Genomic DNA, 63,680 nt, shown 5'->3' with positions numbered 1-63,680 from the left:
CTTGGAATGGAAACACACCCTCTTCTGGTAACTCTCTAATCTTTTAATTATTTCCATGTCTTAGCCTACCTGTAATGGATTATGTAATTCTTCTTACCTGCTTGTTTCCATGGAGACTGCATTACATGGAATGTTCCATATAGTATAGCCTTTAAGGTCCAATATGACGCAAAATGGACTCTTGTGAGCTTTAAGTCATGTTAAGATGTTGCTACCTCATCAAAAACAGACCTGGAGTTGTGTTTCATTTCATCCACACATGTTACACAAGTAACTATTTATTATTAGTCTGTCTACTTCTCCAAAGCTCAAAATGCTCTGTTTCACCTTGTGATGTCATGAAGCAGTAGTTTTCGTGTTAACATCTTCTTTTACCTTTAGTTCATAAGCGATGGGCAATTACAGGAATGAAATTATCCAAATGATTCTAGTGAATGTGTATGTAAAACACAATGGAGTGCTTCTTGCCTTACCACATGACGTGACAAGGTGGAACAGAGTATTTTCTGTTTGAGAGAAGAACTCAGTCTAAATGTGCAGGGTTTATGTGTTAAACATATGTGAATAAAACAAAACACAACTCCATCTTTGTTTGTGATGAGGAAACTACATTATAACATAGATTAGAATATCTTGTAATATGGGACCTTTAACTACCATTTAATGACATCACAAGGTGGAACTAAGCATTCTGGAGATTCTGGAGGAAACAGACTAATAATAAAGGTTGCTCAAACATGTGTGAATGAAATAAAATGCAACTCCAGGTTTGTTTTTGAGGAGGGAACATCTTAACATGTCTTAATAAAGTTCTTTCTCTTTTTTGGTGAGCCTTCAAATGTACCAACAGACCAAAATGGAAGTTATGTCAGATGTTTAAGAGAGGCTGTGGAATGTTGAGGTGAAAGCTCATCGGGGTCAGAAGAGGACTGATCCTGTGACCTATGACCTTAGCAGACATACATACAGACTGACTCCTGTGTTTACATTTTCTCTTACTACAGTCAGGAGTACTGTTATAAATAACTATGTGGTATTTACAGTTTTGATTTGATTTTTATTGTTGTCATAAATGAATAGGCTACAATACAATAAAATATTTAAACTTAAAGAAACTTAAATTTAAATTAAACTTAAAAAGTAATTACCAGCATTGCAACATTGTTGTGGTTTGCTGTGATACTTCTTGGCATGTGTGGCAGAAGCTCTTTCTTCTTCTTCCACTCACCACCACTTTGCCAGTTAATTCAATCATGTTCGGTAGTGCTAACTGAGCTCTGTGTTTTATACTTAACTGTTTTTGGATTTACCTGTACTCACCTGCTGCTCCTCGTCTGTCCAGGTTCTGTTTGTTGCCAATGTCTGCTACAGAACCAGCTCAGTGGGCCTGCTTCCTGCCTCCACTGCTACTCCACTGTTTTGTTAGAATAAACTGTTAAAACTGCCTCAGTGTTGGCTCTGCTTTGGCATCCTACCTGTAACCTTTAAAGGCATGCTTCCATTTCTACTTGAGTAATATTTTTGTTGAAGTAACAGTACTTTTACTTACTGAGTAAAAGTTGTGCTTCCTCTTCCCTGTGAGTGAGTCTACATGTGACAAAAGCTTTATGTGACAATATGAAATGATTTGAACATTTGTGTTTCTTGCAGCTCCTTCAGATCTGATTTAGTTTGTCTCTTTTTTGTGTCTGACCTTTGAAAATACCAGATTTTGTGCATTATTAATGTTTTACATTTCACATTACAATAACTTGAAATGATAAACCAGATGAACCCGACAGTTCCTGTTTTTTCTTACTTGAGTAGTAGTTTTCCCCAAAACTTTTTTTCAGTCTTACTTGAGTCATTTTTTGGGCTACTACTTTGTACTTCTACTTAGTGAAATTATTTTTGAGGTAATATTACTCTTACTTGAGTACTATGGCCTCTACCACCTTTCATTCTGATACTAGAGACTGCTCAGGTTATGTCCGGTGTTGACTTGTTCATTTTTACACTTTTGTTACTAATTCAATTGAGTATTTAGCCAATAATATCTGACCACGTATTTCTCCAGCATTACAAGCATGACACTGGCCTCCAGTCGCTAATGGAATCAATCACAAAACAATTCTTTGTGCCCACAAATGGTAGAAGTCTAAAGTATTTAACAGAGCTGCTTATGAGCCCCAGAGGCAGAGCTGCCGCAGTGGAGTGGGCAAACGAGGCAACTGCCCAGAGCCCCGAGCTCCAGAGGGCCCCGCACACATGCTTTTTCTTAACAGGAACAACAAGATTGTAACAAAAAAAATGATTTGTCAAAGTACAAAGCATCTTTAAAAATCAGCATTTAAGAATTTCCTGCCAGAAGACACTTTTAAATATTGCTCATGATTACTATATGGCAAAGTTTTGCATGAATTAATTTATGGACTTGAAAATTTTAACTGTCATGACTCTGACATGACATACTTGTATTTGACAAGCGCAGTGCACTAGTATGTGAAGCTCTCTATTTTGGACATTACTGGTTAAATGATAAATTATGCAAAATTATGTATTTATATTGTAAATTATGTGAACTTTTACATTTCACAAATTCACAGAATTCCCTCCCTGAGCTGCAGAGGCTGCACTAGCACTGACTCATGACTGACTGCTGGTGCTGGGGTTTAGGTAGTGCCCATTCAGATCAGAGAGAGGCATTTTATATAAGAATAAATCAGCATTAGTTAAAGTCAAGTTTACGAAAATAGAACTAGTAGTAGTTTTCCCCAAACTACTGGCACACAGTTCCTTTAACTAATAGCCTACTTAGACTTAGACAAACTTTATTGCTCCACACGTGAAAATATTTGGACACAGTAGCTCACACATTACAAAATAATGTAATAACAAAGAGAAAAAAATACAGACTGAGTCACATTTACTTTTATTGCAGTAATACTGCATAACACTTTTTATTTAGATGATGCTTCATTTCAAAGGCTAAACATAGTCCCACTTTCAGTTTGAAGCATTTAAACAAATCTGAGCCTTGGGCATTTCTCTGTAATTAGTTTGCAGTTAAATTTAATTCTCACATTGACTTCATGTCAATAAATATTAGATTTAGACTTAGACAAACTTTATTGAGCCACACGGGAAATTAGTATAATAATATAATAATAATAATAACAAGATTAACATAAGCATTCCATGATAGTATAAATAGATTATAGTAATAGAATAATAAGATGAGCATAAGCATTCCATAATAGTATAATAAGATCAGTATTCTCCCAGAAAAATACTCGAGTTTATTTTGAGTGCGTGGTGGGCGGGGTCTGAGGGGTGGGGCTCTGACGCTGGCCAATCAGGTAACGAGTTCCGGAGCTGCTTCCTGATCCGGACAGAAGGCAGCAGAGGAGCAGTTTGGTCAGCTGGCTCAGAGCTGGATCCTCCGCTCTGCTACGTCAACTCTCCACAACTTTCCTCTGTCCACAAGCGCCCGAGCGAGCGCCTCAAAATGCCCCACCGCGGGACACTGATCGCCTGGGACTTGAGTGCACGGCTGTAACCCGCGGATAGCAGCCGCCGCGTCCCCCTGCCCCGCTCCGACACTCATGCACGCCCCGCTTTTATTGTTGTAGCTTGTTGGCTAACGTTAGCTATTTGTCTGATGCGTCGCCGACATGGACAGTAGAGAGGCGTCTTTGCGGCTCAGGTACCGCCGTCCCCCGCTGAAGCACGAGCAAGATGAGGACTCGGACTGCGAGGAGGGCCCGCTGTCCCTCCGGAGCTCGGAATGTCCCGGGGTGCAGCAGGTCATCCACAGCGGACACTTCATGGTCTCGTCGCCGCACATCGAGCACACGCCGAAGAAGGGCTACGACTTCGACACTGTCAACAAACAGACGTGTCAGACGTACCACTTCGGGAAAGCCAGCATGTCCCACATCTCCATAGACGCCTCCCTCACCAAGCTCTTCGAGTGCATGACGCTGGCGTACAGGTAACTGGACACTGCCCACGCGTCTTCAAGCGCACTTGAGTAAACACGCTCTTCTCCCTCCTATTCCAACTGTCACACTTTCTAAAGTCAAGTTTCCAGCACTGAGCAGCACCCACATTAGACAGCGGGCTTCAATTGATTGATTCATACGTTTTTATTTCGAGTTTGTGCCAAGAGAAAAACAATCATATACATACAGTATACATTGTAAACAACATAAAAGCACATTTCTCGAAAAGGAGATGGAAGAAGAAAAATCTTGTATTAACCCACTCCTGTTTATGACATAGTTTCAATATTGATGTGATCTCAGAACTTTATAAATATTTACATAATATAGCAAAATTAATTTCATACTATGGTCGCACAAACTAATAATAATGATAAAGAAGGCACAGAAGTTCATCTTTTATGATTGTATCAAAATAAGCAAAATGAGAATGAACAGTGTAAGCTTTTTTTTTTTGTTTATGGTCATACAAACTACTAGTAATGTTAAAGAAAACACAAAAGTTTATTGTTCATGATGGTACAAAATAAACCACAATGTGAATGAAGCATCATTTCGTATTATCCCTGTGCAATCGTGAAATATCAGGATCTGAAGATGCATTAAATGTGCACATTGAGTGGCTGCACCAGTTACATTTAAAGGGCCCATATTTTGATCTGTGTTATAATATAGTTTCCTCATCACAAACAGACCTGGAATTTTGTTTGTTTCATTCACACATTTTTAACACACACACACTGCATATTTAGGATGAGGTATTCTCTCAAACACAAAACACTTGCTTTTTCAGCATTGTACATGTAGACTAGGGCTGGGTATCATCAAGAAGTTGCCAATACGATACATACCTCAATACATAGGCCACGATACGATACATATACATACAGTGCATACAGTGCACTTTTGGTTAAGTATGATATATTTCAAATCAATTCAGTACGGTTCAGTAAAAAAACAATGGCTAAATTATGGCTGTGATACTAAAAGTCTTTGTGAAACCACTTGTGCAAAGTTCATATGAAACACGCCCATTTTAATTAGGAAAACAGTGAAAATGTCAAATGTGTTGCATAAATGAGTTTCCTTCCACTAAACAAACAACAAAACTGTAGCACTGTATCAAAATAATTTAGTAAAATATACCAAAAAAATAATCTTGGTGATGGCCCATGATATTGATAATGATAATGATGAATGGTAATGTAGACAGTCTAATAATAAAGGATTACTCAAACATATGTGAATGTGTAAAATCCAGGTATGTTTTTGAGGAAGTAGCAACATTCTAACACTGCTTAAAGTTCACAAGAGTAAATTTTGCTTAATATAGGACCTTTTAAATACATTGAAGTTGGCCAAAACGTATCCAAAGGTAGCTGGCACCAGAAGCAGCCAATTACTCCAGAACTAGAAGTTATGGAAACACTCTCTGGGAAGTTACCTAACTTTTATTATTACTGTTATAAAACGTATAAGTATAAAGTGTCTGTATTGGTGGTTTCAGATTCTAGAATGTGATGATGTTTTAGAGTCAATTTTTCCTATTGATTACATTGTACATTTCCTTGAATTTCCAAAAGTTAAATTCCCAAATATGGAACTTGAATTTTTATTATATTTTTATTATTGACTAGACCCAGGACCATGCTATATTACAACAACAACAACAACAAAATCTAAATTTGAACAGTATTCTTTTTACCTGCCCCCCTATCTGTATTAAATAATATTGGTCTATAGAATGTTGTGATGTCATCTGAAAACCAGCAGTTGTACTCAATGCTCATGCTCAAAATTGGCCGATTAAATTCACTGCTGGCTGTCTGCATGGAATTAAAAAGCTTTTTATTGGCTGAGAATCAGGAAGTGTTAACAGGCTAGCTGTTGCATTTATAAACTCATCTCTGTGAATAATTAGGATGCTTGGAATGCATAAGGGGAGTGAGGAATAACTTTGGACAACTGCAAACTGTTTGAACAGGTTCTGTTTATCACATTTTAAAACCGTAAAAAAAATCTGGCACAGTGGCTTTTAAAAGTAGAGCAGAACATTTTTCATGCAACTTTTGTGCTCAGTAATAGGCAAAGTATTTCTAAGTACATTTCCACGTGATGTCAGCTGAATCCATCCTCACCACAGTAAAATTGCAGTCACAAGCCTCCTCTTAATGTAACTTCCTACTTCAAACCATGCAGCCGGGCCTTTACTTCTGTTTCTATAGGCCCTTTGTAAACTAAGGACACTCGGTTCGAAGCACTGTCTACAATACATACTTCTTCGGCTCTTGAAAAGTATTTGCCTAAAGATATCCATCAGCCCCTCTCGTCACCTCCTCTGCTGCTCCTCCTCCGCCTCCTCCAGCTCTGGGAGCTTGCAGACTGCTCCGGCAGCATTCCTCCAGCCCTGGGACAGCCCTGGCTCTTTTTTTGCATTGTACTCTGAGACAACAGGGACCCCCCTCCATCTCCTCCTTCTCCTCTCTGCCCCGTGCGAGTATTATGCTCTGATAAGTGAGTCTTAACTTAAACATAGGCGAGCGCTGGTATTGTGTCAGCTGTCAGGGCAGAGTGAATGAACGGGGCAGCTCCGGTCAGGGCATATTTTGGCTGCGGCCAGGTGGGTGAGAGGGCAGGGTTGTTTTAGGATATAACCCGTGTACACACATAGGCTCCATTTAAAGGTACAGTAGTAGGGAGCATTTCAAAAACATGCATCCTTATTCTGAGTGGGCTTGCATTTCCACAAACCTGACTCTTATTTCCCCAGAAGTGGACCTCCTGCTTGTTTCCATGGAAATGTTGTTGTTCATTTGGCTATAATATTGCACACTTTGGCACAAAATGTGCTGATCTCCATGGAGAATGTTCTGAAGCATGGTTTAACCTTTTTATTTCCATGGAATCATACATTATTTACTTGTATAGCACAAAGAGGAACTCAAGACCAATCCAAGTCTAATGTAGGATTTAATAAAAATTTAATAAGGAAAATCTTGAATAACATCTCTCCTTTTGTCCAGTTTACTTTCCAAAAACAGGACACTTCTGTAAAATGGAGAACTTTGTATTGTTGTGATGTATTTCTTTTCTATAGTATCAGCCAATATTGCAATATCAATATTTTCATGATATATTGTGCAGCACAGCCCTGTTTCAAAGTTTATTTTATGCACACCTTTTGCTCTTGATCTAATTTTATATTTTACATGTTTTAGCTGTGATTGTCAGTAGTTTTGTCTTGCATTAAATTGCCATATTTGTGAATGTTTGGACACCGACACTGGTAGTAAAGCTTTTCTGATTCTGATTGGTGCCTACTCAGTAATTACAAGGTGTATCCGCATGACACAAGCACAGCCACAAAGTTCACTGTCTTCCCTGTCAGTGTAAATAAACAACCGTGAAATGATTTGTTTTAACTAGTCTCAGAAAGAGGCACCAGTATGGAAATTCCAGGGCTGAAATTTTCTAAATGGTTCTAGTAAAGGTGTGTGACTTTTAAAAGAACAGTGGAGCACTTCCTGTATTACCACATGATATTGCAAGGTAGAACACAGTGTTTTCAGTTTGAGTTTTTGTGTTTAACGTCTATTTTGAATATTTCTTCCAAAACACACAAATCCTCCATCTATTTACATGGAGCTACATGGAGTTACATGGAGTTACATGGAGTTACATGGAGTTACGTGGAGTTACGTGGAGTTGCGTGGAGTTGCGTGGAGTTGCGTGGAGTTGCGTGGAGTTGCGTGGAGTTGCGTGGAGTTGCGTGGAGTTGCGTGGAGTTGCGTGGAGTTACATGGAGTTACATTACCACCATTTTGCTCAGCCCTAAATGGGAGTGGATTGTGTATGGGTGTTGTGTACAGAGCTGTTTATGTTGTAGAGGATTCCCTGTGCCTCAAATGCACTGGACACTGAGCTGGATAGAGCGGGAGCACTAAGAATAAACATGTATAAGTGTGTGTGTGTGTGTGTCTGTGTGTGTGTCTGTGTGTGTGTCTGGGGGGGCTGCAGAGAGGATCTGGTGTTGTTGTGCCGACTGGACTGTACATTCTGTTGAGCAGGAAGAGGGAAAGTGCACGCTCATAACTTTAGTCCCTGGGTCACACACTCCGATTCCTCTGTGTGTGTTTATGTGTGTGAACCGAGCTGCACTCTGATTCCCCTGTGTATGTCTGTGTGTGTGTGTGTATGTGCACAGATAAATGTGAAAAGGAAAGTGTGTTTACTACCCACAGCCCTCAGGTTGCACTTTCTGACCTTGAGAAATTCTAACCACTGCTTTGCTCACTGTTTTTGCTTCTCCAAATGTTTTTTTAAGAAAGCTCTACACTCACAACTGAACCTGCAACCAGAGCCTTAACCTGCAGACAGAGGACACATCCAAGTCTCAGAACCACCAGAGTTCCCTCACTGAGCTGCAGGTGCTGGGGTTTAGGTAGTGACCATTCAGATCAGAGAGAGGCATTTAGGTTTATACACACTAGATTTCAGCGTTAAACTGGCAACCCAAGTGAGAGAGTCATGTGAGGCTCATTCTGCTTTCTGATTGGATCATCATCTTCAAGCAAAGCACCAAATCATTGCATAACCAACATCATGTCCAGTGTTTTTGTAATTACCAGTTGCAATGTTGGTTTATTCTTATCAGTAAGAAGTGTATTTGATTTGAACAAGTTTACCTTGTATTTAGGGACACTGGGTCATGGTTATCAAATCTTATATACATTTCCTTTTAAAGCACAATATAACTTTTCTGATGGAGAGTCTGCTACCTGCTTCTCTCCATGGAGATGTTTGTTTTGCCTGAAATGGTCCACGGTAGGGCATTAAACTGATCTACTGTGCAGTTGTTCAATTGGTGGGGGCTTTATGGCTCAAAACATACATTGTTTTTGTGATCCAGGCTTGCCTCTCCACAGATCTCACCTTAATTGCATTGCCTTTGGGACATTTTGGGCAAAGCTATGGCATGGGGACAAGCAGGTGGTGGACTCCTTTAAATGACTTTGTACAATGCAATAGCAATTCCATGTGAATTTTACTTCAAACTTAAGCATAGACAAATAAAGACGTTCACTTTTTTAAAATAAATTAATTCCTAAGACAATGGCAATACTTGTTAGAATGTATATATAATATAATGAATATAATAAGTATAATATAATAGTATAATATAATATACCAAATAGAGATCATTTATCAGGTCAGATTTAAATTTTAATTCAATTTAGACTGCAAAAAGCCAAGATGAAAACTGAAAACTTGACTTTGTCGTTCAAAAAGTTAGATTTTCTTAGCATTCAAGAGCAAAGGGAAGTTTAGAACATTAGAGCACTTCCTAGAGCACACAACGCCACGTTTGTGATGAGGAAACAATGTTATAAAACAGATCAGAAAATAGTCCCTAACACACAAGGTTTTCATAAGCTCCATTGAGTACATTTTGAACTTTCTGAATCATTTCATTGCAAAATCTCGTAAATCATCTGGTCTTCTGCTGCTAGTGTTTGACAGAGGCAGTCTCGTCAGCGTATTTCTGTTTATATAACCTATCCTGTACAGGCAAGAAACACATTTTCTAGCACTTCCCCAACCCAACCCCCCTCCTCTACTCTTCTGCATACTTTTGATTTCACAGTTTTTGATTGAACTGCTGCGCTTCTGTTTTTTAGTGGGAAGCTGGTGTCTCCTAAATGGAAGAACTTTAAGGGCCTGAAGCTGCTTTGGAGGGACAAGATCCGCCTGAACAACGCCATATGGAGGGCCTGGTACATTCAGTGTAAGTGTGGGTGAGAAACTTGGGCACAAGTGTATGATGAGAGTCACCTGTCAAAATACACTGAATTTTCTACACAAATATAGTCATAGTTTCTGTCAAATTACCACCTGGCCTTACTCTTGAAGATTAGTCTCATTTAGTGGTGGATTGAAACAAAGTTAATATAGTAAAGTACTGTACTTAAGTAAACATTTTTGGTATCTATACTTAACTTAAGTAAAATTTAAATTGGATACTTTTTATTTTCATTTCACTACATTATCTGTACTTCTGTACTCCACTACATTTTTGAACTGGACTGCAAAGTAAAAGTCTTTTTTTATTTTTTAACCCATTCATGGTCTGAGCAAACAAAACATACTAATAAAAATGGCTAGAAAAAACTGTCAAATCTGTTGTTTTTGTTAAACAAAGTTCAGCACAAATCTTTAACAAACTCAATACATTTGAAGCTTTATTAGGCCTCAAAATACATGCAAAATACTTTTACTTTTAACAAAAATTTTGAACGGGTACTCCAATACCCATACTTAACTAGATTTTTTCATATAATACTTTTACTTGAGTATTTTTTTGCTGCGGAATGTGTACTTTTACGTGAGTACTTCTTTCACCACTGGTTTCCTTGAGGATTACTGGTAGTTTCATTCGGGCTGTACTGCTGTAGTCTTGTAGTTGATTAATCTGTCGATGCAGTCTTAGGCCTCATTTCCGCTCTACTGTCGTACCTTCACAAAACCCGTGCGTTCCAAACATTTCTAATGTCAAGGCTGCTTTCTCTTAAACAGTCAGAACAGAAACCTCCATGTGCATCTGTAGATAGATCAAAGATCCTACATGACCCTTTAGTCAACTTAATTTGTTATTAGTTGGGTGGTGGTGGTGTACGTATGTTGCTCACCGTGTGTGTTGTGATGTTCCCCTCTTCCCTTTCTCTGTCCTATAACGCTACTTGACTCTGACAGCCGCCCGTCTTCTAAACTTTAAAGAGGGAGTATTTTACTTCTGTGGGATATTACCTGCTAACACGTAACGTATTTGCAGCTTCCGTTTTTATTGTTTTGAAAAGACACGTTTTATAATTTTCACTTTTGTTTTTGATGCTCTGAGTCCCCCCTTCCTTTGCTGTCCTTGCTATATCACTCCTCTTTCAGAACGGATACTTTGATACTTGGTGAGCTTTCATACAATTCTACTTTTGCATGATCTGAAGGTGCCTGTGGGGAGTGTTTATATTTCCCACAGTTTCTCCTGCTTTGACTTGCTGCTACTGTTAGCCACAGAGAGGCTACAAGACACAAACACCAGCTCTCACTATCAAAACATCCCCAGTCCTTCTCTGCAAACAACAACTTCTGTAAACCCAATGAGAAAAAAGAGAAATCTCGAGAACAACAGACAGATGTTCTCCAATGGGCTAAACCAGGACTGAACCAGGACTGAACCAGGACTGAACCAGGACTGAACCAGGACTGAACCAGGACTGAACCAGGACTGAACCAGGGCTCAGCCAGGCTGTAGATGTGTTCAGGATTGACAAAGGGACACCTCTATTTCCAGGGTACACAGTAGGAAGCACATAAAGGGAAAATAACTAAACTAAATACAAATACGATCAAATGCAGGTCCATGTTGGACTTTCAAACTCAGACTCTGAAATATTCTCAGACTTTCTGAGTACAAATTCTTTGAGGAGTTTTGTTCTTGGGGAGAAGCAGATTCCTGCTTCTTGGCAGCTGGTGGATAGAAGGGGAGGAGGCTGAACAGATTGTGTGTGGGGTGACTTGCATCATTCACAAATGTGATGGCTTTGCGGGTGAGGCTTTAGATTTAGATGGCAATATGCCTGGTACATTACCAAAGTTACCATTAGTTTTATTTTTTTTATATCAATATTGTATGCTTAAGCTGGGATGCCCAAATATAGTTTTTCTTCCCTAGAGCATACTGCTCAAGCTGCACTATGTACAAATCAGTTTTTTTTTGCATGCTAACATACATTTACATTTACTTTTTTTTTTCTTTTTTTGTGCTTAGATGCACTAATCACAAGGCATTTTATCAATGTCAAACCCGGTGAAAAGAGAGTGAGAAGTCACTATGTTACATGTTAGTTTACGTGCCTGTCTGAAGTGCTGTAGCTGAAATAATAAGTTTAACTCTAATGGTGCAAAGCAATTTGAGTTCTGACTGCGCTACATGCTCATGGTTTATGTTAAACATCAGCTTGGGGCAACAGGGGCAACTCTTGAGGAGTACTGTAGTAGCACAATTAGTGCAAATAGACAGAGCTTTGATTGTAGGAAAAGTGAGGATGTATCAAACATATAATGGCAATGTAATTTGAAATGTCTCCCAAATGAGGGTATGAAATGATTTTTCCATAATCTTATGGTTAATTTTACAGGTGAACAAGCATTCATAGTTGTGTGGGAGCATGGATGAACATTGTAACATGGTAGAAAGCTCCAAAAAGACACACCTCTCTTCACATCTGTCAGCCTGGCCCATCCCTAACTGTACTGCCATGTTTTCTTTTTGCCCAGACGTGGAGAAGAGGCAGAACCCCGTGTGTCACTTCGTCACCCCTCTGGATGGGAGCATAGAGATGGATGTCCATCGCCCAGCAGAGGTACATACATACTCTGGGCCTCTGCTCAGTCTGCTTCTGCCCTCAGCCCTCTCAGCTCTAATACTCTGTCCTCTCTAGGCCATCGCCAATGAGGGCAAGTGCTGGAAAAGAAGAATAGAAATAGTCATTAGAGAATACCACAAATGGAGGACATATTTTAAGAAAAGGGTGAATATTAAAATATAGAATGTAATGGTTTATCAGGCGTAGCATTATGCTGTATTTATTAAGCTTTATTTCCAGTTACAGAAGCACAAGGATGAAGACTTGTCAAGCTTACTCAAGGTATGCACATGAATGTGTACTGTTAAAGGCCCATTTTTGCTCATACTAAAGTCATTAACCCTCACTCCTACTCCACAAGAGTGGCTCTTTCTGTTTGAGTGTAATGGTAAAGGTGACATATGCTAAACCATGGTGTATTGTGTTTTTATAAACCTTACAACACTGGAGCCTGGACATGGAGGAGGCTTTCATTCAGTTCTTGCATGTTGAAGTAATATTGTATTGGTGAGCTTGTCTCTTGAGCAGATTGTAACGTTTGGTTGTGACTCTTCACCTGTGTAACTGAAACAAATGGACATTTACAAATCACTTCTCAGCCAAAGTCATGTTGACTCTTAACTCCTCACTATAGTCAGAGGACATCACACGCCTCATCCAGGCCTCTGTGTAATTTTTATTAATTTAAACAAAAAGTATGTGGAGAATACAAAAGTGAAACTTATGCGTGTCAGTCCGCCCGAGGATCAGCTGTGCTCTGGTTGGTTTGCATGCACATTTGTTTTGACTTTATATTTGAACATCGATCAGATGCGTCTTTAGTTTAGCACCGGTCTTATAACTGTGCAGCGGCTCGTGATGCAGGCCTCCATCACGCCTTAGGGTGTGTCTTACAGACCTGTGTATCACCAAAGCAGCCTGGGACCACTGTAGTGCGCTCTGGGTGGGGGTGGCTCCTCCTAACTGTTCCACGCCAAAGCGGCACCAAGAGAACCGTGCCAGTGGAAATGAGGATTTTAAAAATCTTTTCTGGTGGAGGGTATGGCACCTTCTTGTTGTTGCCATAAAAATATGAAACTTTGCATCAAATGTTCCACAGTATGGCGGTAAGGATTAATATGTAGCTTTTTTTTTCTTCTTTAAACCAAACATACCTTTGACATTCAGGCATTCTTACTATGAGTGGGATTGCCTCTCCACAGATCTGACCTGACCTCAGTCTGGTTGTACCTGCTTGTCAAAAAGCCATTCTGTGGAACATTCTTGGCAAAGCCATAGCTCTCCACCAGAAAAGTTGCACAATGCTCTTTGAAATGACTTCATGCAAGAAATTGTTCAGTGACACACAAAACTATAAAAGAGTGACATTTGTGTGAGCTTTGAGTGCTGCTCTATCATACTTTTGGTAATAAGTGCATGGCATGTAGAGATGAGATGTTGTGTTACCCACTGTTTTGGACTCATCCTGCATGTGTGTGTCGTGTGTGTGTGTCATGTGTGTCGTGTGTGTGTAACCCGGCATAAGGACCCAGAGGAGCAGTTGTGTCTGTTCGGGGAAGTGTCTCCAGACATGCTGCGTTTGCCCCTTTACCAGGATGAAGATGCAGCCATACGACGTATGCCCCGCAAAGGCCTGGAGAGCTCGCCCGCCCCCATGGAGATGGACCCGCTGTTCGACATGGACGTGCTCATGTCCGAGTTCTCCGACACACTCTTCTCCACACTGGCCTCACACCAGCACATTGCCTGGCCTAACCCCCGCGAGATAGGTGAGGGCCACAGGCTAACCCCCGGTTTGAATGCATGGAGTAATATAAGAAATGGAGTATGTATTTTGAGAGGAAAAAAGTCCCATAAATCCAGTATAAAAAGAAAGATTAAATGTACACATATGTTTATGAAGGCTTACAAATTGTTACAAATAATCTCCATGATGTCTGTATTTCCTTTTAGTGTATTTACATTTCACCTGTATAGGGTCGAATGTTTAACATTGAATACTCTTTATAGGTACTAAGTAACTGCTAACATGTTTGATTGTGCCATATATTTATATGCAGCCCTTTTATAGCCCTACTATCCTATCCTACTCTAGAGCTTCTGTCTCATGCAATAATTTTGATATTATTGTTTATCAAATATTTTCTGTGTCACATTTCCACGACAAGCCTACCTAGAACCATTTTATTTTATTACTTAAAGGTGCATAGTGAGGGAGAGTCTGCCACCTGCTTGTCTCCATTTTTGCCATTGTGGCAATCAAATCATCTTAAATTTTTTTCAGTTGCACAATTATGGAGGCACCAATACAATACTGGTATTGAATATTGGTGCTGATACTGAAACATATGAAATATATCTATCTCCATGGAGAGAGATATGTTTAATGGCTTTGCATTTCAGCTGAAGCAATAGCATTTTCATGGAAAAAAGCAATCAGAAGTTTCACATTGTGCGCTTTTAAGGCAAGCATTCTTCTTTCAGGTTTAATAGTGCCTTCATAATGTAGCCTTTCACATCTTTTAAACTGTCCACGTTCCTCCCCAGCACACGCAGGTAACGCAGACATGATCCAGCCGGGCCTCATCCCTCTGCAGCCTAACCTGGGCTTCATGGAGACGTTCGACCCTCTCCAAGGTGAGCGTAGCGTCCTCCCTCCTCACCGCAGCGCTGCACTCATGCTTCTGCTAACAGGCCTAGTGTGGTGGGACTAACCTGACAACGCTAACATAGACTCTTGTTGCAGACTTATTTCACAGCCTTCGTCCACCCGCCTACCCCTCCACCCCCCCCACTGCCACATCTGTTCCCTCTCTACCCAGCAGCATCTGCCCAGCACAGGTAAACACCAGCCCTAACACACACAGTGAGACTTCTGTGCACTGACCCAATGTATGTAGACTGTAGACAAATCTGGTCATGATGTTGGAACTAAACCCAATTTAGAACATAACATAAGGCACATAACATCACACCTAAAACTCTAATCGTTCTTAAGTAGTAGTATTAACTGTATTGTAGAATTTTGCATACAAAGTAGAAGAATCAAATCTGTTACTGTGGCAATTTAAGTATTCTTGGTCTAATAAAATGGTGGTTTGTGAAATATCAAAACACAAAACTCTAGTTATTTTTTTTATTTATTTTTTTATAATTTTTATTTGCAAACTACATAGATTACAACAAATAGGAACCAAACAATATACAAGATACAAGACAGACATTACGACTGAACATTACATACAAATAGGGACAAAGATGACAGGGGTTGGTGACAGGGTGAACCTTATGTGTGTGTATGTACGTGTGTGTGTGCGCGCACGTGCGTACGTGTGTGCCTATGCGTATGTGTGTGCGTGTGTGTGTGCATGCGCACGTGTGTGTGCATACGCGCGTGTGCCGGGGGATAGACAGGCTATGCGGATGATTTACTGTTGACCTGTATAATTGCTATTTAATTTGAGTATTGAAAATTTGTTAAGTGTGTGTTGACGTTTTGCCTCAGATCCCCACTCAAGTGGGAGCAGGCCGAGCCACACCCACGCCCCCGATGAACCACATCCTGGTCTGAATGCTCCCCCTCCCTGATATATATGTACATGTGCATACATTCACACGCACACATGCATGCACACACCTGCCTGCACAGGAACATGCACGCACATCCACATATACACACAATTCACACACATGAACCCACATTCATCCCTGGTTGACTTGTGATGCATTAAAAAAAAGTTGGGTGTGATGCATTAAAAGTATCAGGGAGGTAAGGAGCTTGGGGGTAGACCAGAGAGTGAAGCCAGCACAGAGGGGAGACCCTGAGGGGACGGGAGAGCACGCACTTGGGCACCCGTAAGCGGACCCCCACACCCAACACCCAGGCGACAGCAGAGAGGGCCCAGCCCGCTAAGGACCTGAGGCAGACAACTTTTGTGCTGTGTTCCTAAGTCTATTAAAGTACTGTTTTATATAGCCTGTCTATCCCATCCCTGTTTCTTTATAAAATGAAGAGGTGTGTATGGCATTGCGTGTGTTTGTACAGGTAGGTGTGAGTGTGTATGGGTGTGTTATGTGTGTGTGCATGTGTATGTACTCTCAGGACTTCATCTATTTAATGTCAGGCAAAAGGTGGTTGACTACCAAACAAAGAAAAGAGTTAAGGAACAAGAAGAAGAAGAATCAAATATGAAATTACATTTGTAGAAAATTGAGGAAGGTGGACCAGGGTGACTGGGGTGCTGTTGTGCTGACGGGGGTAGTAGATGTGTATTCCAGAGAGATATGGTCAATGAGTAGGTTTTTCCAGTGTGTCAGATGTATGTTGTGTCTTGATTTCCAGTTCATGAGGATAGTTGTCTATTGTTTTGAGAAGTGGAGTGAAGTTGAGTCCAGTCAGCTCTGACAGCCTGGAGGAAATGTTAATGCCCAAGTGTGTGATGTGACCGGTGCATAAAGGAATATGTGATGTATGGGCTGTCGCATCCCATTTGGTGTTGTGTAATGGGAGGATGGAGGATTTTGTCCAGTTTATTGAGTAGTCAGAGATTTTAGAGAATGATTCAATGAGGGTAATTGTTTCCTGTAGAGATGATTGTGGTTTCTGGAGTGTAAGTAAGATGTCATCGGCATAGAGATTAATTGTATGTTGCTTAGTTGTATGTTCTTACGGATGGCTATTGCGAGTGGCTCAGTGAAAATGGTGAATAGGGAGGGGGGAGAGTGGGCATCCTTGCCTAGTCTCTCTGTGCAGTGTGAAGTGTTGTGATGTTAGACCATTAGTAATGACAGAGGCTGAAGGTGAAGTGTACAACATTTTGATCCAGTTAATAAATGATTCCCCAAAGCCAAATTTGTGTAGTGGCGAAGAGAAATTTCCAGTTTACCTTGTCAAATGCTTTTTCTGCATCTAAGGTTGCTATGATGGCGTCTTCTTCTTGTAATGATGAGTAGTGGATTAAATTGAACAGTCTGCATGTATTATTAGATGCTTGTCTACCTTTGATGAAACCTGTCTGATCTGGGTGAATTTTGTGAGGGGTGACCTTTTCTATTCTATGGGCGAGATAGGGCGGTAATTTGATGGTAGGGTGTGGTCTTTATTCGGTTTGGGGAGGAGTGAGATAATAGCTAAATTAATGTGTTCTGGAAATCTGGAATTTTGTTTGATTTCAGTTATTGCGTTGGTGAATAGTGGTGCTAAAATGGACCAAAAGTGTTTATAGAACTCAGCAGGGAAGCCATCGGGACCGGGTGCTTTGTTGACGGCTGTGGAGAGATCTTTTTCTGTTATCGGTGAATCTAACATACTAATCTGTTCTGTATTAAGTTGTGGTGTTTTGATGTTCCTGAGAAATTAGTATATGTCTTCTTGTTTTGGGTCCTGTTCAGATGAATATAATTTTTCATAAAAATTTCTGAATATTTCATTTATTTCCTGTGGTGAGTAATCAAGCTTCCCTGCTGAGTTTCTGATGGTGGGAATTGTATTTTTTTCTTGATTTTGTTTGATTTGATTTGTCAGATATTTACCAGATTTATTGTTGTGATGAAAATGTTCTTGTCGAAGTCTGTGAATTAAGAATTGTGTTTGTTTATTTGTTATGTTATTAAGTTGGAGTTGATATTTCCTTAAGTCATTCTGAGTTTCTGTTGTTGAATTATTAGTGTTTCTAATTGCTTGATCTTAAGTTCTAGACTTGCTTCTTTTTCTTTTTCTTTCTTTTTTTTATGGACAGAAAATGAAATTATTTTACCTCTTAAAACTGCTTTGCCTGTTTGCCAGAGAAGTGTGGATGATGACTTTGTGGAATCATTTATTTCTAAGAAGGATGCCCACTCTCTTTTGATATAACTGTCAAAATCTGGGTCATTGAGGAGGAATAGGTTGAAAAGCACCATCTAGGGGCCTGTTTATGTTGCTTGTTTATGTTCCATGTAATTGTAACTGGAGCATCGTCACTGATGATGATAGGGTGAATTCTTGATTCGGAAATGTCTAATATAACGGAATTACTGGTCAGTAAGAAATCAATACGGGAGTATGAATGATAGACCAGTGAGTAAAAGGTGTATTCTCTGGTGGTTGGGTGCTGTAATCGCCAAGACCAAAATCCTTCATGTACTGTTTTACTATTTCAGTAGATTGCGAGATGCGTTTGTTGTTTGTGTTATTGGAACGGTCAAGTGATGGGTCTATGATTGTGTTAGTCACCTCCGATTATGACTGGACAGTTGGAGATGTTTGAGATGGAAGAGAAGAAGGAGTGGAAAAAGAAGGGTTATCTGTATTTGGGTCGTAGATATTACCAATTGTTACCGGGCTATTGTTGATTAATATTAATAATAACAAAAAGCCCTTCAGGGTCTGTGATAGTTGTATTGTGGATAAAAGCAATTTTTTTGCTTATTAATATGCTCACGCCTCTTTGCTTGGAATTGTAATGAGAAGAGAAGGAGTGGGTGAATTCTGAAGGTTTTAATTTGTGGTGGTCTATATGTGAGAGATGGGTTTCTTGTAATAAACAGATGTCTGCCTGTAGATTATGAAGATAATTGAGTATTTTTATTTTCTTTGTCTGGGAGCCAATGCCACGAATGTTCCAGGATACAATTTTAAGGGAAGCCATTTAAAGAGATTATTAGACCATGTACTGATTATTATATGTCCATGTACTGTGTCCATGCATGTCTGTGCGTGTACTTGTCGGCTATGTATATGTGTGTCTGTGTGAGTGCTTGTGTGAGTGCGTGTGTGCGTGTGTGAGCGCACGTGCGTGCTGGTATGATAACAAAACAAGATGACACTGAGGGAAAACGAAACAGAGGGAGATCAAAACAGACGAGACAGACAAAAAGAGCCAATGATAGAGTGATACAGTGTTGATCTGAGTGCATATTTGAGGTGAAGTGAAACAAATAAGATACGGAGAGGGAGGGGGCGGGAACAACGCTAGTCTTAGGGCATAGTCAGTAGTATTTTAGAATAGCCAGCGGGTAATGTCTTTGTCTCGAAATATCTGTCCATCGATGTATAATCTGTCCACTGAGATGACCACTTTCTTACCGTCTTTCAACATCTGCCTGCGTATGGGGAAGATCTGTTTGCGTCGGAGATTAATTTCTGGTGGGTATTGTCCATTGAGTCCAAAGTCCGTTCCTTTCAGCTGTCTGTCTTGCCGCTGTACCAGTTCCTTGTGCCTGTAATGTTCGAATTTTGCGATGATGGGCCAGGGTCGGGTGGAGTTGGGTTGTTTCTGTCCTAAACGGTGAACTCGGTGAAAGGTGAACTTGTTGACAGTTTCCACGGGGAGTTTGAGTTGTTTTACCATAAAATCCTTGACTACTGCTTCAGGTTGGTCCGTAGGTGATTCGTGAATGCCGGTGAAGATGAGGTTGTCTCTCATGCTGCGCGCTTGTAAGTCCAGAATAGTTCTTTCATGAGTTTGTTTTTGGTAGTGACAGATGCAAGTTGAGAGGTGACGGCGGATAGCTGGGTGGAGATCTTCTTGACCGTGTGATGAAGTGATTTGTTATCTTGGGTGAGAGTATCTATCTGTTGCTGGCTGAATTTCAGGCTATGGCGGAGGTTTTGGAATTCTTTGTGTAAAACTTCTATCAGTGAAATTCTATTGTCCAGTGCGGTGAGTTTATTGTCAATGGAGATGAGCATGTCTGTTATCTCGGTGCCACAGGATAGTTTAGGTGGATCTGATGTCAGTGAGGAGGCAGATGAGTCGGAGGAGTTGGATGTACGTGGTTTCTTTGATTTGTGGTTATCGGACATAGTGCAGAATCTGTTGGTAGTATTTGTCAATGTAATCCTCTAAATGGTCCAGGTCGGTAAATTGAATGTGATTTGAAGTAAAAAGTAAAAAAGTAGCTTAGATTCTTGCTGTTTCTTCGTTGGTTCCTGTGTGTTGCTTCCGGGTTCCGTGACGTCTGCTTCCGGGTTCCGTTCCGTAACTGTAGTTATTGATTGATTTATTCAAAATTGAGCTTTGACGACAACTGTATTTCTGTTTGTAAAACAGGCATCAGCGCCTTCCTTCTCTGAGGAAACTGCCCTTCTAGATAGAACTGTGATGGCACTGTTTTATAAAACGTCATAGGATTCTAAAAGACGTCCTCTAAACTCTGAGTTTCAGCTGCTTCCCTCTGGTTAGAGGCTTTTAAGATCTTTGCTTTCCAAGATCTATAACGAATCGTTTTAAAAGGAGCTTCGTTCCAGCCGCTATCATTCTTATGAATAAATTGTAATCTATTTATTTATCAATTTTAGCACTCTGTATTGGAAATTTGTGTTTTTTCTGTATTTACTATTTATTGTGATTTTTATCCAAGCGTGATGAATGAATGAATTATTTATTGTCAGGTTTAAACCCACCTAAACATTGTAAAAACAAGAAGTAAGACAAGAGATTAATCAGGTTTTGATCGCGAGGAGAACGGCCAGAGAGTGCATTCAATTAGAGCAGTCTCCACTCGCCCCGATGCACTCAGAGCTGTCTCCTCTTTTTATTTCCTTAGGTGGTCCCTAGTTTACAATGGGTGTTTCTTTGCTCTAAAGGGAGGGGGTGAAAACAGCAGAAACACCAGACAGCATTATTCATTGTACAGATATGTATGACCAACAGCAGGTGACTGGCAAGATGCAACTATGTATCATTCAGTAGTCAGGGAGTCGTAGGGACAGATCCTTCCCTGCAACCTTGACAACAGTCTCTCCCAGCAGAGCGTTGCGTCAGCTCTTGTGCAAAAACCGTTCTGTGTTTATTGTGTTTATTGTGTATATTGTGGATGAGTGAAATGTGGGACCAGCCTCTCAAATATGCAAAACAAATTTACCTGCGGGAACAAATAAAGTGACCTAACTAAAATGCACTATGTACCTTTTCTAGTATACTACCTTTTTCAACATGTGTAATGACACTGAATGCAATATTTTGAGTAAAATAAATTACCTAATATTTATATTCATAAAATAAATGAATGAAACAAGCTGAAGCTGTTTAGCTTTATACCTGCTGCTTATGATGAGCTGTTTTCATCCTTGCACTGTACTCTGATCCAGGCGCAGCTGCTTTCCTCCATGCAGCTTCCCCCTGAGCAGATGCACCCTCCCGGCCCCCTGCTCCTGTCCTCCCCCATGTCCAGTCCAAGCGCAGGCCCCAGCAGAAGAAGTACCAGCACCGACTTCGCACCCAGCTACATGCCTCTTTTCCCGGAGCAGGGTCCCCCCAGCGCCCAGCCCCTCTCCTCCGGGCCCCCCACTCTAACCCACGACCCTCTGACGCAGTGCCTTCCGCCCCCAGACCTGTCCTCCCCCGCCCCCCCTCGCGCTCCGTCGCTGGAAAGGACAGTTCTGAGCGACACGCACACGGCCGTTCAGGCCACCAGCACTGCCCACAATGGAGTTCCAGGCTCGGACTATGGCTCTATATCAGCACAGCCTCAGCTCCCACCTCTAGCCCCGATGCCCTCCCCTCCTGTGCCCCAGACCTTTGCCCTTCCACAGCCGTATCAGCCCGTCAGTGCCAACAAAAACCGTCCGGTGAAACGCATCGCTCCGGCCAATGCGCTGCCCGCTCCACACCTCATTCTCACAGGTAAGGGGCTGCTCTTTATGGCTGTGTTGACTTAGTGCAGCAGTTTGTGGTATCTCTTTTGTTCCTGCCTTTTCATGACCACTGAGTCACATTTCAAACTCCACATGGAAAGGCAAATGAAACAGCCACTCCTTAATACTGCAGCTGAAACACAAATATTTCTCTCATTATATTGCTTTTTGAACGAATGGTGTGAATAAGTATAAAAGCACGAATAGCACTCAAGTGAGTCAAACCTCTAATTATTTGTCACTTCTATTATGGTCCGATTGTAAACATACCGTATTTTCCGCACCATAGGGCGTGCTCATAAGCCTCCAACCCCATCAAAAAACGACTGCGCACCCGCAATCCAGAGCGCCCTATGCACAAATCCACTTGAGTGTCCCAGCACGACTTCAGTAAACTACAAAGCCGCAGCACACGCAGAACACACAAACACACACGGAGCAGACAGCGACCGCGCAGCGAAAAACATCCACCAGACACACTCATCACTCCACGCTGACGAGGAACGGAACAGAGGAATGAACCGAAAAAGCAAGTGCAATGTGCCACTTCTAGACACAACTGAACAACTGAGTCACTGCGAACACACCGACAATCCGTTGGTCCCAGACAGCACCCTCCCTACACGCCACAACTGAACAAAGCCCAGAGTCACCGTGAACGCAACAAACAAAGTCCCACTGACCTATCTAACTGTTGTGTTTAGTTTCAAGTCCAGTGCGGTTTATTTGTTAAAAAAGTTTAAAAATAGACCATTTAATGACAGTGCGCCTTATAATCCAGATCGCCCTATAGTGTGGAAAATACGGTATTCCTTTGGTGTGTGTAAGGTTATGATATAAAACCTAGAGATGGACAATAATAGAGAAATAATACAGTTGATAAAAATTGCTAGTGACATCACATTTCAAAGCATTAGGTTAATAACCCCTTAGACAATCAGATGCTAAAGCAAATCCAACTCCACTCTGCCATCTCAGTCTTTGTCATTGTTGCCTACATCGTCAGAGGTGGAAGCATAGCCAGACTAGACTGGACTGAATTGGAATGGACAATACTGTCACAATCAGTTATACTTCAAGGAAAAGCCATTGGTTTCTTTGGATTCTCTGTATTGCATGCAAAAAAAGGTTTATCTCTAATAAAAACACATGGGTAGTAGATATAACTTGTAAAATCTTGTGCTCTGTGCTTCAGGTTCTTTCTCCAGCCATCCCAACGCTGTGATTGTGACCCCCACACACCTGAAGGCCGAGGTGGTCCCAAGCACTGGAGTGGTCATAGCCTCCTCTTCTCTGGCTGGGGTAGGTCTCTCACTGGACAGTCCAGTGATACCCAATATAATGAATACATCTACATGACATAGTGTAGTGAAAGCCTGCACAAGGCTCATTCCACAAACCCATGTCACCCATGCTCCTGCACAGAAATTTCTCATAAATCTACAAAAACATGATACAAAACTGTACACAGCAACTTGAGAGACCTAATGTGATGTGTTGTAGTTTCATTAGTGGGATGCACACTGATTGTGTTGTAATAGTGCTCTGAAATAGAAGTGACTGAGTGCAGAGAGCAGGGGGTATTCAGAGCATCAAAAATGTAACTACTTACTTATGTTCAGTGTTGGGAAGGTGACTTTTAAAATGTATTCCCCTACAGATTACAGATTACATACCCCAAAATGTAGTTTGTAACATAATCCATTAAATTACTTAAAGTGAGTAACGTAATCTGAATACTTTGGATTACTTGATATTGTCATGCTTTTGAAAACAACATGAATGTATCAACCACATCTTGAAAATTCTTGTTTGTTCTCTTCAAATTGTCTGTTGAGCCCAAGTCTCCATGAACAGACAACTGTTTACTGTAGAGAAGTAAAGACCAGGAAATCTTAACATGAGATATTTGTTTTGTCTGCTAAAAGAAAATAAAAAGCCCTGTCTTTACTTAAGCATTTAAAAAATATTATTGATAGAGAAATGATTTCTATATGAAATCACTGCTGCCTTAAATTATGTCCACCTACTGTTAGGTGTCATATTGTCTAGACGAGGTTTAGTCCTGCTTTTAGACCTGGTTTAGACCTGGTTTAGTCCTGGCGTAGTCCTGGCGTAGTCCTGGCGTAGTCCTGGCGTAGTCCTGGCGTAGTCCTGGTGTAGTCCTGGTTTAGTCCTGGTTTATTCCTGTTATATTCCTGTTGTAGTCCTGATGTAGTCCTGGTTTAGTCCTGGTTTAGTCCTGGTTTAGACCTGGTTTAGACCTGGTTTAGACCTGGTTTAGACCTGGTTTAGTCCTGGTTTAGTCCTGGTTTAGTCCTGGTTTAGCCCAAAATGTGAAAACAGGAAAATACCGCCGTGTAATCCATTTATTTCAACAAAGTAACTGTAATCCAATTACCACTCACTGAAACAGTAACTGTAACTGAATACAGTTACTCATAAATTGTACTCTGATTACATAATCCCAGTTACATGTAATCCATTACTCCCCAACACTGCTTATGTTAATACAGTTTTCAGCAAACACAGCATTATCAGAACAATAAAAGTTAACATGGTGATCTACATAAGTTCTGTGTTCGCGATGAATACCCCACAGAAGTGTAATACCCCACTTTAATGCCATATGAGGTCACACTGTGAAATCTGAGCATTATATGTGTATTATCTTTCCCCCTGTAATACAAACTTGACAATGTTTTCTCATATGTTCTAGTCTCCAAACTTTAACGTGGTGTCTCAGCCGCAGAACTCCCCACAGCCCTTGATACAAACTGACACCTGCTTTTCTTCCAGTCACAAAAGCTCCAGAGCCTCACCCAGTGCTGGTAAGAGATCCTGCTGTCGTGTCTCGTGTCACTCTTTCAGCAATAAGGCACTGTATCTGTAGGTGCCAGTTGGGCAAAGGCTTGTACTTTTAACTGTCAGTTTTATCAAACCATACTGACTAGACTCACACTGCTCCAAGAAGTATATACATAGTTTAACATAAAGGCCTCCTTTGTCTGAACAGCTCACAGTCGGTCGGGTTCCGGCTCCCCCTGTGGGTTAGACCAGGTGCCAAGTCCTCAGTCTTCTATCAACAACAGTGGCTTGCCACTAGTTAAGAATGAACAGCATCAGGTTTGTCTGCTTAATACAGTAAGTAATGCACCTGTACCTGCTTATGTTTTGAGTGTATTTTAGTACATTTGGACTCTAGTAAAATCATGTTTCTAATATAAATAAAATGTGTAATTTGTGTGAAAACTGGACCCTATACTACAATGCTTAATTAGAGTGTTAGCGAGGTAACTTTGGGCTTAACTCTGGTTTAAGGCCAAAGTTAAAACCGAAGTTACCTCGTAACTTTGGTAAGCAAGGTAACTTTGGGCAAGGTAACTTTGGGCTTTGTGATTAGCACTGCTACGAAGCTGGATCACAATGCCCTGAACTTAGAACCTGCTTCAGACCAAGTTAAATTCCAGAATAACATTATAAAACAGTTCTTTGAACAATCAGAATTGCATTCGATTCATGGTGCTATATGATATTCATTTCCTCTGTAATGTAACTAGCGTGGGCGTGATTGATCGCCACGGGCCGACCATACAGTACTGCTAGAACTGTGTTTCCTTTGAATTACATTTGATCTCTTAATTACTCATATTTTCTGTGATTATGATTGACTGTGTCTGTGAAGTACTCCGCTCTTCCCTTCTCCATTGTTTTAATTGGGCGGCTGGTGCTGACCCTGCCCCCTGTTCTGTGAGTACGCACAGCTTCAGTCACAAAATCCAAGGTTGACTAAGCAAGTTGTGAAGCCACTCCCTAATACCCCTTATCCACACAGACTAGCATCCAGCGTCACTGTATAGGAGAAACTTACCTTAAGTTTAAGTTTAGCCAGCTTCCTAGTACAGGCATCTGGAGTATAAATAAAAAAATAACCTTCATCTAGTAATATTCAGTCTGGTGTATTTAAGAATTTGTTATTCCCATTCTCTAAAGCATGTGTTTGGTTGACAGGGCCGCAGGTCTACACACATCTCTGCAGAACAGAAGAGACGCTGCAACATCAACAACGGCTTTAAAACTCTCTGCACCCTGGTGCCCCCACTCAAGTCCCAGTCCAATGTAAATCTGAGACTTTTTCCTCTTTACTCTGGCATTCATGTTTAGAAAGGTTTAGTAACAGCCCAGTATGCTCACAGAAGTGTGGACTGCTTTTGTCTGTTTGTACAGATCAGTAATGCTCTAGTCTGGTTGTGTGTTTGTACAGATCAGTAATGCTCTAGTCTGGTTGTGTGTTTGTACAGATCAGTAATGCAGTCACACTGCAGAAGACTGTGGAGCACATTGGGAAGCTGCAGCAGGAGAGGCAGCAGATGCAGGAGGAAGTGCGCAGGCTCAAGGAGGAGATCGAGGAGCTCAATGCGTCCATCAGGTCAGTGTCTTCTGCTCTCCTGTCTCCCCCTGTCTCCCCCCATCTGCTCCGTCTGCCCCTGTCTGTCTGCCCCTGTCTGCTCCCGTCTGCTCCCGTCTGCTCCCGTCTGCTCCCGTCTGCTCCCGTCTGCTCCCGTCTGCTCCCGTCTGCTCCCGTTTGCTCCTGTCCACAGTCTACACAGGCCCATAGTGTCACGTGTTTACAGTTTTACTCTTTACTCTCTTCCAGCTCATGTCAGGAGCAGCTCCCTGCCACTGGAGTCCCTGTCACACGCCACAGATACGATCACATGCAAGAAAAGTTCAATGAATACGTCAAGATGCGAACGCTGCACAACTGGAAGTTCTGGGTTGTATCCTTCGCTAAAGACTTAGTGTGCACATGTGGAAAAGTGGGCCGCTTAGAACTCTGTCTCCACTACTACACCTGGTGGTGAATACATGTGCATGCTTCAGGCATTTGTATGAATATAGACAATGATATATGGTGATATTTAGTGCTGCAAATACCTGGATGTTTTCCCCTGGGTATTTCCCAGATCTGGTTGTGTACCCTGGTGGTGTTTTTTTTCTCGTTTTCTGAATGTTCCATGTAAAGCCTTGACCTTCTCCACTGCAGTTCAGCATCATAATCAAGCCGCTGTTTGAGTCGTTTAACGGCATGGTGCTGACCACGAGCCGGACCGAGCTGTGCCAGACCACACTGCAGTGGCTTGACCGACACTGCTCCCTCCCAGCACTCAGGCCCAGTATGTACTCTCTTCATTTGGTCATAGTCCATGTACAGACACACTAACTCATTCTGCTGTCTGATTGGAATCAGATAATCATTAAAAGCAACTTTAACCTCTTTACAAATGTATTTCTTATTCCTTATTCTAGTTCATGAATATTGATCTGTCCTCTCTGTTTCAGTGGTGCTGAGTACACTTCGCAACCTGTGCACAAGCACGTCCATCCTGTCTGAGCCCACCCTGCTGCCTGATGAAGCTCTGAAGGCTGTGTCCCAGGCAGAACCCTAGACTGTGTGTCCCAGCATGCACCTCCTCATCCAGTCTTCCTCCTCTAGACTCAGTATCCCAGCATGCCTCACCTCCTCCTCTGGGCTCAGTATCTCAGCATGCCTCACCTCCTCCTCTGGACCCGGTATCCCAGCATGCACTACTTCCTCTGGACTCCAAATCTCAGCATGCACCTTCTCCTCTGGACCCAGTATCCCAGCATGCACTACCTCCTCTTGACTCCAAATCCCAGCATGCACCTCCTCCTCTGGACCCAGAACCCCAGCATGCACCTCCTCCTCTGGACTCAGAATCCCAGCATGCACCTCCTCCTCTGGACTCAGGATCCCAGCATGCACCTCCTCCTCTGGACTCAGGATCCCAGCATGCACCTCCTCCTCTGGACTCAGAATCCCAGCATGCATCTTCTTCTCTGGACTCAGAATCCCAGCATGTACCTCCTCTTCCAGTCTTCCTCCTGTGGTTCAGAGGGCTTGCTGCTTCTGTTCGATAAGTGAAGCGAAATCGCACATAGCTTTTTAATTTTAATTTAATTTAAACTTGTATCTTCTTGTCTGAGGGAATGATTTTCAGATTTGAAGTCAGAATGATCGCCTTCAAATATTTAAAAGACTTAGTGCAAAAAAGGGAAGCTGTTTTTATATCTCACTCTTTGTATGGGGTTATGTGGATTTTTATGGTTTACCAACTACCAAAATGTTTTCTATTGGATTGTGACATTTGACACGATTCAGAAACATATGAGCTTTATTTTATAATACATCCCTTATCTGCTCAGGGGAATCGTTAACTAGTTTTGCAGTTTTTAAATCAGTTTTTTCATATGCTTGAAGAAAGTGTACAACCGTCACATGTAGGGCTGGGTACTGCCAAATATTTTGATACCTGTACTTCAACACTACTAAAAGTCCCTTTGACAGGACAGTGAACTTTTCCTGAATGTCTTTAGAATGATCTTGAGCTGGATCAGAACAAGTATAAGAGCACTTAGCCTAGTATACGCCTGAGGGATTACACGGATATAAAGCCAAATGGGAATAGAAAAGAAAGTACTACCATCTATCCATGTTGAAAATCACATTCTATTGTGATATCACTGTGGTATTAGAAACAATATTGAGTATTGAATCTATTTATTAGTATCGCAATTTTAGTATCGTGACAACACTACTAGTGAGCAGTAGGGAGGAAATGAAGTTTTCAAAATTCAAAAGATTCATGTATTTTTCAGTACTACAGAGGTTTCGTGAAATGGTACCCAGCCCTGCTCTTTGGGGACTCCAATCACTCAGGGCTAAATCAGGTGAGAGGATCGTCTCCTCCGCAATGAACAAATCAATCAGGATTCTGATTATGGTACATGCACACTCCATTTTTACACTAATCCAATGAACAAGAGCCATGTAGGATCTGTTTAACCATCCAGTCAAATGGTATGTGACTAGAAGCATTATCTTAGTAATAACATCAGTGTAAATGGTGCTCTCATCGTTACAGGACTGAAATGTGGAACTGACTGTTGAACATCTTTGAACGTGGTTACAAATATTTGCCATTTGGAGTTTTAAGTCAGTTCACGAGTGTGGAATTAAAAAGTCGTATTTAAAGGAACTGTATGTAAGATTTGAAATTCCATATATAACTGTGTCCTTCAGGGTTCCCACGGTCATGGAAATTCTGGAAAAAATTTAATTTTCTAGGTCTGGAAAAGTCATGGAATTTTAGTATCTCATTCACACAACTACAGCATTCTGTTAAGTTCTCATGAGGCTATTCTGATTATTTCCGAATGTATGCACCTTTTGTTTAAAAAAGATGGCAATAAATGCACTGACAGTATTTTGAATGTTAAAAAATTTTATATTCAGCCCCAAAAGTATGATAAATTCTATACATGTAGGGTGCCATACAATCATGAAAAATTCACTTAAGTTCATGAAAAAGTCCTGGAAAAGTTTTGAAATTTTGTTAGTAAAAAAGAGTGGGAACCCTGGTGCTTGGATAAGAGGTAAACATGTTCAAATCACATATTGCTTTTACTGTTAACAATTCTAAATCTGATTTATTATCTGACCAGAAAGCAGAATGAGCCTCACGCGAGTCTCTCATTTGGGTTGCCATTTTTAGTGCTAAAATCCAGCTGGTTTAAAACTAAAATGCCTCTGTCTAATAAAAATGGTCACTACCTAAACCTAGCACCTGAACCAGTCATGAACCAATATTAGTGCAATGCAGTTGGCTATATACTGTCCAGATAATGAAAAAAACTTGTATGTATCCTCTTTTTACAGGTTTAGTGGTGATTGTAGTACCTTTTTAAAACTGGTCAGACTATATACAGTTCCTTTTAATTAATATCCCTCCGCCTAATCAAAAGCAGCCTTAGTCCAGTGCACAAAGTGTCCTTCCTCTCTGGGTTCTTGCACTATGGTGAGTTTACATGAATGTACAGCGCAGCCTTCCGCACCTGTTTTCAAAGTGACTTGGCTCTGAATTATTTTTAAAGTGAAAACAAAGACGGTGGTCACTTAATTGAATGCCGCTCCTCCATCGTAGTTGTGTTTTGTACAGATAGTTGTGTGTTAGCTCTGTGTTTGGCAGTTTGATCTCTGCCCATGTGTAGTCAATAAAAAAAAACTTGTATATGTCATGAAAATTAAACCTATTTTCTTAAACGTCATGTATTGTATCATGTGTACTCAAAGCTTCAACATATATAAAGAGAGATGGGTATTCTGTTCCAGTTACTCAAGTACATTTGTATGAGTAACTTGTGTAAGAGTCTTGGATTGAATGGACCTGTTGCAATTAAAGAGCCAAATCAAATTAAATACATCTTGTACTGAGAACAACTGTAGTGCTGATATATTACACAAACCTGGTTGCCAAGCTGTTTGTTATAATGTGTTTTGGAATGAGCCTCACGAGCCTGTCATTTGCATTACCAGTTTCAATACTGAAATCCAGTTGGTTTAAACCTAAAATGTCTCTCTCTGATCTGAATGGTCACCACCTAAACCCCAGCCCCTGCAGCCAGTCATGAGTCATTGCTAGTGCAGCTTCTGCAGCTCAAGGAGGGAATTCTGGAGGTTCTGAGCTTTCAGAGGCCTGTCCTGTCATATACTGAGAATGAGACAGACGTGTATGTGTCCTCTGTCTGCAAGCAGTGTTGGGAATGTTACTTTTAAAATGTATTCCCCTACAGATTACAGATTACATACCCCAAAATGTAGTTTGTAATGGAATCCATTAAATTACTTAAGGTGAGTAACATAATCTGAATACTTTGGATTACTTGATTTGCTGTAGAGAAGCAAAGACTAGGAAATCTTCACCTAAGGTGTTTTGTCTGCTAAAAGAAAATAAAAAGCCCAGACTTGACTTAACCATATAAAAAATTTTATTGATAGAAGAGGAGGAGACACGGTCCAAGTGGCATGCTTTAGTCCTGTTAATTTGTGTTTTAGTCCTGTTAAATCCTGGTTTAGTCCTGGTTTAGTCCTGTTAAATCCTGTTTTAGACCTGGTTTTAGATCTGGTTTTAGACCTGGTTTAGTGTCCGGCAATGAGTGGAATTACGGGGGAAAAAAATTAAAATAAGGGGGATATCGCCCAAAATGTAATAACAGGAAAATACCGCAGTGTAATCCATTTATTTCAACAAAGTAACTGTAATCCAATTACCACTCACTGAAACAGTAACTGTAACCAAATACAGTTACTCATAATTTGTACTCTGATTACGTAACTCTGGAACATGTAATCTGTTACTCCCCAACACTGTTTGCAAGTTTAGGCTCAGTTGTGGCTATAGTAGGCCTACAGAGACAAGCTCATTATCCGCAGTACACTGTTCCTCCACTGGGTGGCAGTAACGGCGCGGGTCATTAGAGGTCATGGATGCCACAAACCAAGCGCAGTGTGGACACCTGGATCTATGAAAGTGTGGACATGCGGACTTCTACATCAGGTTTGGTACGTTACGACTCTTTATATAATGGTACAGTTAGGGGAATGCCAAGTAAATAGTCAGTATTTGTAGAACATTTATCTAATGTTATTGACCAGTTTGGAATAATATGTGTTTCCCATTCTTCATGTTGTAAGTGAATGGCATACTGCGCATGCGTACTGTAATGACGTTCTGCATGAGTAACTAGCTACCACCTTCACGCAGTAAAGTTGATCTAGGAAATCTTAACCCAGTTTCTTTATTATTACACATCCAACAGTATTTGAAATAGTATTTGGTGTAGGCGGCGTAACTGTTCCAATGAACTGACTCATGTTAAGGGGAAAGTGCACGTGTGACGCGGACACGGGCCAAAAACTATATGTCATGTGTCTTAAGTATGAGTCACGGTACTTCAAAGTAAAACTCAAGTGAAAGTACAAAAGAATGGTCCAAGAAATGACTCAAGTAAGAGTATTAAGACATTTGGGAAAACTACTCAAGTAAAACTAAGTAACTTAAAGAGTAACTTTTGGGACGTGACATCTGATTTGTAATTTAAAGTGGAATATTCTTTCAAGTTTCCAAACATGAAATAATGTTCAAAATTATGTATATTGAAAGGACAGACACAACAATTATACAAACTAAATCATATCTGAAGGAGCTCTGTAAGAAACACAAATGTTCAAATCATTTCATATTGTCACATAAAGCTTTTGTCACTTGTAGATTTACTCACAGTGGGAAGAGGAAACACGACTTTTACTCAAGTAAGAGTACTGTTACATCACTGAGTAAATATTACTCAAGTAGAAGTAAAAGTATTCTGCAATTTCTTCAAAAAGTTGTTCAAGTAAATGTAACTGTACTACCCACCTGGACTGGTCTTAGATCTGGTACAGTCCTGGCTGCAGTACGAAAGATATAAACTCATGTCACCATAGACCAGAGGTCTCCAACTTTTGTCCTCTGCTGAACTGCTTTACAAAACAAAAATACCAGAGAGCTGCACATTTCAGCGGATGCAAGAATCTGAGCCACAGCCATAGACGGAACAGTGAGATGTCTATGAAACATACACCATTATCCACTCATCAGTGAGAGTAAAGAGTTAAAAGCATCAGAATGATACATTTACAATGGTAATAAGGATTTATTTAACCAAATTGTAGTTCTTCAGCACAATATGTATCATTCAGAAATCCCTTGGTGAGCGCAGAGCTACGGGTACCTCCCAAACTACAGGCTGAAGGCCCCTGCCGTAGACCCATAGATTTTCACAGAATACCTGTACACTGATGCAGTATAATTTATCAAATAAATAACATCTTAAATATGACAATAAATAAGTAAATACATAAATGTGATAGTCAGCTGAATGCAGTACTGTTGCAGTTGCTTGGGTATTTGTACTTTGTCAAATACACAAGCCACTTTCTGATGGAGAAAAGTATTTTGAGGCCCAGTTCTTTTTGCTTGTACCCTGTCTTAGGCATGGTGAAGATTCTCCTCTGGCACTCCCCCTCCTGTGGTGTATTTAGGGTCTGTCTGAAGACGTGGGAAAAGTCTGTGAGGTTCCCCAGGATGCTGTGCGTGTTCTCGGTTCTGCTCTTCACGATGGCGGGTAGGAGATGGTCTAAGCACTGGGACACAGTGCACCAAGACTCCAGCATGGCACTGCTGTTTGTGGACAGACTCACTCCGCTCACAAGCTCCCAGGTCTCTGTGCTGTACTTCTCTGGACGTCGGCCACCGTAAACATACATCACCTACAGGGGTACAAATCGTGTGAGTACAGGGAGGAAAAATGGATAATATCTCTTGTTTGAGATATAAAACGAGAGTCTTGAGAATATTGTCTGTAACAGTGGTTCCTAGCGTGAGGTCTGAGGCATTGCAGTGGTGCCTCAGAGGTCCACAAAGCAGGAAATTCTGATTGAAATCAACTTTACTTAAATGCTTTGTTTCTTTCACACATGTTGAACACACAAACCCTGCATATTTAGGCTGAGATCTTCTCTCAAACAGAAAACACTCTGTTCTACTTTGTGATGTCATGTGGTAATACAGGAAGTGCTCCATTATGTTTTTAAACTCCATACACCTTCACTAAAGTCATTTGGATAATTTCAGCCCTGGAATTGACAATCTCTACTAAACAAAAGGTAAACATAGCTGTTAACTTGAAAACTACCACTTCATGATATCACAAGGTGGAACAGAGCATTTTGAGCTTTGGAAATGTAGACAGTTTAATAATAAAGGATTACTCACACATGTGTGAAGGAAACAAAACACAACTCCAGGCTTAAAGCTCACAAGAGTCCATTTTGCATATTGAACTTTTGAAGTGCGTATGAAGGGTTGAATGACTCATTTTACTAAAACACAGTTAACATCATTATTTTGGAATACTTTACCAAAAACCATATAATCTTTACCCCAGTGTGGCCATTTTCTTAGGTTTCATGACATCACACGAAGTATATTGACAAATAAAAATATAAGAAAGCAACTTTGTTATGTGAAATCATGAAAATCTTGTTTAGTATCAGAAATAATGTAATTTAATTTCTGTAATTTTCACCATATTTTTCATCTTTTCTTTACAAGTTGTTTCTTGATTGGTATAAAACTATCATTTATATTTACAACAGGTGTTATCCCATCAGATGAAGTCATGCACACACAAGATAATGGTTTACGGGTACTACTTTATATTAGTATTTAGCCTACAGAGATATTTTTGTATTGCTTTAACATGTAAGCCTAAGGATATTGTCTTAAAACTACAGTGAGTAACTGTGGTGGCACCTCACCTGCCTGATGGAAATAGACAAATACCACGCTCCATGGAGCTAGATACGGTCCACACTGTGGAAGATTATGAGCAGATTAAGAAACAAAGGAAGAGCATTTCCGTGGAAACAAGCTGGAGTAGCTCCTCCTTAAGGCCAAATAAGAGTCGGGTTTGTGGAGATGCAAGCTCGCTCGCAAGTAAGGATGATGTTTTTTCAATGCAATAAAAACACCCATAATGACAGAAACATGCTTTCTGCTGAAGTTACATACTGCGGCTTTAAATTTAGTGTAAATTATTTTTTATTAGGGGGCCTTTTGGGGCCTCATGAGATTTTTGCATTGACAGTGACCATGTAACATTGGGATGACCGCCTGCTCCAGCCCCTTTTTCCACAATTTTTTCCCCTAGACTTTTGAAAAATTCAAATATTAAAGGTTCTAAGTCACTGCGGAGGTTAACCAGCTACATGCTAACTATTTTGTACAATAAAAACATTTATGACTGAATAAATTCAAGATAGATGAGTTTAATGCCATACAGCATTAAACTCATTCCAGGAACATTCCAGGAAGAAAAATAACTTGATGATACAGTCTATAAATCTGAACTATTTCATCCAATCATGAGAACTATGAGGAAACAGCTCTGCCTTACACAGGAAAAATAAGCATCTGCCCTGACAATTAAACTGAATAAAACAGTTGTCCTCCTTGTGTATGTGAGAAGTACACTAATGACAGTGTGTCTTTGTTGCTGTATGATGAGGCTATATTTATCAATCACAACAATTACCACTGATTTGACCTTTGACCTCTGAATGTACTGTTAAAGAACAGAATGAGATGTTCTGAGACAACATATTTGGGGAGAAAAACATTCTTATTTTAGTTTGTGTGCTGAATAAATATAATATTGTGAAAGTTTTAAGTGTTCTATATTCTGTCTTAAAACCTGTTGCAGTATCAGTGAGATATGTGAAACTCTGCAGTAAAACAATGGATCAACACAGTATCTGTGTTTGAATTCTTCAGTTAGAACATTCTGAGCTGCAGTTACTGCACTTTTCCTTTGTATCACAGAAGAAACTGGAGTTACTACAAATTTCACATCAAGATTTCTCAAAAATGAGATGAGAGATGAAACCTGTGTTTTTTGGTCTTAAGTCAATTCAGACAAAATACGCAGCTCACTGTTTTTCCTTCAACAAAATGCATGTTTTTAGGAGTAGTATGGTTTCGGATATATACTCTGAGTAGTTCTATAAGTATGTGCATAGCCCTCTCCTAAAGATGAGACAACTCACATCTTCTGTTTTTAGTGTATTATTTCTTGCTCCACTTGTTTTTCTTGTAATTAAAAGAAAGTCCTCAGAGGTATTTCATTATTATTAAATACATTTTACTTTTCAGATTATATTTCAGACACAATACTTTTACTTATTCTTGACTAATAGATTGTACAATCTAACCATACTTCAGTAAAAACTTGAGTAAAAGTTGTGGTTCCTCTCCCCACTGTGAGCAAGTCTAAAGCGACAAAATAAATTATTTGAACATTTGTGTTTCTTGCAGCTCCTTCAGATATGAAGGAGGGGAAGGATATGAAGTTGTATTCTGAATTGCAGTTATTTCTACAGTTTGTATTGTGTACTCACATAGTCCTGCTCTGCACATTGTAGGCTCATAAAGATGAACGTCACATTTCTCAGGTGATCCACGATGTTCCCGGAGCTCAGGGGGGCCCCACTGCAGCTTATGCCCAGGTCGAGCAGTAGAAGCAGGGTAAGGACCAGCACAGTCGTCCTGCTCACCTCCATCAGCACACTGGTCATCCATGCTGTGAGGACCTCATTCATACTCACTGTCCTGCACTGAGACACAACACTGGGCTCCTCTGGTGCACGGAACTGTAGAGCAACTGTGATAGATCCTATCTGACTATTACAGAGAAACCTGTCTGGCATCATTAACAGTTGCATCATGTGGTTTTGTCATCAAAGTGAGCTCACGGAATCAGGTACGTGAGCAGTGACGCTCCTCCAGTGTGGTGCACTATTTCCTGCTACAAAAGTTATTCTTTTTGAGTACAGGTCTGTAGCTCTGATCTGCACTTCCTTCTGATCTTCAGTTTGATGTGGAAACACACAAAAATGAATCGTAATCACTTACACTACTGTAGCCAAATTTGTACTTAAAAAAAAAAACTACAATCTTACTCAAAGTACTAGTTACTTTAAACTAAGTTTTGGAAGTGTTTTAGCTCATACTAGTTGTTTCAAACCACATTTTGCATATTTGCAAAGTTGTGTCCAATCCATAAACTGTATAAACAAGTGGACTAAGGGGAATGTGACATCACCCATAGCATTTGCATAGCATTAAAACGCCAGGGTCATGTAGAGTGGGTTAATACAAAAATTTTAAGACCAAAATGCAGAAGCTCAGCAGTTACAGAGAGGGGCCACAATTTTTCAATGTGTAGTCAATTGGAGCCAGTTAACGGAGCCGGAGGTGCCTCTATGCTCACTTCCAATTTGGCACACAGTGTCTAGCGGGTTAACTATGTTCATTTATACAGTATATTGTCCACTCAGAACAGTGCTGTTCTCTGTTTGTGGGGACAGAGAGGAGAGGCAGCTGTGAGACATAGATTAGTACATTAGGTGTTAGGACCCCAAAGCAGAGACGGAGACAGGTAAGTTTTAAGAGTTTATTTAGAGGACTTTGCTGGCTGTGCGGTCAGAGGCAGGCCGGTGACAGGCCGGTGACAGGCCGGAGACAGGCTGGTTCAATAACTGCATTAGTGGCACTGGCTGGATGACCGCATGAATCGGAATTATCTGGCAGCGAAGAGAGGGCTGGGTGGGGTTTTATACTCCAGCTGGTCGTGGATGAGCTGCATGAGTCTCTGCAGAGAAAAGAAAACACAAGGCGAGGGGGAACAAACAGAGAAGCGCCAAACCCTAACTATAGGGGCACCTATGATTTTAAAGTAGCTGATTACAGTTACATGCTAGAATTATATTCAATTACAGGTTTAAAATGTACTTAGAAAAGTTACCCCATTACACAAAAAGTTAGAATATCAGAAGTATTGGTAATTAGTTACTTTGCCCTGGGATTGATACTATATATACTGCTCAAAAATTTAAAGGAACACTTTGAAAACACACTTTGAAAACATCTCAAATAGAAAAAAAATATGCTAGATTTCTATACAAATATGGACAGGACAATGTCCTAGGAAACAAAACATGACACCTTTCATGTTCAGCCTACAGAGGGCTTCCTTTTATAGACACCCTGAAAATCAAAGTGAAATAATGAAGCAGCAGGTTAGTCTATTTTGCCAAAATTTTATTTCTGCAACTCAAAATGCTTCTCAATCTCTTGTGTGGCCCCCATGTGTTTGTCTGTATGTTTGAAAACATTGTAGCATGCTGCTAATGATGGTGTTTTGTGGGATGTTCTTCCAGATTTGTGTGAGGGCTTCACTGAGCTCCTGGAGAGTCTGAGGAGCAATCTGGCAGTGTGTGATGGACTCAAACATAAAGTCCCAGAGGTGTTCTATTGAGTTTAAGTCAGGTGATCATGAGGGCCAATTAATTATATCAATACCTTCATCCTCCAGGTCCCTGCAGACTCTTGCCACATGAGGCCGGGCATTGTCGTGCATCAGGAGGGACCCAGGACCTACTGCACCAGTGTAGGGTCTGACAGTGGGCTCAAGGATTTCATCCTGATACCCAATGGCAGTCAGACTGCCTTTTTCTAGCCTGTAGAGGTCTGTGTGTCCCTCCATGGATCTGCCTTCCCAGAACATCACTGACCACCACCACACCGCTCTTGCTGAACCATGTTACATGCAGCAGAATGTTCTCTTTGTCTTCTCCAGACTCTTTCATGTCTATCACAGGTGCTCAGGGTGAACCTGCTCTGATCTGTGAAAAGCACAGGGCACCAGTAGCAGAATTGCCATTTCTGGTGTCATCCAGCAAATGCCAGTGGAGCTCCACGGTGCTGGGTTCTGAGCACAGGACCCACTACAGGATGTGGTGCCTTCAAGTCGCCCTCATGAAGTCTGTTTGTGATTGAGCAGAGACTTTCTCACTAGTGGTCTGCTGGAGGTCATTCTGTAGGCACAAGTAGTGCTCAATCTATTCCTCCTGCACAAGAAATTTAAGCTGCGCCCTCCATCTGTATTAATATTGGCCTATAAAATGCTGTGGTGTCATCTGAAACCTAGCAATGCACACACACACACACACAAATGCACACACACACACATTTATAATGATTACTGACACTAACTGGGCTTTGTCTGACTGGAAATGATCTCTAGATTACACTTACTGTTTTTGTGCAGTTGTGTGCAGTGTTCCAGACATGGGTTTTACTTTGCCAAAATGCCATCAGAGTGAATGACATTTCATTTGGTATTTCATTGAACTGTCCCTAACAGGCCTCTATCTGCCGTGCTGGGGTTTTCCCGCTCATGCTGTTGTGCTGTAGACCGCTGTGAAGAGGGCCCCGTCCAATTCCAGTTCCTGTTGAAGCTTCTGCCTAATCACCATTCGGATCTAGACAGGTTATACTTTATTTTCCAGGTGATACAGAACTGCATTGTAAAGGCTTAATTCAATATTCAAATTCATGAGACATTGTAAATAGTCTTATTTTATGAAATGATTGACCTAAACCTCAAGAAATATCCTGGAATCAATACAATGTTGTACATTTGAATGCACTGGACTATACACCTGATACAGTGGGCTGCAGAGAATGTGAGTGTGTGAGTCTGGTCCATGGGCCATGCTTACAGGCCTGTCATGATTATTACTATATCGACTTATTAATCAGTATATGAAAGCTGGAACAAAAGATTTTATGGCTCAAAATTTATCGTGTGTACAATTTATAAAAGTGGGGAGATTTTTGTTATTTTTGTTGTAATGTGATAAGATTTTAGCTGTAGTTATCATTTCTTTCTGTCATTTGCTGGAGCTCAATCCATTGAATGATACAATTTATTTAAAATGGTTCACTGGGATTCTTCTGCTTTGTGTCAGTAGCATAAATGAGTTTCAGTATTATCATTTATCGTAGTATAGAGTGATCAGAATTTCTAAATCAAAAACCGGGACACACTCAGTTTGGGGTGGTTGGTAATAATACTGTGAATCAGTTGAGATTAAGGAGAACTCTTCTGCACTCAGCCCATTTCAACTAACATGAGTCAGTATAGTCACATTTTCTTCGTGTTTGGTCATTTTTAAGCAGCTTTTCTGTATTTTACCAAAACAAATTACAATTTATGTCTCTCTTTACTGTTGGCAGGGATCAGATTGGTCAAAAATTGGGACACTTGGGACATTTCATATATAAAACTGGGACAAATAAGTGGTTTTGGATAAAATTGGGACTTGTCCCAGGGAAATAGAGACGTCTGGTCACCTTATCATAGTATTTCTCAATATATCGTACTTCAAAATGTGTTATCCTGACAGGCCTTCATGCTTATGTGTATTTGCTAGACCAGAACTGTCCATAGCTGTCTTGTATGGTTGCCTAGCAACAGCAGAGTGGATGTAAACATAGCTCAGCTTGTAGCTTGTAGCCTGTAGCTTGTAGCCTGTAAACTGTAGCTTGTAGATTGTAGACTGTGGTCTGTAGGTGATCTGTAGTCTGTAGTCTGTAGACTGTAGTCTGTAGTCTGTAGACTGTAGACTGTAGACAGTAGACTGTAGTTGAGCTGTAGCAGACATTATCAGAGTGAGCAGCAGGCTGAAGGGGGCCATGGCGTGTGTGAGTGTGCTGCTGGAGGAGCTCATTCGCTCTCTGGGCCTGTGGGATTTCCCCTGTGGCCCCGGGCCCTGGGTAAGTGCCTCACTCACACGGCCCTGTGACACTTGGAGTACTAGCATGTACAACCAGCTGCCTAATACTAATGTTACATCTACTCAGTTAAATTAAGTTTTTTTACTTTTACTTGTAGGACTGCTTGAGTAACATTGTGCAGTATAACAGTACTCTTACTTGAGTAAAAGTTGCAGTTACTCTTCCCACTGTGAGTAAGTGTGACAAAAGCTTCATGTGACAATATGAAATGATTTAACATTTATGTTTTTTGCAGCGCTGCTTGAGTGTCCTAAATACCAGCTAACCTTCTGACAGTTACTGTTACAGTTACAGTTAAGCTTACAGTTACTCTTTCATGTGTTCATAGTTTGCCAAAATACTAAAATCTTGCTCTAGTACAGCAGTGGCTCCAGACAGTTGTTCTACATGAGCAATACTTGCCTTTGTCCTCCTCTCTGTACATCACAAAAGGCCTTCTGAATCCTAGAGTTCTTAAAACATCTGCGCTTCAACACAGCTCCAGAACGTAAAGCAGCTGCTGCTGTCCATGTGTCTCAGATCTCGTGCTTTCATGGTTTTATGTTCTTGTAGAAGCTCAGTGCTGGTGAGGACCCTCAGTCTCTCCTAGACCTCCTGGACTGTCCCTCATCCCCCTGGTACCAGGAGCCCACCTGGAGTCCACAGGCCTTGACCCTGAGGAGGAAAGCCGTGCTCAGCCCCAAAGCCCTCAGCAGAAACTCAGTGTATAAGCACTTGACTGCCCTCAGACTCATGGACCAGGGTGTGAGTATCTGTACTGGAGTCTACTCATGTTCACAGAAGGATGCTGTCAGGAGCATGTTGGACTCTATGGTTTTCTCCACATGTGGAACTCATTCACACTTTGCAGAATGCTTTTATGTTCCTGAAGATGATGGTTTTGGAAGATGTTTTGGGAGTTTCTATGCATTCATGAAGATGAATTATGTGAATAACATATGTTACTTTTCTGATAGAATGTTCACTACCTGCTTGTCTCCTCTGCTCTATAGTCTTGTATTTAATACAAGACTTAATGTATGTAATACAGGCATTTTTGCTGGTCAACAATACATAGGAAAACTGTATTCTTAATGTGGGCAGGCTCGCTCTTCCACAGATGTGGCCCATAATGTGCTACCAATCCAAGGATATAAGCAAGTTTATACCACATTGCTGTGTTACTGTGTTAAAATTAAAATGACTAAAATTAAATATTAAATGTATCTATTTGGACATTCTCTCTTTGTCCAGGTGTGTGTGTTGGACAGTGGGCTGCTGAAACTGTCCAACCTGGAGGAGCTGGTGCTGAGCGCCAACCAGCTCCAGGAGGTCCCTGCTCCCCTGCTGCCGGCCTCGCTCACGGTGCTTAGCTCACTCATCACGACACTCAACACCCTTGTGTGTTTAGATCCAAAGCTTCTATTATTTTACTACTACTGCTACTACTGCCCCTTCTAAGAAGGGGGACCGGAGGGTGTCTTCCAATTACAGGGGAATCACACTCCTCAGCCTCCCCGGTAAGGTCTATGCCAGGGTACTGGAGAGGAGAATCCGGCCGATAGTCGAACCTCGGATTCAGGAGGAGCAGTGTTTTTTTCGTCCTGGCCGTGGAACACTGGACCAGCTCTACACTCTCCATCGGTGCTAGAGGGTTCATGGGAGTTTGCCCAACCAGTCCACATGTGCTTTGTGGATCTGGAGAAGGCATTCGACTGTGTCCCTCGTGGTGTCCTCTGGGGGGCGCTCTGGGAGTATGGGGTCCGGGGCCCTTTGCTAAGGGCTGTCCGGTCCCTGTATGACCGGAGCAGGAGCTGTGTTCGCATTGCCGGCAGTAAGTCAGACCTGTTCCCAGTGCATGTTGGACTCCGCCAGGGCTGCCCTTTGTCACCGGTTCTGTTCATTGTGTTTATGGACAGAATTTCTAGGAGCAGCCAGGGGCTGGAGGGGGTCCGGTTTGGGGACCACAGGATCTCATCTCTGCTGTTCGCAGATGATGTTGTCCTGATGGCTTCATCGAACCAGGACCTGCAATGTGCACTGGGGCGGTTTGCAGCCGAGTGTGAAGCGGCTGGGATGAAGATCAGCTCCTCCAAATCCGAGGCCATGGTTCTTGACCGGAAAAAGGTGGCTTGCCCTCTTCGGGTGGGTGGGGAGTCCTTGCCTCAAGTGGAGGAGTTCAAGTATCTCGGGGTCTTGTTCACGAGTGAGGGGAGGACGGAACGTGAGATTGACAGGCGGATCGGTGCAGCGTCGGCAGTGATGCGGTCGCTGTATTGGACCGTTGTGGTGAAGAGAGAGCTGAGTCAAAAGGCGAAGCTCTCGATTTACTGGTCAATCTACGTTCCTACCCTCACCTATGGTCATGAGCTTTGGGTAATGACCGAAAGGACAAGATCGCAGATACAAGCGCTTGAAATGAGTTTCCTCCGCAGGGTGGCTGGGCGCTCCCTTAGAGATAAGGTGAGGAGCTCAGTCACACGGGAGGAGCTCGGAGTAGAGCCGCTGCTCCTCCACGTTGAGAGGAGCCAGTTGAGGTGGCTTGGGCATCTGTTTCGGATGCCTCCTGGACGCCTCCCTCGGGAGGTGTTCCGGGCATGTCCCACTGGGAGGAGGCCCCGGGGAAGACTCAGGACACGCTGGAGGGACTATGTCTCTCGGCTGGCCTGGGAACGTCTTGGGATCCCCCTGGAAGAGCTGGAGGACATGTGTGTGGAGAGGGAAGTCTGGGAGGCCCTCCTCAGACTGTTGCCCCCGCGACCCAACTTTGGATAAGGGGAAGAAAATGGATGGATGGATGGATGCTACTACTGCTACTACTACTACTACTGCTACTACTACTACTGCTGCTGCTGCTCGTGCTGGTGCTGCTGCTACTACTATTGCTACTATTACTACTACTACTACTACTACTACTGCTACTGCTACTACTACTACTACTACTACCACTGCTACTACTACTTCTACTAATAGTAATAATAATAATATTAAAGCCACTTGCAGCTCTTGGAGGCATAGTTTGTACATTTGCAATAAGACTGGGTACAGACCCTGCCCTAACCTCCATGTGTCCTTTAGGTCTTGGAGCTGCGGAACAATCTTCTGAGCTCCCTGTCCTCGCTGACCGCTCAGCCCCCTCCTCGACTGGTCTATCTGGGCCTGTCGTCCAACCCACTGGGCTCTGCTCTGGACGTGTGCAGCCTGACCGGGGCACACTGGTCAGTAGAACATGTGGAGTGTTTTTTGTCTCTAAACAAGCCTACAGTGTTTTAGCTCATCTTAAAGTTTGCTTTGATCGAGGTTCACTGCACTGATTGTATCTCATTTAGACTGTTACTAGTTCCTGCTTTGATCGTCTTTCTGAGAATATAATAAAAGTTGACATTTCCTGGAGCCTCGGCATTTCCCTTCGCGTGGGGAGAAAATAATTCATTATCACCTCTATGTCACACTGTTGTGTAACAATAATAATTCCCTACACTTGCAATGTGCTCTACAGGTGAATGGCTATTAGTTCACTCCATATTCAGTAGCGGTCTAAGTGTGACGTCACCCACAGTGTTCTGCCCCACTCAAATGAGACTCGCGAAGTTAACGGTTACAGAGGAGAGATTGGAGCCAGGCGCCATGTAAGGAATATAATTTTTCTGACCGACAAAATGGCTAAAAAACCCCCCATCGATTTGAGCTCCCTAGCGCTAATACACATGCACATGACCCCCAAGCTTTGAGTCGATTTGAGCTCCCAATGCAGAAGTGGAGTAATAAGTCACATTTTAAAAGTGTATTGATTTTATTGTATTTTTGGACCAGTTAAGCATCGACATGTGCGTGTTAGATTTGCGGCAACAAACCTACGTTAGATTATTGAATATTTTGAATTTAATATTTGACTTTACTGTTATCATTTTCATTACATCATGTTTTATTTTATTTCCAGGTGTAGAAAACACTGTAACTTTGTTTAGAAAGGCGTTATATAAATAAAATATCACTATATTATAAGAGAAAATTCACACTGTGGCCTATGATATTAGCATTAAATGTTATATATTTAACACTATTTAATATAAAGATTTCAGTGTTTCCAGTCATTTCTTTCTCTTCTGTAGTGGGAGCCTTATTTGATAGAAGATATTGGCCTGTGGAAATGAGCTCCTCTACCCAAATTCATCTAAATGAGTGAATAATGCAGTGGGACATTATTCAATAGCTAATATGTCCTCACTTTAGCCTATCTGAGCAGAATACGACTGTCCAAATGAACTACACAGATGCATATAAATGAGTTGAAATTTGACATAACTAAGGTATAAAGTCTGATCATCAGCATCAAACCCGCATCTCTAATCCATAGAAATATGTTGTCAAACTGGGGGAGGTCAGGGTCAGGAGTCAGGAGTCAGGGGTCAGGGTCAGGGTTTGGCTTTATTGGATCTATACAACTGTAAACGGAAAAACTCATTTCAGCGGAGCAGCCCATTTCGACAGAACACCGGAAGAGCCACATGCAAACTTCCTATTTGGAACACAGCGGTTAGTGTGTTAGCTATGTCCATTTATATACAGGCTGTGGTGATGAGGATTGGCAGCCTCATTTCCATGATTCCTCATTCACACACCACATTCATATGTAATTTAAATCATTCATTCATTATTTAAACCATTTGAAATCATAATAATGAAAACATTTGTGTAGACGTGTGTAGACATGTGCTGTAAATTGCTGAGAATGTGGTGACAGATGCAGGCAGTTAATTTCCATAAGGAAGTGGTAAAGACTATCCTGATGACTAATGAACTGTGACTGTTTTCTGCTCAGCTGTGTGGGAGGAGGCAGTAGAGCAGTTCCCAGGTTTCACTGGTGTACTGCGGCGCTTCTCGGTGTTCTCTATGCAGTGTTATTGTTTTGTCAAGAATGGTCCTTAGTACGGCTTTAAACTTTCATGGAGACTACCAGACGGGTGGCACCATCAGGCCAAGTTACAGGTCAGATCTGTGGAGAGGAGATCCCGCTCACAGTCAGAATGCATGTTTTTAATGTTATTTTCATCTCTTAAATATTGATGCTACTGTGATACTGTGGAACATTCCAGGCAATACAATAACATCACCAAGGCAGGTGGCACCATAAAAGTTCTGCAGTGAAGCTTACATTACCATAGTACCATAAGCAATCCAAAATGAGTGAAGAATGCCCTCCTCATCTTCCTTAAAGAAGATGCCTTGTGCTTGTGTGAGCTCTGTTAGAATCTCTGATAGGACTCCTATGGATTGATGCACATCACATTAGCGAGCAGCAGATTTCTTTTTACATTTGTGCAAAAAATGAATATGTGACACTGCCGAATTCTACTTGTATCACTGATTAAGAAAGTTAAATTTGAGAATGAAGTAAGTACATCACAGTGGTCACATGGCATATTAAAAATTAGCTCTTAAAGATTGCTCAAACATGCACAAATCACTCCAAATACAATAGTGAGGGGAAACAACTGTAACATGGTTAAAAGCTCTGAAAAGTGAATTTTGTAGAGTAGGTCTGCTTTAAATTGAAGTACTGTGCTGTGTCCCAGGCCAGCGCTGCTCTGTCTCGACTTGTCCTTCTGTGACTTTGAGAACCAGAGAGTCCTGTTGAGGGCGCTGTCCTCTCTGCCCTGCCTAAGAAGCCTGCTGCTGGAGGGGAACCCGTGCTCCCTGGGCTCCTCGTACCCCGGGCTCACTCTGGACGTCCTGCCACAGCTGTCGCACCTGGACTCAGAGTGGGTCAGAGCGGAGGAGAAGGAGGCGTTCGGGGGGATGGCTCTCCTCACAGGTCAAAGCTCACTACTAGAAATGTACAGAAACAAATGTCGACATATGTAGACTTCTTTCAATGTCCTGGGTTCTGAATATTTATCTGAAGTTTTGATGGGTTAGGTTTAATACTTTACTTTGTGCTGAAGTTTGCTCAATAGAAACAATGGAAGCAATAGTTTTTTCTAGCTGTTTTTATTTGTATTTTATTTGTATTTGTATTTTAGTTTGCTAAAAATAAACTCTCAGTCTATTCAGCAGGTCTTAAACAATCATAAATATACTTTAAATCCTATTCAAAAATGTAGTGGAGCAAAAAGTACAGATGCTTTCTCTCAAAAATGTTAGAGCTTTTGTTACATATTGACAATGGGAAGAGTAAGCAAAACTTTAATTCATGGAACACACGGTCAGATATTTTACTCAAGTAGGAGTGAAAATATGGGGACTGAAAACTATTACTGTGTGAGTAATATTGAGTAACAGTAGTAGAGTAAATGTGGTTGTGCAGGTGCGGAGCAGGAGAAAGCATGTGTCACAGTGCACATAGGTCGGCTGCGGGGACTTCCTGATCCTCCTCAGAGCTCAGACTATCCTCTGCTCTCCTTCTCTTACCACGTCTCATACCTGTTCCTCCCTGACTCCGCCCCTGATGGACAGGTAAGCTCCGCCCCTGACCGCTAGGTAAGCTCTACATAGATACTAAGATGTTTGTTGAGGGCAGTCACAGTCACATTCTGATTCACATTAAACAGCCTCTATCTCTCTCTGGAGCAGGCCGAGTGCAGTGTGAACGTGGCTGGCCTGGGGCTGACATACCCAGTCTGCTGTGACAGTAACAGTCACAAAAAAGTGCTCAGATCACATATATTTGTATGAATGGGCACTGCAGAACTGCTGTTTGACACATTTATCTGACAAGGAAATTTAGATCAACTTCAGCGAGACCCAATGACTACTGACTATGTCTGCGCAGGTAATCTGGGCCTGTCTGTGCAGGAGAGTCTGGGTCTGTGTGTGCAGGTGAGTCTGGGACTGTGTGTGCAGGTGAGTCTGGGACTGTTTGTGCAGGTGAGTCTGGGTCTATCTGCACAGACAGGTGAGTCTGGGTCTGTCTGCGCAGGTGAGTCTGGGTCTATCCAGAGACAGGTGGTTCTGGGTCTGTCTATGTGTCTTCAAAACCCTTTTTCTCTGGTGTCACCAGCGCATACAGTCGTCACAGAGTATTTAACCACCAGTGAAAGAAAAGCCCATTGTGTATAGGGGAGGTGAGTGTGTGCATGCATATTCACTGGGCTCTGCTTGTTTGAAGGGTGTGTGTGGTCATAGAAAAAAATTCTCTAATCAGCTGACGGACTCTCACGTGACTCCTGGTGTTTGGGGTGAATGATGCACAGTGTATGTGAACAAGGCCGACCCAAAAGTAAACAGAAATAAATCTAGTGCACACTCGGGTCTGTAACTGCTGCTGTCAGACTCATCTTGGTTTTAAATTGTTCATATTAACCCGCTCTACATGATTCTGGGTTTTTTATGTTGCTTAGGGGTGTCAAATTATCGCGTTAATTGCGATTAATTAATTACAGTCATATTTAGCGCGTTATGTTTTTTGATCGCGTTAATCTCATTTTTAATCTCTAACTTTAGTGTTTCTGTATGCAAGTTGCTTTATTATAAATTCTGTTTTTATGTGTTGTTGGGACAACACACACACACACACACACAAAAAAAACACATTTATACATTTTTTTATTTCGGTAATTCGACTCATTGCCGGAAACCCACACAAAACGGGCGCAGTAAGAGCGATGTAAACGTCATGTTAACGTTGGCGGCGTCAGGCACAATGGACGAGGTGGAAGAGCCAGTAGAACAGAGGCAGCAGTGCACAGGGAAAAACACATTCGTGTCTTGGAAATTATTCTCCCGACGTGAAATATAAAAGAAAATAGCAAATATAAAATCGCCTACAACTTAAATGTCACTGGTGAAAACAACCTGCATAGGCTCATGATGTCTGCACTACTGTCCTATAGTGACCTGCCACATGAGGGGACACGCACACAAACACACACACACACAAACACAAACACACACCTTCATCATCGTCATTAACCTGAGAACGCGCGGACCACGTAAACCGCGCTTCGTCCTGTGCGTCTCTAAACCAGAACTAATCCAGTCCAGGACTAAACCAGGACTAAACCAGAACTAAAACCAGGACTAAACCAGAACTAAAACCAGGTCTAAACCAGGTCTAAACCAGGACTAAACCAGAACTAAAACCAGGTCTAAACCAGGTCTAAACCAGGACTAAACCAGAACTAACACCAGGACTAAAACCAGGATTAATCCATTCCAGGACTAAACTAGGACTAAAGTAGGACTAAAGCAGGTCTAAACCAGGACTAAAACAAGGACTAAAACCAGTGATCTCATATATAAAGCATTTCTCTATCAATGATATTTTTAATATGGTTAAGGAAAGACTGGACTTTTTATTGTCTTTAAGTCGACAAAAGTTATTATGTTCAGATTTCGTAGTCTTTGCTACAGTTTCTTATTCATGGAGACTTGGGCTCAACAGCCAATTTGGAGAGATTTGTTAAACAATAAATGACTTTATAAAGTCACTTTTTTTGTTCTATATCAGGCTTTTGATCTGCCACAATAATGTAATAATGAATTTAAATGAAAATACCTCAAATTGAAGGCTTTTCTCAGCAATTTTCAGGTGAGATTAAAATGAGATTAATTAGATTAATTAATTACAGATCATAATTAATTAATCTCTCAATTTTTTTAATCGCATGACAGCACTAATGTTGCTATTTTGTCTGTAAATCCTATTCCTAATATAGAACTTGTCTCCAAATCTGCCCTTATAACAGCTAACCTTGTGAGCTTCATTTGACTGGAGCTGAACGCTGTGGGTGACTGCACTCCCTTGATCCACTTCTTTATACACTGTTTTTTGATAGAAAATGAAGAGTGAGTCTGAATGTGAGGGAGATGTGACAGAGGAGAATCCAGAGAAGAACTCAGAGAAGAACCCAGAGGAGGCAGAGTCACACAGGCAGGCTCCAGGAGTGTGTGAAGTCTGCTCTCCAGCTCATGGTAACTTCAGTGTTGGCTTTTCCAGGGCCACACGTGTACATGGGCTTGTAACAGCACATAGACAACACTGTAACCCAGTGAGCTCAATTTACTCATCTCTATAAATATAGAAGAGAATGTTTGTACTGCTAATGTAACGGCAATTTTTATTTCAGTTTTATTCACATAGAGGGGATAAAAGGATAGCCCCTTCACATGTGTTTGCGAGGGGGTACAACAGAAAATTAGTAATTGCAGAAAGAAGGAGAAAATCTTCACAAACTTTAACTTAAATGCTTTGTTTTTAAATGTTCAATTTCTTTTTTTCTTTTTTCCTGTTTACTCAGGCTCCATCCACAGCTCGTGCAGTTTACCCTGGTCTGAGTGCATGGACTTCAATGAGACCCACCATCACAGTGTGTGTGACCTGAGGGCCCTCAAGAGCTTCCTGCGGCGAGGCATATGTGTGCGTGTGGAGGAGGACAAGGTCAGAGGTCACCACAATGAAGACTGTACAGAAAGATGTCCTCCTGTCTCTCATGTCCTAATGTGTGTCTGTGCGCAGACTCTGTCCTGGCCTGCAGCCTCTGAGGACACGGCTCCTAAAGCCGCCTCTAAAGAGCCCAAAGGAGCAAAGGGAAAAGATGTGAGTGCATCTGTATGAGTGTTTTTATTCGGGGGAGCAGTGATCCATTGGTTAAGTCACAGCCCCCAGCCAGAAGGCAGCCAGTTCAGTCATACATTCTGCCAATGTATGTCAGCTTAATTGTGTATTGTGTAACTTTATTGGTGGAGCATTCGACATCTTCTTGTCTCCATGGACTTTCCATTCCATTTTCTAAAATGTTCCACAGTATAACTTTACATTTATCTGACAAAGACGGGCAGGTGGCGGATCCTCCTCCAGAAAGTCTTAATATAGTGCTTCTTTAGGTTGCATTAAAGATTTTATTTGACTATTATTTTACATGTTTACATTTCAGGGGGTCCCTAGAGCTTTGCTCAGAGGATCTTGTCATCAATGCCAGAATTATTGCAAATTAAATAGTAAAAATCTAGAAAAAGTAATTGGAAAATGCGCAACAATATTTGATTAATTGTATTAAATAAATCCTTTATAGTTATCAGCGTATGATGTATGGGAATTAATTTTAAGCCGTGGGCCAGCAGGGCTCTGGGGTTTGACTTAAAAGGGTTCGGAATCACTGTCCAGTGTAATGCAAAATGTACCATGTTATGATCTCATCCTGGTCAAAAACATACCTGGGCTTTAAATGTCATTTCATGTTTCTATAAGTCTGATTACTAAAGTTCCTCCTCATTTTTAAAGCCTAGACATCTCCAGACTTCACATCTGAGAGCTCCAACTGCCTTCTTAGCCTGTTTACTGCGAGCACACATGGTTTTGGTTGTTACAGTTTTTCTTTTTATTTAAAGACAGTACTACAGAATATATACAATAAAAGATAATTTTGGATATAATTAAGACTTAAAAATGTTCCTGTCACATGATTCTTTATTCAGACATTGTCACTCAGCTGGTCATAGCCAGCTTCATGTTTTGTATTTCAGACTCCAAACAAAGGTGCTTCCACCAAAGACAAGGGCAAAGACAAAAAGAAGAGAGCCCCCCCAGAGCTGGTGCAGGACCCCCCAATCCGGGCAGTGCTGGGGTCAGTGCACGTGCCCCTCCACAGTTTGCTTCACACTGGACACAAGGTGGCGCTCTGCTGTGACTTTGGACTTCAGGGACCAGAGACACCAGAGACAGCCAAGGTACAGGCAAGGCACGTTCAGTGGAAATCACTGCATGTTGTGTTTAGTGTTGTATCTGCGATGGCGGTAGTGGTGTAGTAATACTATGGGTAAGGTACAATTTTTCCATAAACTAATCAAGCAGAAAAACAGAAAAATGTGATTGATTTTGATGTTGTCATCTGTCTACCATTGTGCCAGTGTGATAATGCAGCCATTTTGTTATTATACTTGAATAGTAGTTTCACCTTATTTAATTTGATATGACTGAAAAGATCCTGAGCTTAGTGCTAGTTTTAGTTTCATGTGGAGAGGATCAGTGATTGAGAGATGGCAATCAAAACCAGGTCAAAACTTTTGCATTTTGAATGTTTAGGCCTTAGGGTCAATCTGTATGAAATCAGCCGTTTTCAAGGAATCTCCCCTATGAGTCATCTCACTTTTGGCTGAAAACATTTCTAAAATCACCAAATGAAAGAATCTCAAATTTTAGCTCAACTCCTTTCGGTCCCGAGTTATGGCCCATTGAAATTTTGGGGCCATGCTCACTTTTTCAGAAACCTTATTTTATAAGCATGTTTGAGAGACCAGAACTTCATAAATAATGTGAATCTCAAATTTTGTTGCAGCTCTTTTTTATTTTATTTTTGAGGTCCAAGATCTATTTACTCCAAGCAGATATTTACAAACTAACCGCTGAACCTGAATATTTGAATGACCATTTCTGACAACAATCTCACACTTTTCTGAGCCTTCATGTGGACGGTGTAAAGCCTCAAATATGGTCACAGAGCAAATGTGACCCTTTAGCAGTATTTCAACTTACAGTCCTCCATCTCAATTCTTAACTGTATGACCCTGATAGTATCAGGTTTTTAAAAAGAGGCCTTGCTCAAATGCAGGAAGTTGGACAGATGGTGAAGGAGAAGAAGGACGAGGACTCAAAGAGAGGAGCTTCAGGGAAGAAAGCCGCCACTGCCAAAGGTTCAGATTTAGAAGTACAGTGTGTGTCTGTCATTATAGATACTATGACAGGGTTTTAAGCCCTTTACATTGGTACATGTGGACAGTTTATTTTCATATGTCTGACCTAACTGGCCCCTGTCTTGTGTGTCAGGAAAAGCTAAGTCAGTGAAGGAGGCGGATGGAGTCAGTGTATGGGGCCCTCCAGAGCCCCTCACCGTGGAGCTGTGTGTGCAGCTGGCCCGATGGCAGTCTGCAGCTGAGGCCTCTCAGGAGCTGGGACTGTCCCTCTGAACCACACTGGACATGTCCCGTCACATAATAAATGTGCACTGCCCTCTGTTGTGGAGACATGGCCTTCACTTGGTACAGGGGACACATGTAGTGACCGTTCACTACTTAAAAGACAAGCTGGAGTATGAGATGAGGAAAAACACACACATCTTACATTTATACATAAATTCCATTTATTTTAATACATTAACGCTTCATACAGAAATTCTTTGCAAAATGATTTTGGAAAGGCCAGAGGAGAAGTGCTAAAAGAGCTGATTGATTTCTATTGGGCAGCAGTTCTTCCAGTGACCAGTGTGTCCAAGTTAAACCAACAGCACAGTACGACTGCTCTTCACACTGCTCAGCAAATCTTAAAAGTACTTTTACAGGCATAAAAAAATAAACTATAGCACCCTCAAAACTTCCATCACCTTATACCAAATGTTCTTCGTAACCGTCAGGCTGTGCATTCTCTGTAGATTTATAAATTAATGATAGAAAAGACACTTCAGCAATGGTTGATCACACAGTGAGCTCCCGTCACACAAACCCGCAAATCAGACACTCAAAGAACTCAAAGGTTCAGAGGTCACCAAACCCAAATATAGTAAGATCCAGAGCTCCAGCCCCAGGTTACAGCGCGCACAAACCCGTCCAGAAGCAGCAGACATGATGTGCAAACGTGTGCTGATTGTGCAGAAGGCTCCAAGATGCTCCTCAGAAGGTCTGGTCGTCATTGCAGGCCTCTGTGTCATGGCCGAACACCTCACAGATGTCACAGTAGGGCCTCTCGTCGTCCTTGGAGCCGTGGTAGGTGCTGTGGGGAGGGGAGTCGGGCTCTTGGGCCTGGGTGGGACAGTCCTCTGTGTCGTGGAGGTCAAAACAGTCACAAATGTCACAGAAGAGGCGCGGAGGCGGCTTCTTTTTTGTGTTCTGGGCCTCACTGCAGGACAGAGAAAATACTTCAGAGAGGACAGTCTGGCTGAAATATTTCATGCTGTTAAACAGAGTTTAAAATCATAATATCATGATCAAGTTTGACACTAAATAACAGTATAAGCTGACAGATTAGTCTTATCAGAGTTAAACGACGCTGAAGATTTTTCATAGTCTCTATAATATCCACCTTATTCCGCGTCACCCACTTGTGCTCCTAAATCGTGCTTTTTTTTGTGGTGGCACTTTCAGTTAAATGGGATCCCATTCATGTCAATGGAGAATTTGAGAAAAGTTTTGCTGATTAAATATGACATAAAACTAGTTCATTTGTGTAAAATGTTCAGTGTTCATGTGACCAACAAGTCCCACTGCACTGAATCTCTGGAGGCTTTTAAACGGCTTTATTGTCCGTATTGAACTGATTTGCTGTTAGGACTGGCAGCTCCATACAAAATACTACAACCATAATGATGATGATGGCAGCGCCCACGGACACTTCCGGAATAAGGTGAATATAGAGATTGACGTAGTCAGTGTCAATTGTTTACAGTTCAGACTGAAACTGATGGTGGATAAGGTCTGTCAATCAACAACACGCAAAATGTAGAATGTAGTAAACAAAAAAAAAAACACTGACTGAGAGTGTGTGTCCAAACTTTGGTCTGGTAGTGTATCTGTCTTTGTCTAATCTACACCTGTTCAAATAAGGATCTACTTGTTTCATTTTGGATTAATGTCTGTAGGATTGTCCAGCACACAGAGCACACAGCTGACCTCTCGTAGTTGTCCATCTCACTGGGGCTGTTCCCATTGAGTGCTGCAGTGGCCAGTTTCTCCAGCTTGTCCTTGAGCTCCTGGTTCTTCCTCTGAAGGTCCACAATGACCGAGTTCAGGAAGTCAATCTACAAAAACACACAACATGTCAACGGTCACCAAGAACTGAGCAACAGGCTTCAAACTGTTCTAAACTCTATTATTTAACATTAGACTTTAGCTTTGAGTTTAAAGTGTGTGAAACTATTTCCTAAAAGTGTATCCCAGTATCTACAGCCTAATATAGTCACTGCCCTTATGGGCGCTATGTAGAACCGCAGTGAGGGTGAGAGCATGCACAAGTGAAGCTGATGAAAAACATGAACAAACCGCTGCCTGATGGTGGGGTTGCCATGCCAACATCAGAGACAGGGCAGAGAAGAGGAGAGAAAAGAAAAAAATCAAGAACTCAAGTTAGAACCAGCACCTAACACAGCACTCCTCTGAGCCCTGGACTAGCACAGACTGTACAGGAGCAGCAACACATGAGCACCTGTCTAACCACCACCACCAAGGCCTAGAATCAAGAACTAGACCCTGGATGCACTTGTTACGTAACAGGCTTAGTCCAAATGGCTCTGAATCTTTTCCCGCCAAGTATTATTAAAGATCTGGCTTTCCCACCAGATCTAAACCAAATCTATTTTGAATTATTCCACATCTGGTTTCATCATAAGAAATCATCCAAACCAGGACAAAAAAAAACTGTATAAAATGATCTCTAAATGAGTCAAACCCACAAACTGAAGAGGTCAGAGCTTGTGTATCACAGTTTGAGAAACACTGGCCTAGTCAAATCCAGGTGGTATAGCTGTAAATTGAAAGTTGGCCAGCATATAGTGAGATTGAGAGAACACATTTGGCTGTTGGCTTTTGTCATGCAAGAATGTAAGCAAAAGAACGAGCCTGAGCAGTTTGTATAGCTGCACTGTGAAACACTCCTGTGAACATCAGCACAATGTCAGAGTCCAGGGCCCAGATCTGACCACAAATACAGTATAACATTTTACATGACACAGAGGGGACGCTTTAGACTCTTCTCATTTTACAAAATGTTTTTGAGTTGATTTCAGGCCTCCTCTGTAAAGCATTATACTGTGACCTTCTCACGAATTGATACTTTGCAGCTGATGTCATCAACATTCCCTGGTGGTGTGATGCTAACTGAAAGTACTACTCTGTTAGAAGCTCCATTACTCAAGTTAGACTTAATCTGAGCTTTATTTTAACACAATCTGACCAGAAAGGGCGGACTTAGTTGGAACTAGGGATGGTGATTGATCATTAAGAATTTCAATGATTACGTTCATTTTAAATCGACAAACCGAATGTAGTTTGCTGTGCGTAGTGTGATCAAACAGGGGTCTGTACATGTGTCTCTCTGCACTCAGAAGGAGCGAGACACAAACAGCCGGTCAGTTTGCAACGTGCAGAAGCACAAATGTGTATTTAATGATGACTTGTACAAGAAATTCCACGCTCTCCGTTCTGTGCACAGTGTACAAAGCAGCACATATGTTTCGGTGTCCAGTGGGAAAAAGTTTTGCCAGGTGAGAGTCGCTCAATGTGGATGACGAGTCCCTACCTCCCTCCCCCCGTACGGTGTCCTGGTTTTGACAAACACAAATCAGGTCACACTAACCTGTATTCCACTGACTAATGTCTTTTAATCTGACAGAAATTGAACCACATCAGCGACACAAGAGCTGTTTTTTTTTCTTTGCTTAGTTTATGCAAATTAGCGATGTGGTTTTAAATTTTGTTTCTGTGAGACTTGCAAATCTGCATTAAACACATTATAGTCTCAAAAGGGCTGATGTGGCTCTAGAGTGGTTACAGCTTATATGTCGTAAAGTTGAATTTATTTATGCAGATTAGTGCAGATAGTAATAATAATGATGATAATTTTAATATAAAAATGTTAATGATTAATCGATAATCAATCGTTAATTCTTCCGATGATCGATTCAGAAAATTTCATCAAATGCCCATCCCTAGTTGGAATTACAATGGGTGAGAATTTTTCAGTCACTCACTCTTACCTTTTGTTGAAAATCACACTCCTAACAGGACCATCAGAGCTCGTATTGATCACACTCTCCTGTAAATGTGCTCTTTACATCCAGTTTCTATTTTTACTTGAGTTTTCAGGTGATCTTAAAAGTTTTTGGTCCATGTTTGCCAATGTTAGCGTTATGCCACCAAGGAAACTTCTGAACAATCTGCTATTATATAACACCCCCAGCCTGATGTCACTGCAAAGTCTCAATAACACAAATAGTACAGTTTTGTCATTAGAGCTGTGTTAGTATGAGCCTTCTGTTTGTACACAGCTTTAGTGGACATATTTACCACTGACATGACATTACCAATGAAACACACAGAGAATACAAGTCCATGACAACTATATGACAGCAGATGTCCTCAGACTGAGCAGGAGACAGGACAGCAGTGCCATACAGACCTGACTCTCCAGAGAGGCCTTCTCCTCCTGCAGCTCATCCACCTCTGCGTTTCCTAAAGAGTGAGGAGAAAAATGAGCCGTTATTATTCACCAGTATCACACAGTTCACATTGTTTAGTTGCACCCCCCTAAAATTGTTCACTTTTAAAATGATGGACCCTTCTCAAACACAATCAAATTTGAATAGAATTGAGTCAGCACTACGCGCAGTGGTCACAAAAATACAAAACTACAACACAAGTTACCAAAATCACAAAAAGGAAGACTGTTTTTTCTGAACTCTGAACTCAGTCTAACTGTGCAGGGTTTGTGAGTTAAACGTGTGAATGAAACAACAAGTCCAGGTCTGTTTGTGATAAGGAAACATCAGAACATGGATCAAAAACAGTGCAATATAGACCCTTTAATCTTTATTTGGTTGATAATTTAAAAAGTGTGAATGTACAATAAAAAAAATAATCATTTGACTGGTCAACTAACCAGGTCTAACTAGTTGACTACTAAAATAATCTTTAGTTGCAGCTAGGGATGGCCATGATTTGTCAATTAATGGATAATTGATCATTAAGAATTTCATCAATTATGTTCATTTTTAATCAACAAACGGAATGTAGGTTTCTGTGCATAGTGTAGGGTGACCAAACATCCCTTTTTCCCTGGACATGTCTGTTTTCCACGTCCTGTCCTAGCTGTCCAGGTTTTTAGTTTTTTAAATAAAGTGATGCAAATGTTCAGGTTTTCATTATCTTTCATTGGGCCATTAAACTGAGCGTCTGTCATAGCTCTCTGTAACTCAGAAGGAGCGAGACACAAACAGTTGGTCAGTCTGCAACACGCTGAAGCGCAAATGTGCATTTAACGATGACCTGTACCAGAAATTCCCCGCTTTCCGTCTCGGTCGAGACAAGTGTGAGGCCATGTGCACAGTGTACAAAGCAGCACATATGTTTCGGTGTCCAGTGGCGGTGCCAGGGACCTCAAAAAAACATGAAAAAATTTTGCCAGGTGAGAGTAGCTCAATGTTGATGACGAGTCCCCACCTCCCACCCCCCTGTACGGTGTCCTGATTTTGACAAACGCAAATCTGGTCGCACTAACCTGTATTCCACTGAGTCATGTCCTTTAGTCCAACAGAAGTTGAACCACATCAGTGACACAAGAGCTGTTTTTTTCTTTACTTAGTTTATGCAAATGAGTCATGTGGTTTTAAGTTTTGTTTCTGTGAGAGTTGCACAAATCTGCATTAAACACATTATAATGTCAAACGGGCTGATGTGGCTCTAGAGTGGTTATGGTTTATATGTCGTAAAGTTGAATTTATTTATGCAGATTAGTAGTAATAATAATGATGATAATTTTAATATAAAAACATGAATGATTAATCAATAATCGATCATTAATTCTCCCGACGATCGATTAATTAAATTTAATCGAATGCCCATCCGTAGTTGTAGCCCTGATTTAGAGTCTCTGAAGCAGTGACAGTGTTACCTGAGCCCTGCCCCCCTCCTCCTCCTCTCTCCTTCTCCAGTTTGTGCAGGCGTTCTTTCAGACTGGCCTTGTCTTTCTCCAGAGCCTCCACTGTGGCCTCCAGAGCTCGGGCGGACACGCTCTCAGCTTGCAGGGACGTCAGCTGCACACACATGCACACGGTTATGTCACTGAACTGGACAGGAGGACAGGAGGACAGAAGGAAAGGGACATGCTGGAGTCCGCTCACCTGTCTCCTCAGCTCCTCCAGTTGCTCCTCTTTACTACTAATTAAGGCACTGTTCTTAGTCAGGGATGCCTTCTCTTTGTCCAGCTGCTCCTTCAGGATGCTCTCACTGCAAATATAAAAAAATACAAATAGCTCACTCAATAACTAATGACAAATGATAAGAAACATGATGGGATGATACAGACAGTGTGTGTTTTAACATAGTGCCAAGACAACCAGCAAAAGTTAAAGCAGCAAAACAAAACCAACGCACAAGGTCAGATGAAGATACTTGATGGGATTTCCCATGCAGATTGTAACAAGTAAAGATAGTATTGACCAAAGATAGTCATTTGAACAGGTATCGATATTTAAAAAGTCCCATTAACAGGACAGAAGTGAAGCTTTCCTGAAGCTGTATCACAACAAATATAAGAGCACATAGACTACTATACACCCACGGACCACTATGGAACCTACCTGGACCCCTGAGGGATTACACTAGGGTGACCAGATTTTCAAATTTCAAAACTGGGACACACTCAGGTTGGGATGGTTTCATATACCGTATTTTCCGCACTATTAGGTGCTCTGGATTATAAGAAGCATTGTCATTAAATGGTCTATTTTTGAACTTTTTTAACAAATAAACCGCACCGGACTTTAAAGGAGAAACAGCAACACAACAGTGTGATGGGTCAGTGGGACTTTGTTTGAACAAAGCCCAGAGTCACCGTGAACGCAGGTGGTGCAGCTTTGTAGTTTACTGAAGTCGTGCTGGGACACCCAAGTGGATTCGTGTATAGGGTGAACTAGGAAGTACGAGCACATAAGTCCTGTGCTCAGGTCTCTGCACTGGCTCCTGTGGTTCAGAGACTTTAAAGCAGCTCTGCTTGTACAAGTCTCTCCATGGCCGAGCACCAAAGTCCATCTGTGACATGTTAGTGCCATATGAACCATCTCACACTCTGAGGAGCTCAGGGACCGGCCTCCTGCTGGTGCCCAGAGTCACGACTAAACAAGGGGAGTCAGAGTTTCAGGTTCATGCAGCTAAAACCTGGAACAGTCTTCCTGAACATGAGAGAAAGGCCTCTTCTGTGACGCTGTTTAAATCCAGGCTCAAAACATTTCTGTTTAACTGTGCATATAACTGAAAGGTTTTCATTCCGCACTCTTCTCTCTAATTTATGTCTCTCTTTTTTAATTTTAATCTTTATGATTGTTTATGTTTTGATTTGTTTTTATTATGATTTTAATGTATTTCTTATTCTGTAAAGCACTTTGAATTACTTGGTGTACGAATTGTGCTATACAAATAAACTTGTCTTGCCTTGCCTTGCCTAGGGTGCTCTGGATTGTGGGGCGCGCGGTCGTTTTTTGATAGGGTTAGAGGCTTAAGAGTGTGCCTAGTAGCCCGGAAAATACGGTAAATGCTCATTTCCAAGCACTGTTTTCTGTATTTTAGCCAAACAAACCACAATATGTGCCCTCTTTACTGTTGCAGAGATCTGATTGGTCCAAAATAGGGACACCTGGGACATTTCATATATAAAACAAATACACAATTCACTGGTTTTGGATAAATCTGCTGGGACAGGGGCACAGGGCTCAAAGCTGGGACTGTCCCGGGTAAATAGGGTCATCTGGTCACCCTGGATTACACAGATATAAAATCACATGGGAATAAAAAAGAAAGCACTACCATTTAATACTGAAAATCACATTTTATTGTCTAAAGTGAGAGTGTTTTTATCATCATCGTGGTCTCAGAATCAGTATTGTGTCTCTTCCCTAGTATCTAAATTGAGTTATAGCATTATAGTATCGTGACAACACTAATGGACATGCAGAAATGAAAATACCAGGTACCTGAAGCTATTAGGCAGGCTTTAGAGAGGCAGAGGACAGAGACAGTAGAGCTTAAAATGTGCTCTGCTTGGTTACACAGTTGAAAATGGCACCTACATGTACTAGATGTGAGTGCTTACCTTTGTTTCAGCTCCTTCACCTGCTGCTTGAGTTTGGAGTGTTCGTTCTTGAGCTGTAAATAAACACCACACACACGTCAGACAGTGGATCTCCCTGCGCTGGCACAGTCACGGCTAACTCCTGCTCACACACTGCACCAGACTACAGAGGGACAGTGGAGCTCACCCTCCACACGCTCCTACAGCTCCACTAAGAAATCCAGGACTACATTCATACACATTCATATAATACTCCATACATCTGTACAGCTCAAACTTTTACTTGTACATCTACTTTTATATAATTATGCCTTATTTGACACCAGTCTCTTGCTGTGTTTGCTACTTATTTTGAATGTATTATTATCATTTATATTTTTATTTTACTCTTTATTATAATACTATCGATCGAGGATTTAAAACCGGAACAAATCATCAAGGGGAAAGACATAATTGCTCTTCTTACAGAATTTGGGAAGAGCTTAATATACCAGTTAGCCCCGTTAGCGGCACATTGCATACGTCACGACCAAATAGCAGCGATTGGTTAAATTACAAAAAAGTACCTGCCTACCGTCGAGTGAACAAATCCTAATAAATCAGACTATTATAATACAGGGTGTCCCAAAAAATTTGACATCAGTTTGTATTCTTACAGAGAATTCTTACAGAGAGTATAGAAACAGATCAAGATTTTATATACTGAATGTTTTATTTTTGTTCTGTTTTCAGGTTGAGCCGTTCACTCCCAAAGAGAAGTCATTTTGGAATCTGCTGCACACACTCACCCAAGACTGTGCAGCTTCAATGTAAAATCGGGAAAAACTTCACCAACTGGCAAAACAAATTTGGACTTGGTAACAAAAATGTAAAGAGGAAGGATCTTATGCAGGGATAAAAGATCACGTATGTGTGCAGTAGATTCCAAGACACAAAATGACTTCTCTTTGGGAGTGAACAGCTCATCCTGAAAACAGAACAAAAATAAAACATTAAATATAAACTCTTGATCTGTTTCTATATTCTGTGAAATTCTGAGGTTATTTCAACAAGAATTGCTTAAATTATTGCCCTGCGAAATGTCACATTTATGGGACACCCTGTATATTGTGATGTGTGAGCTACTGTGTCCAAGTAATTTCCCTTGTGGATCAGTAAAATTTGTTTAAGTCTAATCTGAGTTTGGAGTGAAGGTCAGAGTGGACCTTGGAGAGCTGGGCCTGGTCCTGGTGGCTGTCGTTCAGATCTCTGCTCAGCTGCTCGTGCTCCTGCTGCAGACTCTGAAGAGACTGGCTCTTTGTGGACACCTCCTCCTTCAGCTTCTCTCTGAACACATAGGTTCAAATTGGACTATTATGTTAAAAAAGAACACATTCCAAAGGCATTATTATCTGTTGTTGCAGGGGAAAACGATGGTAAATGGACTGTAGCAACATTTCTGATTAGTTGAGTCATGGAAGAAATATATGTGACTTTTTTATGATTATAGAACCAATTCAGAGAAGATAATAAATCTGAAAACAAGATGAATAACCTGATACAAGTTTTAAAATCCAGGCCAGATCAGAGAAATCTGCAGTGTGACAGTGCCATACAACCACCTGCCTTCATTCAAATGTGATTTTTTAAAGCTTTATTAGACATGACAGCTTAAGTATGAACATGGGGAGAGCTGTCATGATGTCCTTCTCTTTGGACAGCTGACTGTCCGGCCTTGGCAGTCAGTCAAGGCCGGCAGTGGACTCACAACTCCAAGATGGTAACAGTCACATATACGCAATGCCTTAAATCCCTGCCCCACCAGTGAGCTCTCAAATATGGATCTGACATTTTGTCTCATATTTTTAAATAAAATTATAGGTACACGCACATCACTGGTCCAAGGCGACTACAGTGAACACAGAAAGTGAGACAAAGCTGCACACTTACTCCCAAACTGCTTAGAACCATCGCTGAGGGTCATGTACACAATGTAATTTTACTTAGAAATGTAAAACTTCTACACACCCAACCACAGGAAAGATGATAAAAATCAAGGAGACAATTAAACGCTCCACCAAAAATGTCGTTTACCTTTTATAATGCCCCTGTGGAATTGGTTTTGTAGGAAAAACATCTAGAGCTCAAATCTCCGAAGACTCAAATATCTGAACATAAGGAGCAACATTAGAAATGGAGACCTAAGAAACTCTGTATCGGCTCCATCTCCTCCCTTAAATCTACTGGGACAGAGCAGGTGAATCTCCCAAGAAGAGGAGGGGATATTAACAGACTGCTCCTACAAACAGAAAGTTTTGATATTTATTCCTTAAAAACGCTGCCCCCTAGTGGCCTGAATCAAGATTTCCGATGTCATTGACTTGCCCATTGATAATGATGGACTTGGGTAATGGCTCATGTTACATGACGTACAGTATTTATTGTGTTATATATTGTGTTGTGTGGATGACATCTGTGGCTCAATTTTGGATTGGCCAAACAATCAGTGGGCAGAAGGTTTATATGGGAGCAGCACACACAGAACCATGACCTGACCAAGATCCACTCATCCTAACGTTGTTCATTCAGTAAAAGCAGTTTGGGAGTAAGTGTGCAGCTTTGTCTTATTTTCTTTGTCTCATATTTTGCCACTCAGTCTGAACGCTGATGATGACATGAGAATGTACTCACAGCTCCTGGCTCAGGCTCTTGCTCCTCTGAGACTCTGTGCTGAGCTGACCTTTGGTGGTTTTCAATTCCTCCTGGTACTTGGAGTTTTCTTCTTTTAGTGTTTTCATCTAAACACAAAAATGAACAGTAGTTGAGGATGGTGCAGGACACACAGCCCACACTTGTTTCCACCTTGATGAGCAGAGAGTCTGATGTTTGTACTTTTCCACATACTGGCTACTGCTATCGCAGTACTGGCCATCGCTCTTAAAGCTCCAGCACAGGCCAATGTTTAGTTGGAGCGATAAATCAGACTAAAGGAGATAACATGATGTTTTGTGCTACGTTAAAACCATAAGCAGTGCACCCAGTGATACTGCTCCCTCACAGGTTTGCAATAAGACTTTTACAAATACATTACACTTTTATCACATAGAGCAGTGTTCTCTAGTAGCATAACTGATTTTATTATTATAACATGTCATTTTGGTCCTCAAAATCCACTGCTCAAAAACACAGCTCCCTCAACTAGGATTGTCAAGAGTATTGAAACTATCAAGTATCAAAACTAGATACTCATTTTAACAGGTATCTTAAAAAAAGTCACTGACAGGACAGACACAAGCCTTTCCTGAATGTGTTTAGAATGATTTGGAACTGTATCAGAACAAGTAGAAGAGCACATAGACTAGTATACACACATGGACCACTGAGGATTACACACATACAAAACCATGGGAATATAATAGAATACACTGATTAAATGTGTAAAATCACATTCTATTGTCTAAAGAAAGAGTGTTTTTAATTTCATTGTGGTACCACAATCGATATTCAGTATCAAATTTATTCCTTTGTACTGAAATCAAGTTTATAATTTCAGTATTGTGACAACACTAGCACTGACCACGAGGAATATCAGTGGATCTCTACTGAGCTGTCTTTACCTCAGACTCCAAGTGGCTGTTGGAGGTGCGCAGCTCCTCCAACAGAGCCTGGGCCTGAGTCTTCTCCTGGAGCAGAGCAGCCTTCTCTTTGGACAGCTGCTCCAGAGCCTCAGATGTTTTGCCAGAAGACTCTGCAGCCTGAAGTGTGTCAAAAAGAAAACATGAGTACAAGTCGCTGAATGTTAGGTTAGTGTCATTAATTTTGATTTGG

The 63,680-nt window shown here is 41.3% G+C and overlaps 3 protein-coding genes across 8 annotated transcripts in view; 2 read left to right on the top strand and 1 right to left on the bottom strand.

Moving 5' to 3' along the window:
* The first annotated feature begins 3,352 nt into the window (after nucleotides 1-3,352).
* mlxip (MLX interacting protein) lies at nucleotides 3,353-30,152 on the top strand. 3 transcript variants are annotated; one of them, XR_008633210.1, is made up of 18 exons: nucleotides 3,353-3,973; nucleotides 9,662-9,768; nucleotides 12,315-12,400; nucleotides 12,479-12,568; nucleotides 12,644-12,685; nucleotides 13,929-14,172; nucleotides 14,951-15,040; nucleotides 15,150-15,244; nucleotides 21,477-22,011; nucleotides 23,218-23,324; nucleotides 24,742-24,853; nucleotides 25,039-25,148; nucleotides 26,034-26,141; nucleotides 26,324-26,451; nucleotides 26,680-26,803; nucleotides 27,070-27,199; nucleotides 27,366-27,543; nucleotides 27,580-30,152. XR_008633210.1 is itself a non-coding variant. In XM_055161397.1 (17 exons), exons 1-17 carry the CDS (start codon nucleotides 3,654-3,656, stop codon nucleotides 27,470-27,472), a joined length of 2,529 nt encoding a protein of 842 aa, XP_055017372.1. In that variant the 5' UTR covers nucleotides 3,353-3,653; the 3' UTR covers nucleotides 27,473-30,152. The 3 variants fall into 3 exon arrangements, 2 of the variants coding, with proteins under 2 accessions (XP_055017372.1, XP_020793914.1); XM_055161397.1 differs by having other exon boundaries at nucleotides 12,650-12,685; nucleotides 27,366-30,152; XM_020938255.2 differs by having other exon boundaries at nucleotides 27,366-30,152.
* A 9,570-nt stretch (nucleotides 30,153-39,722) lies between these two features.
* LOC110172401 (leucine-rich repeat-containing protein 43) lies at nucleotides 39,723-52,166 on the top strand. The gene is made up of 12 exons (XM_055161899.1): nucleotides 39,723-40,105; nucleotides 40,679-40,870; nucleotides 41,360-41,470; nucleotides 43,184-43,323; nucleotides 45,682-45,920; nucleotides 46,413-46,561; nucleotides 48,883-49,018; nucleotides 49,345-49,484; nucleotides 49,563-49,643; nucleotides 50,570-50,773; nucleotides 51,655-51,736; nucleotides 51,870-52,166. Exons 1-12 carry the CDS (start codon nucleotides 40,025-40,027, stop codon nucleotides 52,007-52,009), a joined length of 1,695 nt encoding a protein of 564 aa, XP_055017874.1. The 5' UTR covers nucleotides 39,723-40,024; the 3' UTR covers nucleotides 52,010-52,166.
* Nucleotides 52,160-63,680, bottom strand: part of clip1a (CAP-GLY domain containing linker protein 1a) — a 38,804-nt gene continuing 27,283 nt past the window's right edge. For all 4 annotated transcript variants that reach the window (XM_020938342.2, XM_055161898.1, XM_055161897.1 and 1 more), the window contains 9 exons: nucleotides 63,470-63,607; nucleotides 62,544-62,650; nucleotides 61,079-61,199; nucleotides 59,895-59,947; nucleotides 57,928-58,033; nucleotides 57,699-57,840; nucleotides 56,208-56,260; nucleotides 53,705-53,832; nucleotides 52,160-52,934 (listed from right to left, as the gene is read on the bottom strand). In XM_020938342.2, coding sequence (XP_020794001.1) covers nucleotides 52,709-52,934; nucleotides 53,705-53,832; nucleotides 56,208-56,260; nucleotides 57,699-57,840; nucleotides 57,928-58,033; nucleotides 59,895-59,947; nucleotides 61,079-61,199; nucleotides 62,544-62,650; nucleotides 63,470-63,607 — 1,074 coding nt within the window. In that variant the 3' untranslated portion in view covers nucleotides 52,160-52,708. The remainder of the gene's footprint in view (nucleotides 52,935-53,704; nucleotides 53,833-56,207; nucleotides 56,261-57,698; nucleotides 57,841-57,927; nucleotides 58,034-59,894; nucleotides 59,948-61,078; nucleotides 61,200-62,543; nucleotides 62,651-63,469; nucleotides 63,608-63,680) is intronic.

The sequence above is a fragment of the Boleophthalmus pectinirostris genome, unplaced genomic scaffold (assembly GCF_026225935.1).
Source record: "Boleophthalmus pectinirostris isolate CB_2022bp ecotype Guang Dong unplaced genomic scaffold, ASM2622593v1 HiC_scaffold_4, whole genome shotgun sequence".
NCBI classification, from domain to species: Eukaryota; Metazoa; Chordata; class Actinopteri; order Gobiiformes; family Gobiidae; genus Boleophthalmus; species Boleophthalmus pectinirostris.
Note: the sequence above shows the minus strand (reverse complement) of the source record. Positions and strands in the feature narration are given on the sequence as shown.

Bases quoted from the DNA above. Each gene is read 5' to 3' on its own strand.
- mlxip (XM_020938255.2), top strand. From the start codon at position 3,654: ATGGACAGTAGAGAGGCGTCTTTGCGGCTCAGGTACCGCCGTCCCCCG. The intron at 14,173-14,950 runs GTGAGGGCCACA...GTTCCTCCCCAG, and splicing joins GCCTAACCCCCGCGAGATAG to CACACGCAGGTAACGCAGAC. The intron at 22,012-23,217 runs GTAAGGGGCTGC...TCTGTGCTTCAG, and splicing joins TCCACACCTCATTCTCACAG to GTTCTTTCTCCAGCCATCCC.
- LOC110172401 (XM_055161899.1), top strand. From the start codon at position 40,025: ATGGCGTGTGTGAGTGTGCTGCTGGAGGAGCTCATTCGCTCTCTGGGC. The intron at 40,106-40,678 runs GTAAGTGCCTCA...ATGTTCTTGTAG, and splicing joins CCTGTGGCCCCGGGCCCTGG to AAGCTCAGTGCTGGTGAGGA. The intron at 40,871-41,359 runs GTGAGTATCTGT...CTCTTTGTCCAG, and splicing joins TCAGACTCATGGACCAGGGT to GTGTGTGTGTTGGACAGTGG.